Source organism: Cupressus sempervirens, chromosome 8 (genome assembly GCF_028749045.1).
Source record: "Cupressus sempervirens isolate cs-2001-9-10 chromosome 8, ASM2874904v1, whole genome shotgun sequence".
NCBI classification, from domain to species: Eukaryota; Viridiplantae; Streptophyta; class Pinopsida; order Cupressales; family Cupressaceae; genus Cupressus; species Cupressus sempervirens.
This window is the reverse complement of record NC_143125.1, coordinates 800,258,196-800,330,284: the sequence shown is the minus strand read 5'-3', so window position 1 is coordinate 800,330,284 and position 72,089 is coordinate 800,258,196. Positions and strand designations below refer to the sequence as shown.

Below are 72,089 nucleotides of genomic sequence, written 5' to 3'. Positions count from 1 at the left end.
AAGTTGTCATTGATGTCAACATGCATGTGTTGGCTTATTCTATCATTGCTCTCAGATATTCAATGATGTAGTTGATTATTTTTATCTATGTTGCTCTACTACACAAATACAGGTATGCGTTTTTGACATATTTTGATACATATAATATTCTTATATTCTATATTTCATGAGTACTAGTGCTTTGGTCATATTGCAATTTTGTTTGGCAACACAGTTTGCATGTTGCTCTTTTCCTTTATAACATAACAAATCATTTGTATGTTCACATTGCCTCACATGGACATATTTTGTCTTATGTTTATGGGACAAGGTTAAGGAATGGATGAAACTTATAGTCTCAAATTGGTATTGGTATTTTTTTGTTGGTTGACTTGTGGAAATAAAGCGTATGGATTACTTTAGATGTAGTGTTAATGAATTATCAAGACTGCTTGCTGTATTTTATAATTAGTTATATAATATTGAGAGTTAAACCTGTGCACAATTTTTCTTGTTTGGGTTTCCACGATAAAATCTGGTGTTCTCTTGTGCCTATGTTATTTGTATTTTATTTAATACTTTGTCAAAATGGTATTATACATGGATAAGGATAAAAAGGTTAAGGAAGCTAAATGCACTTTAGAGGTGGACTCAAAATTGTCTTGCACTAACAAGAAGTTTGGTATGTTGTTTGAATAGAGAAATATTGTGTAACATTTAGATCTTTTGTCAATAATGTTAATATTTAGGCATTATTTGATTCATGCTTACTAAATTAACTTGATTGTGCAAAGAATGATTGCTTAGAATTTCTTTCAAACAACTTGAGATATGATTTCAATTAGATTAAGGTAATCAATTTCTTTTTGATAAGCTATGTAAGTTGAATGCACTTTCGATAAATTTATTTTTGAGATTGTGGTAGGGGAGGTGTACCAATTGTTGTTGTAGCTAACTTTATGCACTTGTAGAATCTAAACTATATATCGCATTTTGAAAGAATAAAATAAAATAAATAAATTGTCTCTGTATGTGACTAAGCTACTTCAAATATATTTTTTGCCTTCTGGGTGTCAACAAAATTCCCTGCAAAATCATTAGGCATCAAAGAGTCAAAAAAAGTAGTCATTTCAAAGTGTCATTTAATACCTACTTAAAGATTACCTAATAATTATGCACTCGGAATTTCAAGTACTTATGGACAAATGTCCTAGTAGTAGTGCAAAATTGACTAATCATAAACCAAAAAAAGTTATAAAATGATTGCCTATTGATACATGTGAAATTTATTAATGAAGTTCTAGTTATCATTTTTTGGCTATTTTAGAATTAGCAGTTGGGAGGTTGGGTACACGTGGAGTATGAGGCTATTTTAACATGCCTAGCTACTATTGAGATCTTCCCTAATATTGCTCCAATTGATATTTATACAACAAAAAAGATAAATTTCTATATGGGGGATTAAAATACCAAGTCTTCAAGAATGAAAAAACCTTCATGTTATATATTCATAATGGTAGTAAGAAATGCCCTAAATGTTGAAGGGGGTGAATTGCTTCCCAATAAGATGAATGAATTGCTACAATTTATCTTTCCAATTAAGAAAGTTGGTGTTTATAACTTATCTCCTAATTCAAACACTTCTACATTGTGTTTTTTTGACATCTTGAGAAACATGTATGTTAAACCTTTGTGCTATATGTTCATAATGGTGGTAAGAAATGTCCTAAATGCTGAAGAGGCTGAATTGCTTTCCAATAAGATTGATACAGTTTATCTTTCCAATTAAGAAAGTTGGTGTTTATAACTTATCTTCTAATTCAAACAATTCTACATTGTGTTTTTTGGACATTTTGAGAAACATGTATGTTAAGTTATGGCATAAAGTGAAGCAACAAAGGTGTCACTTATTACTTCACTTATCCATTAAGTTCCAAAAAAAAAATTTGAACAAAAGCTGCCTAACTAGGTATTGTAATTCAAAAATAAGTTTGTTTTGTACACTTTGGCATTAATCTTAACATAATTAGGGAGTACAATTCAAAAATAAATTTGTTTTTGTACACTCTTGAAATTAATCTTAACAATGTTCGGTTCATTTGATGTTGGAGATTGTATAGGGTGCAATGAGACACTCGTGCATATTTTAGAAATCAATGTAAAAGTCAATATTCTAACTTTTGTAGTGAATGTGTTCGTTACCACACAATGAACAAGAAGTTTCCCCTAACAAACTCATTATAGTGGCAAAGTTTTCCCCTACCAAGGTGGCAAAAGTTTTTCCTACCAAGGTGCAAAGTCATTCTAGATATTGTATGTCATTTCCAGATAGTTTATTTTGAAATTTTTGGCTTCCTCTTCTTGCATGGTGGTTATTTCAACTTCCAAATTTCATGGATATATATATATATATATATATATATATATATATATATATATATATATATATATATATATATATATATATATATATATAATGCTAGAGTGGTGTCAAGTTAAATTTCAAAGCACGTATCTTTGCATTTGAGAGCATTGTCGAGTCTTGTTTTCATGCCTACTATGTGTTTGTGCTTGGTACATTTTGTATTTAGTGTGCTTTTTTTCTATAGATCTATATTTTTTTTCCTTTGTGTTCATGAAAATGTCTTGCGATTGAAATGTTTGATGAACTATTCTTCTAGAAATATTTGTGTACATGATCAATTCAAAATTATAAGATTGAAGTCACTCTATATTGTGCATACATTGCTAATGGACACTTCCAAGCGGTAATGTCTGAAAATCTGGTAAGCAAGCCCAAGAATTCTAGACATCAATCGACATGAAAGGGGAGACTATTTGAGGATGCTAGCTTCTGCACAAGCATATGACATAGCAATATTCACCTTCCAAGTTACTAGCAGTCATCAACGATTCATCACATGGTGAATCATAAATCTCTATTCTTCTTGTAAATTTAAACCAAAACTCAGCTAAGAGATCACATGGCTCCAAACCTATTTGCTTATTGTTTCATCAAAGCTTAAAAGTTAAATCCTTAGCTTGAGTGTGCATTAATAATTTGCCAAATGTCACAAGTAATCCATTTTCCTCAAAGTCTAGTTAATAATAGCTGGGAGAGATGATTGTAACAGATCCGAGATAATGATCACTAGATTGACAAACATAAAAACCCCCACAAGTGAACCTTTTCCATGCTCTCATGTGTTGAATGTATAAAAGGAAGGAGAATTCATTTAGAGGGGGGGTATAGGGAGATTCATTGAGTAAAAAATAATAAATAGAAATCAGATCATTCATCATTGTTAAGAAGTTAATCTAGATAATCCACAGGTCTATGGGTGCAGATCATGCCTAACTCTCCTAGTTATATATTCCATTTAATGGCATTTGTAATTACTTATACTTGCTCTATAGGTGTCGACGATCTAGAGTAATAGGTTTTAGTTTTTTCCTTAACTAAATTTAGTTAATACTAACTAACAACTATTCTATGGTCGCCAACTTAGGGTGAATTAATTACTTGTTAAATGCTAAGGGTTATGTCCCTTAAGGGACATACCCTCTAAAATGGATATATAGGCGGGCAATCAAGGCAGTTTGGAGACATACAACACACTTACAGTCTGATCTCCAAGCCTTCATAGCCTCACAGGTTCTTAGCAACAATTTCAATACTCCAGTTTGCACATATACCAAGATCTATAGTCATCATATCTGCACATTCAGACCTGAATATAAGATTTATTGCCAAGGTTATTCCTAAACCTAACTAGACTTTGATCTTGAAGTCTGATCCTGTTATCAGAATTTGCAGAACGTTACATGGTATCAGAGCCCTGTTATCAGATCTAGGGCTCTGCAAATTTTCAATTATCAAGACCTGTTTATATCCAGTAGTTATCCTTCATTTCCAATGGCATATACAATCAGGCCTAAGGATAGATTCGATGGAAAGGAACATTTTGAAGCATGGAAATTCAGAATCTTGATGATTCTCGAAGAAAATAATGTTAAACAGTTTGTTGATGGAGCATCCAAACAGTCACCTGTTGAACCTCACAAATCCATATGGACCAATGGAAATAGGAAAGCCATGCATATCATCTTGGATGGAGTTAAGAATGACATCGTACCTATGCTTACAAAACACCAAACTGCCTACGATATGATGAACGCATTACGAAATGCATTTGAAGTAAATAATGCAACGAGGGTCCTTGCACTAAAGAGACAACTAAATCACATCCAAATAAAGAAAGGAGAATCAATAAACTCTTATTGTCTAAGAGTTGTTGGTATTAGAGATGAATTGTCAAGCATAGGAACCATCATAAATGACACCAAATTAACGCTCATGGCCATAGATGGATTGCCAGAATCATGGGAAACATTTGCACAAGGAATAAGTGCTACAGATCAACTTCCGGATTTTAACAGACTTAAGAATGATTGTCATCAAGAAGAATCAAGAAAACTAAAGAAAGGAGGAAAACCTAAAGTGGAAGATGAAGAACTTCACATTCTTAATGCCAATTCTTATAAAGGCAAGAAAAAGCATTTCAAGAAAAATAAAGGAAATAAGAAGAATGGAAAGCCCAAGAAAGACCTATCAAAAATAAAATGTGAAAATGTGAAAATTTTGGACACTATAGATCTAATTGTCCAGAAAACTCCAAACAACAAGCGAATTCTACAAATGTTGTTAGAGAAGACGAAACTTATGATCCAGAGAATCGTGTTTTGTATTCCTCCTTATCAAATGAAATCTCAAATAAGGCATGGGTAATAGATAGTGGATCCTCCAGGCATATAACATGATACAAAGAAACTCTAGATTTCTTGTCCGAGAAAGTTAACAGTGAAGTTATTATTGGTGATAACTCAACACATTCAGTTAAAGGAATTGGTAGCTGCACTTTGAAGCTAAAGGCAGGAAATACTCTTCTTAAAGATGTACTATATGTACCAAGGATAAAAAGGAACCTAATATCAATTACAATGTTAGAAGATGATGGACACAATGTTGCATTCGTGGATGGCAAAGTATTAACTTGGGCTAAGAACTCTTCCATCAAGAAAGCTAAAGTAATTGGTCAAAGAAAGGGATATTTGTATGAACTGAATATAGAACCCATTCAAGCCCTTGTTCACAAAGCAGAAGATTCAAACGAAATATGGCACAAAAGATTAGGGCACCTAAACTTTAAAACCCTATCTACTATGGAAAAGATGGTTACCAGATTACCAAAATTAAACCAAGATCACCCTAGTATTTGCAAAGGGTGTGCCCTAGGTAAAAGTACTAGAAGTCCTTTTCATGATAGTACTAGAAAAACAAATAATGTACTAGAATTAATTCATTCAGATTTATGTGGACCCATGTCCATTCCCTCCCTTGGAGGATTCTGGTATTATGTCTTGTTCATAGATGACTTCTCTAAGAAGACATGGATTTATTTATTTTAATGCAAAGAATCGGAAGAAATCTTACAAAGATTTAAGGAATTCAAAGCATTAATTGAAAATTTTTGAGGACATAAAATTAAAACCCTTAGAACAAATAATGGAGAAGAATATACCTCAGATTTGTTCAATTTTTTTTGTAAAGAATCAGGGATCAAGAGGGAGTATACTGTTTCTTATAACCCTGAACAAAATGGGGTAGCTGAAAGGAAAAACAAGACAATTATAGAAGCTGCTAGGGCTATGATTTTTGACCAAAATCTAGAATACTATCTTTGGGCAGAGGCCTCTTGTACTGTTGTATGCATCCAAAACAAAAGCCCTTACTCCTATCTTAAAGATAAGATCCCTAAAGAAGTATTTACTAAAATAAAACCTAATATAAGTCATCTCAGAATCTTTGGATGTCCTATATACATTCATGTGCCAAAAGAAAAGAGAACCAAATTAGAACCATCTGGAAGGAAGGGTGTCTTTGTAGGGTATAGTGAAACTTTGAAGCATATAGAATTTTCATACCTGGACAGAAAACTATTGAACTTAGCAGAGATGTAATCTTTGAAGAAGATCTTGCATTTAAAAGAGCAATAAATTCCCATGAAACCTCTCCTTTATCAAATTCTGAAAGAATAAGTGAATCTGACTCCCAAAGGGAGAACTTAGAAAAGGTCGAAGATGAAATAAACCTTGAAGAAAGTTCAAACAAAAGGCCACTTTGGGCCATAAAAATAGTTGAAGCAGCACAAGATTTTGCTGCACCTTCAGGATCAGTCAGAGAAAGTAAAAGACCTAAAAGATTCTCTGGTTATACAACAAATATGATTGATTTATCCAAAACAAAGCCAACCAATTCTTCTGATGCTATTAAACATCCAGCCTGGAAAGAAGCTATGACAGAAGAATATCAATCAATTATGAAAAATGATGTTTGGGAAATAGTTCCAAGGCCAAAAGGAAAATCCATTGTTTCTTCAAAATGGATATTCAAAATAAAGCATGTTGTTGATGGAAGTATTGAGAAATATAAAGCCAGATTTGTAGCCAAAGGTTTTTCTTAGAAAGAAGGAATTGATTATGAAGAAACCTTTGCTCCTGTTGCCAGATATACTATTGTTAGGGTTGTCTTAGCAATTGTCACATCTAAGGGATGGAAGGTACATTAGATGGATGTAAAGAAAACATTTCTCAATGGGAAGATTTCAGAAGAAGTCTATACAAAGCAACCAGAATGATTTGAAACCCATGATCCAAATGCCTTTGTTTGCCGACTCAAGAAAGCTCTTTATGGGCTTAAACAGGCTCCCAGGGCCTGGTATGAAAGGATTGATAAATATCTCACTAGCTTAGGATTCTCTAAGAATGAAGCCGATCTGAACTTGTATTATAAAAGAGATAAAGATGGTATGGTAATATTGATATTGTATGTTGATGATTTATTAATCACAGGTGATGATCATCTTATAGATCAGTGCAAGAAAGATCTTATCAGAGAATTCGAGATGAAAGACTTGGGTCTTCTCCATTACTTCCTAGGATTGGAAGTGCGACAGAATGTTGATAGTATCATATTGAATCAAAGGAAGTATACTTCAGATATCTTGAAGAAATTCAAAATGTCGAACTACGAGTCCATGTCTTCTCCAATGGAGACCAATTTGCATAAACTTAAAGAAGTAGCTGCAGAATCACCTCTAATAGATTCTACTCTCTACAGGCAGATAATTGGATCCCTGATGTACCTAGTAAATACAAGACTTGATATTTGCTATGCGGTTCATGCCTTAAGTCAATTTATGTGTGAACCTAAGGAGATTCATCTAGTTGTTGTTAAACACATTATGAGATACGTACAAGGTACTCTTAATTATGGACTCAAATATGAGAGAGTTGCTTTAGATTTGCATGGATTCACTGATTCAGATTGCGGTGGAAGTGTTAAAGACAGAAAAAGCACTTCAGGATGCTGTTTTAGTTTAGGATCAGCTATGATTTTATGGATATGCAGAAAGCAGTCTTCAGTAGCTCAGAGCTCCACAGAAGCTGAATACATTGCAGCAACAATGGCCTCTCGAGAAGCAGTATGGCTAAGGAAGTTGCTTGTGGGATTATTTGGGCAAGCCATGAATCCTACGATCATTCATTGTGATAATCAGAGTTCCATCAAGCTCTCTGTGAATCTAGTTTTCCATGATAGATCCAAGCATATTGAAATTCCTTACCATTATGTAAGAGATATGGTAGACATGAATTCTGTTAAATTGGAATACATTTGCACTGCAGATCAGACAGCAGACATACTCACCAAACCTCTATCTAGAGTAAAGATAGAACATTTCAGAAAAAGACTTGGTATGGTTGAGTTGTAATTCATTTGTACTCTTTGATTATTAATAAAATAAAATATTAGTTTGTCAAGGTATTGACTAGTATGGGCTCCACCATGTGTAATCATTATTTAGAGGTGACGATCTCTAAAATAATGAATACTTCTGCAAAAGGCATTATGAGAGGTGACGATCTCTTAGATAATGTCCTAACAGTAGATTTTACTGTAAGATCCAGGTGAATTTTAGATTGTCTTGTGACATTGACATGTTCATGGGTCACAAATTGGATAAAGAAAGAATTCTAGAAATTCTTTGGGTTTATCCTGTATTCTGGTAGATCTTAAATTCAAGATCTAGTTGTGATTTAGAAATACCAGTTTCTATGAGTCACAACATGTGTCTTATCACTAGTAGCAGTGATTTGTCATATTACAGGTTTAGTAATATGACTTTGTATCATGTGTTTTATGATACTATGTATTAAGAAGAGATAAACAGATATAGAGTATTAATTCTTGCCTAAACATCTGTATTGATGTTGCTAGATATGATATCTCTCTGTAGGATTATCAGGTAAAGAGGGAGTGTTAAGAAGTTAATCTGGATAATCCACAGGTCTATGGGTGCAAATCGTGCCTAACTCTCCTTGTTATATATTCCATTTAATGGCATTTGTAATTACTTATACTTGCTCTATAGGTGTCGGCGATCTAGAGTAATAGGTTTTAGTTTTTTCCTTAACTAACTTTAGTTAATACTAACTAACAACTATTCTATGGTCGCCAACTTAGGGTGAATTAATTACTTGTTAAATGTTAAGGGTTATGTCCCTTAAGGGACATACCCTCTAAAATGGATATATAGGCGAGCAATCAAGGCAATTTGGAGACACACAACACACTTACAATGTGATCTCCAAGTCTTCATAGCCTCACGGGTTCTTAGCAACAATTTTAGTACTCCAGTTTGCAAATATACCAGGATCTATAGTCATCATATCTGCATATTCAAACCTAAATATAAGATTTATTGCCAAGGTTATTCCTGAACCTAACTACACTTTGATCTTGAAGTCTGATCCTATTATCAGAATCTGCAAAACGTTACAATCATCAGTTTGGAAATATATAATTCTTCTCAAAAGGCGACAATGAAAAGTGGCAACTCAATTCTTATGACCCTTCACCGATAAGATATTAAAGAGAGTTCATTCCAAGCATTGAAGAAGGAAGGACTCAAATCTAACAATGACAATCTCACTCAAACGTCAAAAAACAATAAGAACCCTGATACAAGGTTGCAGCTAAGGGAAATAATTGGAGTTAATATGAGCAGATTGGCAAATAAATAAGAAGCATTGAAACAAGGAAGCAAGAAACTTAAGATCGAACTTAAAGAAGTCCATCAGCAAATACATCAAGCATTCTCCTGGTAATTAATAATCAGACCAAGCTTGAAAATAGCAGACTAATATTCTTACCAAATTTGTTCTGATTAACATTCTATAGTTTTTCAATTGCTTTGTGGTATATATATTGAATATGCATAAATAGATAATGATTAGCTCTTATATGCGTAAATCCATATGATAAAGTGTATAAAATGCATATGCCTGATAACAAAACTATCTTAAACCCATATTGTATGAAAAGATAGGTGGTGTAAGGGGGAAATTATAAGATTATTATACGAGTAGGCCACCTTGGGGATGACCAGGTTGACTGCCCCTAGGGCCCAGAGGGCTCTGATATGAATCCACTCTTGGGCTTAAATCGAACAATCAAAAAAACCCTTTACAATCTCCTGACTCTACAATGATGGCTCTCGTCTTTAAGGGGGATGAGTCATAGATAGGTAAAGCATGTGCAAGCACCCCATCAAGTAGGCCACCCTAGTGGATGTGCATGTTGCCAACCCACTGAGGCCAAGAGGGCTCTGATATTAATCCACTCTTGGGCTTAGTGTGAATATTGCTTTGGGCAAACCTATCATGTCTTTTCCTCGAAACCTTGAAGTGTTGAATAATATTATAGATATTATATGAATGTTATGTATAATTGTCTAACCCTAATAGTTGGAATAATACTTGTGTGTGTGTGTTTCCTTGGTTATGGTGGTAAGATTCAAATCAAAGATCACATTGTTTAAAGGAGATAATTTACTTGGGAAAGATGTAACCCTAACCCTAATCTGCTGTGTTTAAAATTCTAGAGAAAATTCTGGTACAAATTTGGAAGGGCACATTGCAAATCTACATCTTTCAAATGAAACTGCACATAGACACAAACAATATTTAGCTTTAATAGAAACTCATTAAGGCATGGAAGCTTTCAATTTCTGGTGAACCCCGTGTTCCCTAGATTTCATAAAACTTTTTATGTGAGCAAAACCCAAAATCATGAAGCTTATTCTTACTTCTAATCTCTCAGAAAAATAAAATATATTTAGATGACGAGCTCTTTAAAGATTTATCTTAAGATTCTCCTCAATTCCAGGATTCACTCTAATATTGTTCAGAGATGAGGAGCCTGATTCACTTTTATTCTAGATAATGAGTGTAAACTATGAATGTTCTGCAAAAGTTGTCAAAAACTGTAATCGTTTTTGTTTCGCAATGAAGTAATAAAAAAGTATGAGATTTACAGAGAAATTTGAACTAGCTGTGTAACCAATATCACTTGTGATTATAAATGCTAATTTAAAATGTACCTTGATCAGCATCAGTCTTTGTTAAACAAAGTAATTGTAAAGAGATGACGATATTTGCTCTAAATATCAAATCAGAAGACTATGGAGCAGCAAAAGAATAAGATCAGAAGATTTACATTGAAAAAAGAAAATCTTATATAGGAATTTTATTATAATCATTCAGTTCATTTTGCATTCAATAGATTGGCATTATAAAGCTGTTATCTTTCTCTTACGGCGATAACTTTTCACCCAACTAAATTATTAAATGTGAAACTTACAGGAATAACCTTTGCGAAGCACAATTGACAACATAATTTATGGCTCACATTAATTAAATCCAAAAAATTGAAGGAAAAAATAGAGTTATAAATAAACTTAAACTCCTCTACATCAAGTCGCTAGTCAACACCCATACACAAACCATATTTGCACACAAATAATTTAACCTCAAACATTAAACTCAGACACTGGACATCTCTGTTTTTGCAAATTTACTTACTTTTAAATGCATTCTCTGCAACTAATCACCTTATATTCAATTCAACTTCATGCCCAGCAATAGGAATTTCACATCTTATGCAGGCACAACGGCCTTATTCGACTCTGATACCAATGTAAAACAGCAAAAGAATAAGACCAAAAAAATAATTATAATCATTCGGTTCATATTACATTACATAGATTGGCTTCATAGAGGCGTTATTTTCCCAATATGGGAATAACTTACACCCAACTAACCTAACAAATAATTTATTGAATGTAAACCTTAATTCCCTAACAGAGACTAATTATGTTATGGCATTCATATGCCATCATCGCACGATAGATTTTCATTCAAGTGCCCTTGAAGCGGTATTGACTGGTTCAAGTAATTCAAATACATATAGTTTCAATTTCTCTACATCCATGTCAAATTTCTGGGAAAGTATATTAATGAATAAAAAAATAGGAAGAAAAATGAAATCAACAAGATGAAGAAAAGTAAAAACAATTCATCAAAATATAAATGCATGTGCATCGCCATCTTGACAAACTAAAGGTGGTTTACTCTTAAATGCAAACCAAAAATTTTTACATAATATTTTAATGCATATTCAATGCTATGGACAAATCACACTTAAAATATGGAAAAAGCAATGCCCCACATGAAATATTGACAAGCTTACTGGCTAGTTGATTGAAGAGTCAACAACTCCAGTGAGTGCTTAAGATGTTCAACGGCAGTGGGTACATCATCAAAAGCAAGTGCTCCAACTGCAAATCTTGCTGCTTTATGTGCCTCGGCAATTTTTTCAGGAGGTGGCTGGTAACTGCTGTCATAGAAATATGCAGCCGCTGGAGCAAATGCTGGCACACTGGTGGCACGCTCAAGTGCTGTCGACTCAACATATGATGCATTTGTACCAGCAACAGAACTGTACTGCAAATTAGATTGGAATTCTGGATTTGGAGACGAATCTACATGATAAGGGATTGAACTGGGGACATTTCCATTTATATTTTGATAAAATGATGTATTGGAAGGGTATGAGATATGGCTCACGGGTTGAGAATCTAAATTTCGTTCATGTATAGTTGAAGAAGAGTGATAATTTGAGTTATGAAGCTGGGAAGCATTCAAAGTGTCATGTGATGGAGAGATTGAATACCCTGCACCCAATTGAGCACCAGAGGCATCTTGAGATGCTCCTTGTATAGCATAGTAGGATGAGGAGTGGCCAGCTGGGTGGATTTGGGAAAAGTCTTGTGGAACCTGAGAATAAGAACTCACTCTCTGATATTCTGGTCCAGAATGGCTTTGGGAAAAGTCTTGTGGAGCCTGAGAATAAGAACTCACTTTCTGATAATCTGGTCCAGAATGGCCTTGGGAAAAGTCTTGTGGAGCCTGAGAATAAGAACTCGCTCTCTGATAATCTGGTCCAGAAAAGGATGCAGGGGGCTCCATATTATCTGCAGAATAATGTTGAAGATTTCTTGGAAACTGTGATGAAGTTTCTGGTTTTGTTTCTTCGTCTGGCACTGATCTTGCAGGAGCTTTTAGGCTTGCCTGAGAATTTTCTGGTCTTAACTGTCCTGGAGGACTCTGACAGGAAAAAAGTTCACCATTATTATCACAACTAGGTAAATGTCATCCATTCCACACTTTGAAGTTTAAAACCTTTACTAAAGTTTAATGTAAAATCTAGAACAAGGGTGGGTCCAAGAATAACAATGTTACAGAGAAAATGATCTCCATGTTTGACAGTAGGACAACAACCAAACAAATAATATTTGCAGGCACTTATGACGCATCATATGACAATAGGACAAAAACCAAACAAATAATATTTGTAGATGTTCATGAGGTGTCATATGCCAATATCTCCAGTTTAGCTAGAAACCTTAAAGATACTGAAAATTCAACACCATAAGAAGCATATACTGATAAGAAGTATTCATAGAAGAAATTTCCACTAGTTTGAACATCTATGTATTCAGGAAATGTGGAGGCATTGAGTACTCTTCCTTTGACTTGCTTATTTTAATGCTCCTAAAAAGTTTGGAGGTTTTCCAGGTCAATTAAAATTTTAATAAAAACAGTAACTTCAATATACATACATTTCCCTCCCATGATGAGTCCACAGTTCCTGACAGATCTTGGTCCCCGCCAGGAGGGCCTGGCTCTGGTCTCCTTCCTTCTTTTATTGCTTTACGAATATCTGCAGCCTTCCAGATCGCATATTTCTGCTTCTGCTCAATCTGCGAAAACCATTGTCTAGAAAATCAGAAAAACCTTTCAATGTCATACCATAAAATAAAATTTGGTTATAATCTACAATCTAAATTGCAGACAATTAAAGTTTTCGAGAACAAAATCTGATAAGATGGATACTTGCAGTAAAAATCAAGGCAATAGAGTAAGAACTGAAACCATCAAAAAGTTAAATACAAGAATTACAGACAATCTCTACTTCTATCCCAGTATAGCAAAGAGCCCAGAAGACAACCTAAAATGATTCTGAGGTCCTGAAGAGTTTTAGTGGCATAATATAAACAACCATGAACGTAAACTTTATAGCACAAGGATAAAACTACTCACCTCTGGTTGTACTTCACCAAACTGGCTGAGGATCTCAAAAAATATACTTGCTGCATAAAAAGTCTTTGCAGTGGTTCTGAAATACATGTGGAATGTTGTCAAATGCCAAGAAAAGTTCACATTAACTATCTAAAGCAGATTTTTGCTCTGGCAAAGCAGGTTATATACTGATTGTCATTAAATTGAACATTTTGACAACAATCATCAAAAATAAATTAACTGACAAGCACTGCAATATGCATTGGTAAGTCTAATTCAAATGGTTTGAATGATCATACAAGTCTGCCCGTCCAGCTCTGTCTTGTTTGTCAGCTTTTGCAAAAACATTTGATGCAAATCCCTCAACATAAAGATTGTCTTCAGGACTTAATGTCAAAGACTTCTTATCCTACAAATCAAAACCAGAAACAAATTCAAGAACATAATTACAGATATTATTATGTTTCTTTTAAAAAGATGATCATAAACTTGAATTGGTCTTCAGTAAATGGTAAAGGACATTAACATGCGTTCAGTTTTTACAAGTAGCTTCAATTTACATTATCTAACATTAATTAATAAATCACAAGTGCTGTCATATGACCCATAATATGGAATTACAACAATCATGAGAAGCCAGATACCTTTATGATTTACTTCCTTTTTGTGCAGATTAGGCAAAATGATATTCCTTTTAACAAGTATCCAGCTGTGTAGTATTTCAGATCTGATACAAACATAGAACTGGATGCAATATTCATTTTTGCCAATAGGAGTAAAACCTAATGTTTCCATCAGATATTTTCAATTATGGATACATCAGGCAACATTTATATGGGCCTAAGCTAGCTTTGGCTAATTGCTTAAAACATTTTTCGAGGATTTTACTAGTTATAACTGTCGGATTTTGCAAGAGTTTATTTTACATTTAGTGATGTTTCAACAAAATCCTTAATGAAATAAATCTCCTGATTGTCATATCCCCTGTCTGAAACCCAGTCGCAGTAACCAAAAGAAAACCCACAAATCAAATACTAACAGCAGCAATTCATAAATAGATCATTAATAATTATATCGGACAGCAATCAACAACTTTAGGCCAGCCTATGTATGGCCATTTTCAAGGTTAATAAATTAATAAATGATTAAAAACTACAATTTATAGAGTGGCACTTTATTTAAGAGATGCAACTTATTGGTATTTAAATGGGATGACTACCAAGAAGATGCCACTGAAGGACGTGATTCTTCCACCACAAGGAAGAGATAAATATGTCAAAAGGAATAGCATTCAAGGATCATTGAACCCAAGCAGATCTTATTTATAGAAGCCTTTAGTTGACTCCCGAAGTTGCCCGCGGGAGGCAGCAGCCTCTATGGGAAGCCTAGCGAGTGGGGGGACACTTATTGCACCTCCCTAAATGACCTCCAGGATTTAGAAGTTGGCTCTTTGTAGAGTGAAGGAAAAAAAAGCGCAGAGAGGTTTCCGCAAAAAACCAAGGCAATGCCCCAAACTTCTGACTGAGCACACAGGCTACCTCAGTACGAGGTCTTGAGGCACGGAATGGATCCCTCTGACTGGAAAATAATTATTGATCTCTAAAGGATAGAACTCTTAAACATAAAACATGACATATGAGAATAACTACTAGTTAAAGTTTGAGTTTGCACAAAAGATATTCATAAAGACAATGTGATTTACAACAGAGACCAAAGCGCTTGAGGCATGATTCACCATATTGACAATCTCAAAACTCAATTACAATCTTATGACTTTACAAAGATAAATCCTCTTGATTTCAATATCTATTCCTAGTTTGGATTTCGACTCCCTTTACAATGTATTTCCCTCCCCATTTAAAAGGTTTGGGCATAGTTTGTCCTTAGTGATCATAGGCGGTGCGAAATTCATTAGACGCCCCTCTCTGCATTTATCAAGTCTCAATCATCCCATGCTTATCCTCTAGACATCAGACATTTGTCGAATGGCTCTTGGCCGAGGCAACAAGACATCATGTGGGTCATAGTTTTTTGTTGTTCCTCTGCAAAAGGTGGTGGGCATCTAAATCCGAAGGTGTGTAAAGACCGATGAAGAAAACGTCCCCATCCATAGTCATCGCCACGTGTGAAGACGCATCTCAAGGATGGATCCGTTAAAACATATGTCGATGTTTCGTGTAAAAGTTGGGGCCTACGATGTCGAGAGGCGGATGACATGGACATGTGGTGCATCTATGGGTTTCACATTGAAATGTAGGGAGAGTGACCCTACAGAGATGCATCGCCTTGACAAGTGGCGTCATCCATTGCTACTCCTTCCACTGTCCTTGTTCGGAAATGAACTTGGGTCATCATGAATTTTATTTCACGGCACTGTGAAGTTTTACTTTACAGTTTTGGTGACTCTTGGGATGGTGGCCAAGGAGAAGCATGCACTCAATAAATAGCCTTGAAATCATGTGCGGAGGCGCACTAGGGAAAAAAATTGCTAAAAATCGCATTTTCTTTTGTGGTTGTGCACACAGGCACTTCGTAGAAATTAGGAAACCTACTTACAGAGTGTTACATTGAAAAATTGCTAAACAAAGCCATTTACGGGCTTGCTAAAGTAGCTTCCCTTTCTAACTAGCCTTTTACATGCTTCTGGACAGCCAGCGGAAGCACATCTAGAGATTTCGGAAGTATCCCTATAGTTGGGATGCTCCTGGAGGAGGGATGTTGACTTGAAGCGAGTGGAGGGACTCCTCTTCTCTCTATTGAATTCTTCCTCACACTTTGTGGTGAGCATGAAAGGGGGAAACTTGTAGCTTTGAGTCAGGTGCCTAGTGTGGCACCTATCAACAGGCTCCAACATCCTCCACATTGGAAGTTTCCCATCAGAAACCAAGTCTGACGGCCCACCCTCTGCTGCAAAGGTCACTTCCTATTGCAACCACTTGGGACCAACTAAATCTGAAGATTCAGGGTAGAGGGTGATAGATGCACAAATGACATCAAATTCCCTCAGAAAGGTGGAATCCACTTCCTCCCCCTCTTGGACCTCTACCCGATCCAGTAGTAGTGAGGGGAAAGGATTTGGGAAGGATCATGGGATCTTCTCCCTTATATGCTTCTCCACTTTGGTCGTTGTTGCTCTTCTCCACCACTCCATTGTTGCTTTCATAAGAAAGCTCCAAAAAATGTAGGCACATAATTTTCCTTATGAAATGACCACTTTTGCGGGGAAAGTGTGGGGAGGAATGATCATACACTACTTTTTGAATATCTTTCTTCCATACTTGCTCGGTAGACTCCTTCCTTTTTACCAAACCCTCTGAAATCATTACTATTTGCCGACAATCCATGTGCCGATAGACACAATTCTTCGTTCTCAACTAGCCACCTAGTTCTTTAGTCTCTAGTAGACACCTACGAAGTGAGGAGTTGCTCATGATGGTACCCTAGGACCTCGGCTTGTTGAATCAGAACATTGGAATTTGAGTTCTTCCTGTCAGCAATTGTATGTGCGCTCCTCAATGACCCGCAACTCCTAAAGATTTCATAGAATTTCTTTGCAGCTAATCTCCTCTTAGTGTTGGGTGGGAGGGAAAGATGTGTTAAAAGCTTTGCCCAAAGCTAGATGTTATTTAGGCGCTCAAGACAAGGTTGAGATCTTGATACCGCAAGTAGGGAGAAAAAACCTCTAGATTTCCCTGGAAGGGATAAGCAAAAAGAGTTTTCCCATAGGGTCTCTCCTTTAGAGAGACTTGTGGATAAGAGGGTGTGATTTGTTAAAAGGCACAAAAGCCCTTTGGATTAGAGAGTTGTTGTACATCAGCAAAAACCAATCAAATTGTCTGGTACATTGAGAAATATGCCTCAAATTATGCAAAAGCTGAAGATTGTATCGGATCTTCAATTATTAAGACCAATGTCCCACCGAGCATGCCAAAAAAGAAACCGTTGTATAGTGCCTCTCCCATTTGATTTTTGTAAGTTATCCTGATGGATGCAACCTTGATGATCTTGCTTTGTGAGTGATCATGATTGGGACCCATGAGTGGTCTACACCCTTGGGGTGATTTGATTTATATTATTGCATTAGCTAGTTGATTATGCTTATGCCTGATTTATGAGATTATGATGTGCTAGATAGTTTCACTGAGGTTTGTGCTAATGGTTACCAAGATTGATGTGGTACCTAAGATGGGAACAGTGGTTGCACTATGTGCTATTGGTTTGCTGCAGTTGATTGGGTTCCTGTAGCACTGATTGACTCATGTGGAAACCATGTTGACTTATGGTATTTTGGTAATATCTATATCCTGGTGTTTTATGACATTGCTTCAGGATGACTATTTAAAATTCATGTATATCATTTCTTTTATGCTGCTGAGTATTATGTTATTAATTCCGTTATTAAATGCTTAGAATAATTGGAAATTATCCTTATTGGATTCATTGATTTAGGCGCTACGAATATTCATCTTGTCTCTTTCAGTAAATTTATGCAAATGGATTAATTAATGATTAGTTAATGATTATTGAAATGAGATTAATTAGATGCTTTATTACGTGATTTTGCGTAATTGTTGCTTCAGCTATTATATATTGTGCATCTACACTTGATTGTTTCGTGTACTATAGAGGACTTATATCCCAACAGTGGCACATGGAATTAGTGATCAGACATTTTATGTTGAACCAATATCATCCCCGTATGGGCGATGTATCTTTACTATGTTATTTTAACCTTGCGGTAATAATGCATTATGTGATTAGACCCATGAGTGTGTCTGTGCATTTAGGATTGCGCAGTTGTCATGAAAAAAATTATATTAAATGATGTTATATGGGTTAGAGGGATTTTAATTATTTGATTTAATCTTTTATTTTATTGCCGACTAATTTGCCATAGTTGAATTCCAATTCGATTGGAATTGCCTGATTTAACTTGGGAAAGGGGTCAATTGGTTATTAAATTATTCTAATAACCTAATTCATAAGTCATTGTTGAAGTTTGTAGCTACGATAGAGATCTTTTTCTTTGTTTGTATAAAATGGAAATATGTTTGTTATCACCGTTATGGTCACTTTCAGCTGAAAGAAACATTTGAGAGATATTATATAAGAAGACATGTGTCATACGTCATGCGAAGGGGCACGAGTATGAAAAATATTAAATTTTGTATATTTGGAAATATGAAGGGTCTTGCATTTTGAAGACACCTTCGTGTGTAAGGTGACGAGTCAAAACGCAATCTATTTATATGGTTGCTAGTGAATTGTAATGGTATGAAGTGAAAGCTTTGTACTTGTACTTTTATCATCAATAAAGAGATGTTTTACTGGTGTGGTTGGGTTTTTCCCTTCAAGTGGAAGGGTTTTCCCAGGATAAATGTATTGTGTCATTTGTGTTTTATTTCTGCTCTTCTTTTGTTGGTTATCCAATTTGTGGGCTAAAAACATTAGCATGGTATCAGAACCTAGTTTGATACCAGCAATAAGAAGAATTGTTGAGTTCTGTTGTGGCATGCTTTATCTCTCTATTTGATATTTGTTTTGGCATCTATTTGCTATCGTGAGATATTATTATTGTCAGGGATCATTATCTTTTGATGATTCTATTGGTTCCCAAAATCGCAGATTGAAATCCTACGAGTCTTGCCAACTCGATGCTGGGGTATCCAACCAGTTATGGCCAACTTGATGGAACTAAACCATGAAATTCAAGTTCCCTGCACTTCTGGCTCTACAAGGTCAAGGCAGGTGTACCTAATCCTAAATAAATAACTTAAATCCAAGATCCTTATAGCAGATCAATTAGAATGCGAATGCAATGAAAGTTTTCCTAACAGCAAGAATTACAGAAAACTTCTACTTTGCAAATTACAAATTAAGAATAATAAATCAATATATGAGTGTTTTTAATAAAAATAATTATTATAGATGATTGCAACAAATGAATACATTAATTCTTCAAAGGAAAGACATGCAATAATTGCCAGAGTATGGATCACGAATTATGAATAATGTAAAGACCAGTGACGAAGGGCAATAGAGTCAATATTATAAGTTGAAAACATACAACTTTATAAAATTCTATGCACATCAATTATAAACAATTTAGTAATCAAGATGCGACAGATCAAATATATGGATGCAATTTAAAATAGTCTAGAATGTATTTTAACTCTTGTGGTTCAGAGACAAACTAGATATAGATTTTGGAAACAATTAAATATTTCTCAATATCTATGATATTCGATTTTAAAAAGCTATAATTGATCCTATCCACTTATCTACTTAGTTACCGGATTCGTGACCTAGAGGCCGGATCCGGATTCGGGTCCGATCCGGATCCAGATTCGTGCCTGGATTCGTGCAGATCCGGGCAAGATCCTTGTTTTACACAGTGGATTCGTCCGGATTCATGGCCCACGAATCTTGACGAATCCACTGTGTAAAACAAGGATCCTGCCCGGATCTGCATGAATCCAAGCACGAATCCTCAAGGATCCAGAGTGAATCCTCAAGGATCGATAGGTTTAAGTGAGTCTAAGTTATTTAATATGACTTTTTTAACTATATTTTTTTGCTTTCTAGTGCTAAAATGACCTTTTTATGCATTATATATACTAATAAATGAGAGAAACAAATAAATAAATAAATATAAATATATATATATATTCACGAATCCCCCACGAATCCTAATCGGGGGAAAAAAAAAAACGAATCCACGGATCCGATTCACGTGCCCAAATCGGATTCGTATCCCGAATCGGTAACTAAGCTTATCTATCATATAAATTATTTATAAAATTAAAAATAATATTTATAAAGGACGAACTATATAATATTTTAACTCTAAAGCTTCATGCAAATATATATATATATATATATTTCTTACTGGGGAAATAAAATTGCACTGAAGACACTCCTTACGAATGATCCATCCAATACAATTTGACTCCAGAATCGCATAAGAATTTATTCAATAATCCGGAATTCACGAGCTTAGTTCAAAAATTCATTCATTTCCCAATGAAAGAATACAATATATCAAATGCGCATGTGTAGTATGAATATGTAAGCTTTTTGGAAATTATATATGAATATGAATGTGTTGTTTGATTTTACATCTATATTTATTATTTATAAAGGTGAAGAGGCACTTAATGAAACAATACATCCTTTCATAGCACCTAATTACAATTTAGCGGTTTTACAACGAATCTGATTAAGTCATCACGTATAACCACTTCCACCTTCTCACACCTCTAACGCATGCCTTTACACAATATGGCCACGTCTGGAGTTCGGTCAATGTTCAGAAAGTGCGATGAAAGTTCCAAAAATCCCATACAAATCCTCGTTTCGCATATATTCTCTCTGCTTTGATGGTGACTCATCTGTCCATGCTCTTCATTGACTGTATCCTTGCGGTCTATGGATTCGAACATCTAATCATCGTTTCACCCTTACAGATTTTCCATTGTACCATAGGCTTGCATCAAACACAAAGCAGCGTAAGATACTAATCATCACATAATGATTGGTAGAAAACCTTGCATGGGAGGCTTCTGCAAGATACAAAAATTAAGATATCCATTATCGTGCTCATCGTTTTGGGGATGGCAACTTGCGTGTCTAATCCCATTCCCGATATCAGCTACAAGAGAAAACTTTATTCAAATCTCATAGTCTATATTCAACAGTTCTTCTTATCGAATGTTATGCACATGATGGCAAGCATCTCGTTGACTCCCACTCGATATCTTGGCATCATTGAGAATGCAAATGATGGATTGGCTTGCTGTTATATATGAGATACATTGAATATACATGCTCTGTCTGCAACTCATAATCTTCATTCATGATGTTTGCGTACCAAAAACCATGGCTTATTCACTGGATTTAAGTCATGAGATATGCCACTTCAAACAAGATATTTACCAATAATGATCTTCAGCAATCCACAGATTTATTCTTCGCAATGAAGGTACTCAATTCAGAACATTCTTTACATCCTTGGAGGCATCCATTTTCAATTTAAATGGCTATTTCTTTGCTACTTTGTATATCGCTGTAGCATCTGATAAGGTGTGTATTTACTCTCCACGCCTCAACATATTGTGTGCTTGGTGACTCCTGTTTATGACTGGCGGCTCATATTCATTCCAGAATTTCTTTAAATCCATTACTGCTGATGCTCACGATCGATCTCTAACTGGAAATCCTTCGAATCTCTCAGAATTAATTCTGTTAATTCATGCTTGTGCCTCTGTCGTAGTCATGAACAAAATCCATGCAATTATCCCTTGGAGAATTTCAAAGTGAAAGAAGTATAACACCTTCCAATTCTGGAGATATATTTCTCATGTGCAGATTACTGCGAATGCTATCTAATTCACATAACAAGGATCTCACATTTGTTCCATATATTTTAAATGCTTCATCTCGTACATGGCTTCATACAACAAATGCAAATTATGCATGGTCTGATGCCCAATCAATGCCAAGCAGAACAAATAGTCTGATGTCTTTCTCATAAACATACCAGAAAATACATTAGTCACTTCCAGACTTCACATGCTTTACCAAGGCTTATCCAAGTTTAAAAATTGTCCTGTCTTCAAGGTTCAACACATACTCTGAGTAATAACAGAATCTGAATAGCTACATCTGTAGTAGGAGCATCCTTCATAAACTGAATACACCGCTCACTCATCCCTCATTGAATCTGGCATAATGATGAAATAGTTAAAAAATATCTCCCTGCTGTAGTTGCTTGCATAGTTCTACTTCAATCCTCTAGCACTATAAATCTGCTTATATAATCAGTTATTGCCATAACATCAACCATGTTACAACAGTGATTATAATCTCTTTACAAATTTGTCCATAAGGTTTTCATATATTTACTTCAAGATTGCTCTATCAGTAGGTACTTCTAATTTTTATATCTTGGAAAAAATGCCAATGACAAAAATCCCCCAACATTGTTTCACAAATGGAGACACAAATTTTAGGCTCCATCAGGTTCTCTTCCTCGCGTTTTTTATATGAAGATGAAGTTTTCAGGGTTCTTTGATAAGGGTTTTTTCAGTGTGCTATATGGTGTGAGTTTTCAGAATGTTGACGTTTCATCCCTCAACTCTTGAGGAAACACCTAGTCTGGGTCCTGGTGCATGAGGTGTTTGGAGTATTGTTTACAGTTTGCTGTAAGATCAAATTCCAAATCTGCATTTGAGGCATTCCCTTCTTGCACGTCTTCAGCCACGGTTTTGCTCGCTCAGGGGAAATCTTCAGCTACAAAAGCGGATTGAATGTGGTCTTCAAATTTAGAGGATACGGGTAGATATTCAATCGATGTGCGCAGCATGAGCCTAAAGATGGACGGATCGTAGGAAACTAAAAGGAGCTTAACTGCAGACATTGAAGGAAGTCTCCAAATCGGTACTGGAACCAAATCGAAGGAAGATGAGACTATCATCTATTCCCTGTAAAGATATGGTTGTGAGAGAAATCATCATGTGTTCATCTGAGACCCCAAATTCTCTGGAAATAATATCTCTATTACAGGCTTTCATGTCTATGGGAAGAGGGAGACAATCTTTTAATCAGACATTGAACTCACTGTCAAGGAAGCAAAGGAGGCCCTATATGGAGGATGTAATTGAATCTCAAGAAGGCCTCAATGGAATGCAACCATGTCTGCAGACACATTACTTGCTGAGGCTATCAGGACAAATCTTCTTGTTCAAGGCCACGTTGGAGTATTAGTTACTCACGGCAGATATAGTCCACATTGGAATTTCAGTTATTCACGGCATATTAGTTTCTTCGTGTCCTGTCTGGTGGAATTCATTTTTTGTCAGATTTAACTCATATTTGCAGCAGCTATGATTGTCGGGTGTATTCATATTCATCACACGATTCTTGAACTTGGTGATGGTTACACTCCCTTGTAATCGTCTTGCTTATTCTATTTGGTTCTGTGTGTTCAAAGCTTCCGTGTGACCTTTACTATTCCCAGAAAGCCACTCGTCAATGAATATTATTTGTATTCATCTTCATCTGGTTAAAAAGAAGAGCACGTGGAATTCGTTTTTCTTTCAATGCATAACCTTTAGGAGAAAGTGCGTATCTCAGGCGTCTTCTGCTAAATCAGTTTTCATTCATTCGCATGATGTATTGGTTCTTCTTTGATGTCTTGTGCTCTTTGTTATTCAAGAAATTACAGTGGTGATCGTATTCAGTTTTGCCTATCTTTGCATATGCATATTTCTTAGATTTCGTAGCACTTGGAATCCATGATATTACTTCCAGCAGTAGTGACTGTCACTGGAAGGACAACTAACCATCTGTGCATTTAATTGAGTCTGAGGAGAGGTCAATATCTATTGGCATACATTGGCAGACCATGTGCGATCATGTATTAGAAAAGCAAGTGACAACAACTGATCCAACAGGCCGACGTGACAGGAGTGGCTGACGAGATAGAAGTTGCAGATGAGACAGGAGTTGCATACTCCAAGTTCCGTAAGCTTTAAAGAAGAGACGCAACGTCTGCTATAGTTGGGTTGAGTCGTGTCTAGCGTCAAAGCTCTCCTCAGGAAAGAGGTAGAGCATCAGCTAGTGTGTGGGCCGGGAATCAAGGCAAAAGCATCCTCAGTTGTGACACCGAAAATTAAGGAACGGTACTTTGGCTGCTCTTACAGATTCTCTCGGGCACACAAGCTCTTGTTATTGTAAGATTGTGGAAGGGCTGTCATAATGCCTATTGTCTATTTATGAAAGTCCCTCTTAACACAAATACATCTTACATGGGTGTTGCTTGTGTTTGGCAACTCATGCTCCTTGAAGAGGTGTAGTGGAGGACTGAGTGAGAATACAGAGATATTTGTGATTATATATATAAGTATTATGTAATATTTTTACTTTTGTCATAACACTAGGAATTGTGTTTTCTCTCTTGTATACAGGATGCAACAAAATCAATAAGGATGTTGCTTGTTGATAAGGATGTTGTATTTCAGAGGAGAAGTTCAGCCTCAGAGGGAGACACTGTAATTAAAGTTGTCCCTACTGATAGGGAGACTCTGTTATTAAAGTTGTCCCTGCTGAGAGGGAGACTCTGTCATTAAAGATGTCCATGTTGAAAGGGCGTTTCTGCTAAGAATCTCAGTTGTTAAGGTTGTCCCTGTTGAGGAGTCTCTGTTAAGAAAAAAATAACTCAGTTTTTAATGCACTCTTCTCTGGGAGAAAGTTGAGGTGAAAACCCTTGTTCTACCCTCTGCAAGTAGGTACAGTGGACCACCCTCTGTGAGTAGGCATGGTGGAAATACATTCTTCTCTAGGAGAAGTCTGAGGTGAAAGCCCTTGTTCCATCTTCTACAAGTAGGTACAGTGGACCACCCCCTGCAAGTAGGCATGGTGGAAATGTATCCTTCTCTAGGAAAAGTTTTGAGATAAAAGCTCTTGTTCTACCTCTTACGAGTATCACCTTGTGCGAATTAATGTGGTGAAAAGTCATGTGCATGACTCCATGACTCTAATTTTATGTACTTATGAAGTAACTATGGTAAAATTGTGTTATGCTGAGATAACACATGTATCATTGACATCTTTGGTTGCAGCTATGTGTGCCTGCCTCAATCTCTCCCTTGCTAAGAGGGCATGTTGAAGTTTGTAGCTGCAATAGAGATCTTTTTCTCTATTCGTATAAAATGGATATATGTTTGTTATCATCGTTACGGTCAGTTTCAGCTGAAAAGGACAGTTGTGACATATTATATAAAAAGACATGTATCATACATCACGCAAAGAGGAACGCATATGAAATATATTAAATGTTGTATATTTGGAAATATGAAGGGTCTTGCATTCTAAAGACACCTTCGTGTGTAAGATGAAGAGTCAAAACGCGGTCTATTTATATGGTTGCTAGTGTATTGTAATGGTATGAAATGAAAGCTTTGTACTTGAACTTTTATCATCAATAAAGAGATATTTTACTGGTATGGCTGGGTTTTTCACTTCAAGTGGAAGGGTTTTCCCAGAATAAATGTATTGTGTCTTTTGTGTTTTATTTCTGCTCTTCTTTTGTTGTTTATCCAATTTCTCAGCTAAGAACATTAACAGACACTTTGGAAAAGTGTTTATATTGGCAAATGAGAACTTTATTTCTCACTTTATCACTTTTAATTCCATGTTTCAAGAGCAAAATGCTCAAACCCTCTTTGGCTTAAAATGATGAATTACTCGTTGCGAGAGATTGGCTCAGCGGATCATCGCGAGGTTAGTCTCGTTGGATTCATAGCGGAGAAATCTTACTATGCCGAGGGTTGCAGTACATTTGGCAGGTCTGTTATTTTATGGCGTCATTTCCCATTTTAGCCCTCTTGGCTGCGAGGTAGGGCCTTCTCATTTTTATGGTTTTACTCCGTTTAAGCTTTTGTTTCTTGTTGCTAAATGTTAGAGAGTGGAGAACTAGCGTTGTCCCTCCAATTTTACACAATTCCATCACCCGGTCGGGCAGGTGTGAGTTTTTGTATTTTGCCCATTTGGGATTTGAAGCTTTTTGCAATGTTATGCTTCTAGATTTCCGTGAAGTGTCCGGAGCCATGATTTTATTTGAAAAGTGTGATGTTGGGTGGATTTAGACCAATGGGTTTTAATTTTGTCGATTTATTTGATGTTTGATTTTTTGGGTGTTTTAGGCATTGTCTCGGTTTGCATGCCATCTAGTTTTCGCTCGTTTCTCTGATTGGCTTAATTAGGGATTGGATCTTGTAGCCCTTGCTTTAACGATTAGGATTGTGGAATCGGAATGGTTATAGGACATTCGTGTTTCCATATTGATTTTCGTGGACTTGTGTCTTTTGTTGGATTTGTCAGAGTGTGAATCTTAGCCTTTTTAGTGAATTTTATTGGACCCTTGGTCTTGTGACCCTATTCTCGAATTGGGGTTGCCATTTTGTTTCTATCTGAGAAGTTTGAATTTTGGGCTTTTATTCTTGCCTAGTTTTGTGTGCCACCCGTGTTTGGTCGGGGTTTTGGCAGTGTCTTCTTGGATTATGGAAATGGATTGTACTCCATGTTTCCTTTTTGTTGTGCTTCTATTTCATGGACATTGGGATTCATGTCAAATCCATACTCTCAAATTTAGGCCGGTTGAGTGAGTTCATGATACTTAATGACTTATTGCATTATTCGGATGCATGTTGAATCCGTACTCTCGGATATAGACCGGTTGAGTGAGATTGTTATACTTGTTTCATTTGTTGCATTTCTCATATCCAACCCTTGCATTGTTATTACTTGATTATATTCATGAAGTTGGTTGTGCCCACACACAAGCAGGTGCGCATGCATATGACGAGATCTTGTGAGACCTGAACTCCCAGATATAGGTCGGTTGAGGGATTGTTCATTTGGGGGTTGGGTTGGAAGAGCATGGATATGTAGGGTAGAAGTGTGGAGTGGCTTCTCTCATGTACCTTGGGGTCAAAAGTATTCCAACAAGGTAACGTGAAGAGGTCCTAACAAGTGATAACCAAAATTAATAAATGGGTAATAAAACTTAATGATAAGATAAGAGAACACTTATACGGTTAAGTCGAGGGTGTGTCCCTGAACGGTTAAGCCGAGGGCATGGTGTGATGATTTCCTGAGGGATTCGTTCCTGCCACATATAGCTTGAGCTTCCCAATGCGAAGCGGCTTACACTCCACTTGAGTCCCTACATAATTATCCTATAGTGGGTCTGACTAGTGACCTGATGTACTACATTGTCTACACGAGCATATTGTTGTTGGTATCATATTCATGATTGGCATGTGTGTTCGTCATGGGTGATTGGCTTATGTGTTTGTGGTTAGGTCATTATATCCATCAGCACAGTGAGAGTGGGCCTACGAGTACCACATGGTTGGGAGGCCTAGCTACCTATACCACTGCTAGGGACCAATATACAGAGACAATCTACTTGTAGTCTTGAGGCCAAAGTTGATGTTCACTTGGTGCTTCAGTGTATCTAGAGTATGTTTCCTTGCGATTTATGCTTTACTTTGGATGCATTTGATATCATGTTTAGATGATTCTTAGTATTTTATTTGATGCATTCCTTTATCATGATGTTGTATCTTATTGATTAGTTGATGTTCCTTACCATTGCTTTGGATTAGCGATGCTATTGATAGATTAGCATGTTAGATGTACTTGTTTCATGTGATGTTATTGATGATTTACTGGTAAGAAAGATCTCATAAGAGAACACCAACGATCTTGTTGGCGAAATGAGAGTTCATGCTCGGGGGTATGGTTAGGATCCTCAAGGTCTCATGGTGCCATTAAGGTTGGGAGGAAATGAGCATAGTTGATCTGATTTGGTTGTATCATATGCTTATTACTTATTTCATTATGATGTGCTTATGGATTACTTGCGGTTTATGTATCATGATGCACATGTTGAACTTGGCACTTTTGCTTGATTATGATGATGCATTTTGGCCTAGTGTAGGAATGTTCTTTGATTCAGTAAGTTATACTATTAGACTCATTTATATGCTTCGAGTGATCACCCCTCAACTTTGGTAGTTTCGGTACTCCCTGGTGTGGAGGTTCTAACCCTACTTTTCTTTCTAAGATGGTCGACTGGCCTTGTGAGTTATCATGGGCGACAGTTGTTCAGCACTATACGACATTGGCTAAGTATTGTATAGCAATATGGAGAAATATCGTACGATACTGGACAAGTATCATACTACCTTTATATGGTTTATTGTCCAATACTGGAGAAGTATCATTTTACCTTTATGCAATCCATCGTACTTCTTTGAGATGGTCTTTGCCAAACAGTGTTGTGAAGTATCGCCTGGGGTCTTTTGGAAGACCTGCTCAGCCAAATAACAGGTACTTCCCGACTTGTCTGGTGTGTTCCAAAAGGTGATTTGGATACCCTTTTGGGAGTTCTTGCTACCTATACCTTGACCATTCAGTTACGAGATGTTTAGTGTTTGGGTGTTGTCCTTAGCAATTGTTGTACCGTTGGTAAATTGAACGTGTATGACTTAATCATCTAGGATTTGTGTTTGGAAATTAAAAGGAACCTTGTATGTCCTATTCTTGTAGATGGTTAATGAGCACGTTTGTAAGTGATGAACGCTTGGGGATCTTTGGTTGGTTGGTTAGTTTAGTCTTCCTTTGTGATCTTTTTTATGTTGTAGTTACATGTATCTGTGCTTTATCTTTAAAATAAATATGTTAATCTTTGTTTATCCTTGTTTCCAAGGATCTCTGGCTGGGGCATTACATGTTGACTCCTAAAATTGTTCGCCAGAGGCAATGGCCTCTATTGGAAGCCTAGCAAGTGGAGGGACACTTATTGTGCCTCACTAAACGACCTTCAGGATTTTAGAAGTCAGCTCTTCATTGAGTGAAAGGGAAAAAGGTGCAGAGAGGTTTCGGCAAAACCAAGGCGATGCGCCAAACCTCTACCCGAGTGCGCGGGCTACATAAATATGAGGTATCGAGGCACAAAATGAATCCCTTCGACTAGAAAACACTTATTGATCTCTAAAGGACAAAACTCTTCTACATAGAACACGACATACGAGAATAACAACTAGTAGAAAAGCAGAGTGCATAGTCTAATCAACAGCTATCCATATGAAAGTATTAAAGTCTGAATTTGCACATAGATATTCATAAAGACAATGTGATTTACAACAAAGACCAAAGGGCCTAAGGCATGATTGATTATATTGACAATCTCAAAACTTGATTATAATCTTAAGGCTTTACAAAGAGGAATCCTCTCAGTTTCAATAACTATTCCCAGTTCGGATTCCCTAGACTCCCTTTACAATGTATTTCCTTCCCCATTTAAAAGGCCTAGGTGTAGCCTCTCCTCTGTAATCATAGGGAGCGTGAATTCATCAGCCGCCCCTTCCTACGTTTATCAAGTCTTAATCATCCCTTGCTTATCCTCTAAACAACAGCAATTTGCCAAATGGCTCTCTGGCCAGGTGGCAGTACATCACGTGAGTCATAAACTTTTCACCGTTCCTCTACAAAAGGTGGCGGGCATCTAAATTCGGAGGTGCGTGAAGACCGATGAAGCAAACATCCCCATTTGCAATTGTCACAATGTGTGAAGATGCATCTCGAGGCTAGATCTGTGTTGAAACACATGTCAATGTTTCGTGGAGAGACGCTGACGACATGGACACGTGGCACATCTAGGGGTTTGCCACAAAATTGTGGGGAGAATGACCCCGCAAAGATGCGCCATGCTGACAAGTGGCATTGTTCATTGATACTCCTTTGACCACCATTGTTTAGAGGTGAAGTTGGGTTGTTGTGAACTTGTATTGCGGCATTGTGAAGTTTTACTTCACACCTTTCTCAAATATATAAATATAATCTATAAATTGTACCAAATTAATCATCCCACAACAAAGCCATTGATTAATCTTAGTTTAGTTTCTGGATTCAATTGCGTGAGTATTATTATTTTCTTTCCATCAACATTTTGCATCACACTAGGTAATCCATCATCAAAATGATAGAGAACACAAGAAAAAAAGGTATGATGATGGATCACAGAGTGTGATCCAAAACGTTGATGGAAAGAGAAAATACTCATGCAATTGAATCCAGAAGCTACACTAAGACTAATCAGTGGCTTTGTTGTGGGATGATTTATTTGAGACCAATTTATAGATTATATTCAGATATCTGAGAAAGGCTTTCATTGCGCTCTCTATCATCCTAATGATGGATCACAAAGTGCAATCCGAAATGTTGTCCATTTTTTCCCTGTGTTCTCTATCATCCTAATGATGGATCACTGAGTGTGATCTAAAACATTGATGCAAAGAATACTCATGAAATCAAATGCAGAAACTACACTAAGATTAACTAATGGATTGTGGAAATCTACTAACTCTCCAAGCACTGATTATTACAAGTCTGCAGCAATCTCTTCCTTAAAGCAATTAAATATCACATGCATAATTGTGTAGAACCAGAAGGTGACATATGTTTGAAAGAGATAATCTAACAGGAAGAAGATAATCATCAGTATCATCTACAGCAGATCAAGTTGTAACAACACCTTCAATCATCGTGGTATGGAGGAATAATAGTACTCCCTGTCCATATTTGAATGGATGTGAATGTCAAAATGTATTTTGCAGACTTCATCTCTGACATGTATATTTACTATAATAAACACATACAAGTAAATGTATATTTATATCTATACAATTGACAATATCATACACCTACAATAATCATATAGAAATTGTGCATGGACAAAGATTTACATGGAATAAAGAGTTAAATGAAAAACAATATAATTGTTTTCATTCATCCCTTAACGGATTCATGAGCGTTATATGACTAACTAAAAAATGTTGAATTCTCAATTTATTGTTTGTTCCAGATTCAACTGTAAACTAGGGATTTCCTACAACACAGGGTTACAAGATATAGAAATTCATAATTGCACACACCGATTTTAAAATTGATTTCTATATTGTTTTGTTTTGTTTCCGCTGCTTAAGATTTGTGTTGGTTTTTATTAGGGTCAAACTGAATTAGGGTTGGGTAAGTAAGCGTGTACCTTTTCCAGCTGCTTCATCAAGGAAACCAACAAAGCGCTGGTTGTTTTGGTTCGTTCCTTTGCGGGGATCTTCAGCCCTCGCTCCATTGCAAATAAACGGCCTTTAAAAATATCACACAAACTCTGGTAATTTGTTTTTATGATTGCATAATTTGTGTTTGATAAAACGATGGTTCAGGATCCGATTAGCACTGTAGCAGCAGTATTGAAATCAAATTTATAAAATACTTACAGTAATAGGCGACGAGAGGTTCGTGTTTCTGAAGTTCATCGGCTCTCTGCAGGAAAGGGAGAATTAATTTTGCAGGCTCTGTGTCGTTCACCATTGTTTGGTGATGATGATAACAATACGGTGATGTTAACGGAGCTCGTAAAAGAAAAATGCACAGTACAATAGTTATGAGCAGCTAAATTAAGGGATCTTTGCTTCGAAGCAAGGGCAATTTGGAACCAGACACATCGATGCTCGAATAATTTCCTTTTCTCTTTTCCTGTCTTTTCTTTCAATTTTTCTTACTCTATCAGACATTTCAGTGGACGAGATAAAATTAGTGGGAAGAAACTGTGTATATTTTTATTTTTAGAAAATTAGAGAAAGAAAAATATTTCATTTTAGAATATGATTCTTATAGGACAGTATGAAGTTCTATAAATATCTTGATAACTAATTGTTGCATTGATTTATTCAGTGAGAGTTCTCTACTTAAAATCAAATTAACATAATGCGATATGTTGTGATGAGGATTTTATCTTTATTTTTTAGTCAATATAAATGTATAAGATTTAAATACATTTTAAAATATTTTTTTAAAATATTCAATGAATTTAAAACTTATAATATAATAGTTTGACAATTTTATTGTGTATGCTTATGTTTTGTGATATTATTATTACGATTTAATTTTGTAATTTTTGAGTCAAACTCATTGACCTATGTTTCATGAGTACCGGTTCACGAACCCATCTCTTGTGAGAATAAATGGAATAGTTAATACTCATTGGATATAGGCGGTGCTTATAGAGGTGAAGTGTCGGGACTTTGCGGAAGGTCACCCATCTTGGTACTACTCCAACTTGAGCACGCTTAGCTACAAAGTTTCCTCTATGGTTAAACCCACTCTACTTGCAACCCCATTTACAAAACCTTCACCAAGTGTTGTGCCATGAACCATTTATTAGAAAGCCTCTTAAGCTCATTAAGTGATACAAGGAGATATTTACCATAGAAAGTTGAATTATGATATTGCTATCAGGATTTAATTGTGTAATTTTTTAGTCAAAGTTTGATACATGTTTCACGAGTAGTGGTTCGCATGAACCCATCTCTCATGAGAATAAATGGAACACTTAACGCTCATTGGATCTAGGTGATGCTCATAGAGGTGAAGCATCGCGACTTCCCAAGAGGTCACTCATCCTAGTACTACTCCAACTTGAGTGCACTTAACTACAGAGTTTCCTCCATGGTTAAACCCACTCTACTTGCAACCATATTTGCAAAACCTTCACCAAGTGTTGTGCCTTATGAACTATTCATAGAAATCCTCTTAAGCTTATCAATTAATAAGTAGGATATATTTTCCATAGCAATTCAAATTGGCATATTGTTATCAAGATTTAACTATTTATTTTTTTAGTTAAACTCATTGACCCATGTTTCATGATTAGTGGTTCACATGAAACCATCTCTCATAAGAATAAATGGAATACTTAATACTCTTGGATCTAGGTGATGCTCACATGGTGAAGCATTGGGACTTCCTGGGAGGTCCCCATCCCAGTACTACTCTAGTTTGAGTGTGCTTAAATATAGGGTTTCCTACATGGTTAAAACCACTTTGCTTGCAACCCCATTTGCAAAACCTTCACCAAGTGTTGTGCCTTATGAACCAATCATTTGAAAGCCACGTAAACTTGTCAATGAATAAAAGGGAGATATTTTCCATGACAAGTCAAATTGTAATATCGCTATCCGGTTTTAATTGTGTAGTTTTTGAGTCAAACTCATTGACCCATGTTTCATGAGTAGTGGTTCACATGAACCCATCTCTCATGGGAATAAATAGAACACTTAACACTCTTTGGATCTAGGTGATGCTCATAGAGATGAAGCCCCTAGACTTACCAAGAGGTCACCCATTCCAGTACTACTCCATCTTGAGTGTGCTTACCTATGGAGTTTCCTCCATGATTAAACTCACTCCACTTGCAACCCTGTTTGCAAAACCTTCACCAAGTGTTGTTCCTTATGAATCATTCATTAGAAAGTTCCTTAAGCTCATCAATTAAGAAGTAGGAAATATTTTCCACGGTAAGTCAAAATGTGATACTATCAGGATTTAACTATGTGGTTTTTGAGTCAAACCCATCACCCATGTTTCATGAGTAGTGATTGACACAAACCCATCTCTCATGAGAATAAATGAAACACTTAATACTCATTAAATCTAGGTAATGCTCATAGGGATGAAGCATCGGGACATCTTGGAAGTTCACCCATCCCAATACTACTCCAACTTGAGTGCACTTAACTAAGGAGTTTCCTCCATAGTTAAACTCACTTTGCTTGCAAACCCATTTGCAAAACCTTCACTAAGTGTTGTGCCTTATGAACCATTCATTAGAAATCCCCTTAAGCTCATCAATTGATAAGCATATGATTTTCCAAGGTATTTAGTGGTTGTGATAGTATTGGAGCCTAGGATAGCCCCTTCATTCTATTATATTAATGGCTAAAGGTTGGTGTTCATGATTGTGTGAATTTTAAGTCTTTACGGGAAAGGAAAAATATTTCATCATTTCTTGTTTTAATTATGAAAATATAACATGCAAAAATAATAAAATACACAAATTTAGTTATAATAAAGAAGTCTGTTTTGAAGCTAGACAATTATGTTCACTTATAGTGTAAATTGTTAATTGAAATTATTGAAGAAATAAACTAGAGTTATAGTTTTGGTATTAATCTTTGAATTATGAGGAATAAGTGTTGATATGTATAGGACTAATAAAATCACAAGATGGATACAGTAAATTCAGTGTTAGTATAAGTTGAGGCTCTATAACTAAATTAACTCTTTAGAGGCATGTGCAACAACCATATACTCTTCTTTTATGGGGATAAGAAAAGCATGGATTGTTTTTTTCTCACCCAATTCATTTCAACTCCAATCAAATAGAAAATATGGTGACTACTGGACCTTTGACTATCCAAGTCACATGCTCTATTTACACTAGCAAACCTTTGTATATTTAAAGACTAATCTATGTCATCAATAGCAAGGTGATTATTACAATAATTAGAGTTGTGTGCAAATATCTACATACCTTGTTAACAAGTTCTAGTTCTTGATATCAAATATTTCCACTACTTGGGTAACTATAAAGGATGGAATTCACTACTCTTAAGACAACAAGATCTCAAGGACCAAATCTCTCTTGATTATGTCAAATTACCTTGTAATACTCCTTCAACTCTAATATGTTTTTGATATGTGTGTTGGAAGTTAGTGAGTGTTGTAGCGACTTGTATGCTTATTTTGATAAGAGTGTGATCCTTCTTGAGGTATTGACATAATCCAGTATATTCCAACTATAATAGCTTCACATTCTAGTTTGGGAAATGATTTTTTTTTTTTTTTAAAGGTACCTTGTAGCGAGTTAGGGAGTGTTGTAGTGACTTGTATGCTTATTTTGATAAGAGTGTGATCCTTCTTGAGGTATTGACATAATCCAGTATATTCCAACTATAATAGCTTCACATTCATGTCTTATTGTATGTCTACAATATTTTAGGACCTAGATGTTGGAGCCACCTAATAGATCTCTATGTTACTATGTTAGGTACTCCTCATCAATAATTATGACTACCTTAGAAAAATTACTTATAATGACTATAGGGTCAATTGTAATACCCACCATGATGATATTGTTTAGTGGTAAAATTAAAGTGCTTTAATAGGATGTGGGCCTCCACTTCACTTGTCAAAGCATTAAAAATATGTGTGTACGGGAAGGGAAAATTTCCAAATACGATTCCTCTTGAGTCCAAACTAGATCCAAATGAAGGAATGGATGCCAATACTAAATTTGAATTGTGGAAAGGAATGAAATACAAGGAAAGACTCTCTTTAGCCCATGTGTGATAATGTGTATGCAAAATTGAACTAATTGATTAAGTATTATAAATCTAGATGTTAAGTGTACACAATCAACCTAATTAAGATACAAATTTATGGTAAAATTATAAATGGAAATGAAAGATAAATGACTCTCTTAAAATATGTTGGAGAAGTTGTGTTTTTGCTCTAAAAAGTGCAGCTCTAGACATGCGACTGAAAATCTAACTATAGATCTCTGAGCATAATGAAAAACCCAAAAAAACCTAGAAACTAATTATTTGGCCAAGGCTCAAAGAATAGGTCGACTTGGTAGAAATTCTTCTTAAAGGTTTTCCACAGAGTTGTCATCTTTTTGGGGGCACTATAACAAGGTAAACCCAAAATTTTTAGAAAGCTTTAAAGGAGTTATTTCCATGTCTACAACCAAAAATTGGCTATCCTACTCCCGCACACATCAAATTAGGGTTTTTGTTGTTGGGTGGATGAGGGCTTGCCTTGGTCAAGCCCTAGATTGAGGAATCAACCTTAAGTTGAAAATGTAAATGAAACAAGATAAATGTAAGTATTCACCTTACTTGTAAAATCCCTTAAAAATAAGGATTTTTCCTTGTTGTATGTTGTAGATGTTGAATTTGGTATGTAAAATGTAGGATATCTCCACAAGTTGTAATGGATCTACCATAACCACATCATGGAGTCATGGATATCAATGTGCATTAACGAAGAAGATGATGAATGTCTCAATGTAGATCTCCTCCCTAGATGGCCAACAATCGGCTAGATCTTGAAGAGGAAATGCTCGCAAAGATCCTTCAATGCTCTATGAAAACCCCTTTTCTAGAATGCTTGAATGTCTTGATTGAAAAGTTCAGATTTCTTATTAAAGTGTAGGATTAGATAATGGTTGCAAAATGAAAGATGGGTCCCCTCCTTAAGTGCAACTTAGGGAATGCACTTAAACTCACAATGCAAGATGCGTCCCAACTACTAGGCCATTTTAGGTACCCATGTACAATATGCAATGCAATACATGAAATGTAATCTCTCATAAAGTGGAGAAAGAGAGAAAATCTCATGGGAAAAACCCTCCTCCAAAAAGAGAGATGAAAACAAGATGTATGGATGGATGGAGTATTCAAGACCCCCCGCCCCCCACCCAAAATTGCATACATCATGTATATACAAAGAATGATTCCCCCCATAGGAAGGAAATAAGGAGACATGATATCCCCCCCATAATGAAGAAGCTCCAATGTAGATGAAGAGTACCTGCAAGCAAAATTTAATCCAATGCCTACAAGAAACATGTCTCTCCCTAGGAAGAGATGAATACATCAAATGATGGAGAAGCCACTCCATGTAAAGTGTGAGGAAGGAGGAAGAAGGTCTCCATGTATGCATCTCTAAAGATTGAATGGGTGTCTTCAAGCTCAAAGATTCTGTCACACCATCAAGCTAACCTATCAGATGTGAAAAATCAAGAGAACATGAAGAGTTGGGAAAAATAATCTCCAAAGAAGGTGAAGAAGTGTCTCGAAGAGAAACCTCCTCAGATGTATTAACCAAATCTACATTATGACACTCATCTAAAAGAGCATTCAAGAATTCATCCCACACTGCAAGATCTGAAGCATAAAGATCATCCTGTTGAATAGTATAACTTATGTCTAAAGAAGCAGGAGGTGGAGGAGTAGGAAGTTCAACACTTGTCTCAAGAAAAAAATGATTCAAGTATCCAATGTTCTCCTCACATGAATCATTCACCCTTGATAAAGGGTTAGGTACATCATGAATATCATCACCATTATCAACACAATGTGCACAAGAATACAAGTGTGATGTATGATCAACAACTCTCATAGCTATGACATCTCTAGTCTCCATGTCCCTAATATAGACATAATCAGGAGTGAACTCAACAATTTTGCCTTGTGTCACATGAGTAATTTGGTAAATGGAAAGGATATGAATGGTCAAGGATGGTCAAAAAATAACATCATTAAATGTACCCTCTTCCATAGGAATATAACCTTTCCCACAAACCTTCATGTATGTATTATTACCCATCAATATAGGTGGAGTATGACAATGATCAAATGATGAAAACATAGACTGTGAAGATGTCATATGATGAGAAGCCCCTAAATCTCGAAGCCATCTCCCTGAATCTTGACTTGAAGTAGCTACTAAGGCTTGACCTTTGGCCATGTGATCCTTTCCTTTATCAAAATTTGAATGTGAAGAAGAGAATGAAGTGGTCATTCTTGATGGTAGACCAATTTGATTCTTCTTAAGAAGATTCTTGAGTTCGTCTATCTCCTTATAACAATGATGTTCTTCATGTCCATTCTTCTTGTAATATGTACAAGTAAGCAACTCCTTCTTGGATGATTTTCCCTTATTGTTGGAGTTGTCTTCTGGTGAGAAGGTTGAGTGTTCTTTCTCTTGTTGTGAATTTTGTTGCCATGATTTTTTCTTCTTGTTAGACCCTTTTCCTTGATTCCCTTTACTAGCCACCAATGCTTTGGACTTTGAAGACTTGAGAATCCCCATGCTCATCAAGTTTGATTGTTCTACTATCAACATCTCTATGAAGGAATCAAATGAAGGCATGGTGTAGGAAGAACCTAAGGTCAACTTATGAATGCTGAAGCTTGAAAAATATAATGCATACTCTAGAGGAAGTTTTCTCATCAAATTATAGATCAATTTTTCATCCTCTATGGTAATTACACAATCCTTAACCATTGACCTTAGCTCATGTGCCTTGGTGATATAGTCTTGAATTGTATCAAACTCCTTTGGATCTAATGACATGAAATTTTCATCAAGTTCAAAACCCCTAGCTTTGTCTACTTTTGGATACAAGCTAGAAAACTTATCCCACAATTCATTTACTATTTTACAATTATCAATATGGAAGATAAGATCTTTATGTACATACTTCCTCACAGTACCAATAGCAACCTTATTGTTATGATTCCATTCGTTTAGTTTATCAGGATCAGATGGTGCAACCATGGTTCCATCAACATAATCAATTAAACCTTTTTCCATCATTTTACTCCATGCTCTAATTTTTCATGTAGCATAATTATGTGGAATTAAAAGTGGAAACCTAGCAGAACCCCTGATGCAAAATAAAAGAACACAAGAGAAAGAGAAGTGCCAACACTCAAGACACACCACCTAAATCACTCAATCAAAGAACCCCCCCAAAATGGATGGTTTTGGCATGTTATACTTAGTGTGTGTACAACTGCCACTGTCAAAATGAACCAAAGTGGACTTCTGATTTTGATGGTTACAAAAACAAATATGAAGCTATATTAGACTCAACAAGATAAGACACAAGACCTCTCAAGGGTATAATTAATTACAAGTGCCAAAATAGGTCAAAAATGACCAAATACTATGTCCACTCAAAATTACTCCAAACTAATACCAAATCTAGAAAGTAGATAAAAAATTATGCACTTTCAAAAAAAATAGCACCTAAATATGTGTCCAAATGAGCCCGAACTAAGCCTTTGAAGTTGTAAAAATTGGGATTTGTGATTTTTAGAAAAATTTAGGAACAGGGATTGCAAACAACCTGTAGCAATGTGTAGATCACGAAATTCTACCCCAAATTTTTTTCAAAAATTGCTCAAAAAAAGGAGTCCGTATGAGGGAGATATCGCTATTTGAAAATCACCTCTGTAATTATTTTTCTTGAATTGCCGTCGTCGCACCTCCAAAAAAAAAAACTCTAGATTTCACCTCAAATGTCCGATTTTGATGAAACAAGAGTCGATTTAGGGGTTTTTTGACCTTCTGAATGTGATGCCAACATTTGATTTGCACTAGCAAGCTCCAATATTTGCCTACAAAAAAAACTCTCCAATGGCTATGTAATGAAAATCCTATGGCTCTGATACTATGTAAGAATTTGGTATAGCTCTAATACCATGTACGAATTTTCCTGAGGCAAGAATGAAATGCCAAGATCTAGAAGCTCAAGAGATAGCACAAGAGAGACAAGATATGATCCAATTATTTGATATCCAATCTCATTTGATCATATATTGTCTCTCTTGTGTTGTCTCTTGAGCTTCTAGATCTTGGCATTTCATTCTTGTGCCAGGCAAATTCTTACATGGTATCAGAGAAAAACCAAATTCTTACACCTCCAAGTCTCCTTATATACTAGTTTTCAGGCAAGAAAACAATTCAAGCCAATCAAAGAGCAAGAGTTTAATATTTGAAACCCTAAGACATTTTGGGCCCTATGACTCACAAGTATTGGGGAAGAGGTCAACCTGGGTCAACCTGTTCCCAGAGAGGGGAAGAGACAAGCCCTCCAAAAGGCTCAAAGGGAGTGTAGATAGATTTGGGAAAGGTGGAAGAAAATAGAAGAAAGAGCACGTCGATCACATATGCATCGATGGTCTAGGAAGTCACTATGAGAAAGGTGCTAAAAGATCTTACAAGATAGGTGCTTTCAGTATAAGACAATACATATATCCCCTACTTTAGGAGGAATACAAGTTGCCTCAAACCAATACTAAAGTAGATCAAAAGAAAATAGATAATCTTATCATGACTTAGGAGACAAAGAAATCATCAAGCCCCCCAAGAAACTTGAGTCTTTATTGATGCAAGGTGACACAATAACTAGGGCCAAAGGCATGCCTAGTAATCAACCAACATTGCAGAGTTAACATAACATAAGAAAATCACAAGAGACAACATGAAAAAGGAGAGAGACCTAGGGATCCTTCATTGATTCATCAAATTTTCATCATACATGTCTGGTTGTGAGGCCTTCTAGGTTACAACCAATATAAAGATTTAAATATAGAAGATATCCTCCAGTTTGTGAGATCTACAATCTCCTTTTTTAGATCTAACTCTTCCCAAAAACTAATACCTAGATCTAGACCAAGACATTCTATTTATACTTACCAAAACAAATTACATAATATTCTATATCATCATATGGAGAAAGCCAACCGCATAATAGTCTAAATGCATCCCAATGATCGATCCAATACATTAAATTATGGCCTCTAATTAAATACACAAGTTGGCTCATGAATGGGAACCAAATAGACAACTCAGTGAAAGACATCATTAAACAAAAACAACAACAACAACAAAGGTCATCGAGGCACTTAGTGACTATAGAACATAAATACTTGGCAAAAAAAGAACCTAAGGCACTCGGTGAATGAAGGAAGAATCACCTCCTTCGAGCCAATCAACCTTAAAGTCACTGAGAAGGTCGAAAAGTATAATTGAGCACACATCTATCGAGAAGGATAGCAATACAATGCAAGATGCTCCTACATCAGACAACCGGGTTGAAGATAAATGACTCTCCTGAATCATGAGCACATCACAACTCGAGTTGAATCCAACATAGATTGAAAAATCCACATAAGATCTTCAACTAGCCTATCCTTCCATTTTAAAAAATACTCAAAGTAATCTTTTCCCCTTGTATTCTTACCAACTCTCCAATCTAAAATTTTATCTACCTCATCTATCTAATAATCACTTGGTATAATCATCTCATCATTAGATTCATGATACTTGTGGAAATTAGCAACATTGAATATAAGAGATATATCCATGTCATTGAGTAACTCAACTTCATAAGCATTACCACTATCAAATTTCCTCAAGATTCTATAAGGACCACATTTCTTCATCTTCAATTTACTGTTTTTGCCAATAGGAAATCTACCCTTCTTAAAATGAACCATCACCTCATCACCAACTTCAAAACTCATATGTCTCCTTGATTTATTTGCATTTTCCTTTTATTTATGATTTCTCTATTCCAACTTATGTTTCACTTCCTCGTGCAAAGACTTCATGAATTCATCAACCTTTAGCACTTCTCTTCTCATCTACAATAATATCCCTCAAATCTGATATACCTTTAGGCTGTATTCCAGTAAAAATCTCAAAAGGTGTCTTTCTAGTACTCACGTTCAATGAATTATTGTATGCAAACTCTGCTTGTGCTAACACTAAATCATTGTTGCTTGATTTATCACCTACGAAGCACCTCAACACATTACCCAAGCTTATATTCATAACCTATGTCTACCCATTAGTCTGTGGATGAAATTTAGAAGTGAACTTCAACTTAGTATCCAACTTCCTCCTCAAAGTCTTTTAGAAATAACCAACAAACGTATTGTCTCTATCAACAACAATAAACATGGTATCATGTCCTCTTTTAGTCCTCAATAATCCAAGCACAAAATCCATACTGATGTCATTCCAAGGTTTCTCAAGTGCTAAAATAGGTGTATACAATCCAGTATTTTGACTTACTCCTTTTGCAACTTGACAAACTCCACAACTCCTTGTAAACTTTTGAACATCCTTGCACAACTACGACCAATAATACTTATCTTTAAGAAAAATCAATATCTTATCAATACCAAAATGTCCATCCAATCCACCACTATGCTTCTCCTTAATTAAATTAACTCTCATAGATCCTCTTAGTATACACAACTTAATATCTTTAAACAACATACCTTCCTAAATAAAATAATCTTCATACTTACTTGGTTGATTTGGTAGATTTGGTGCTTAGCACTCTCTCCATGCCTCAAAAAAACTAGGGTTAGTGTTAGACAAATCCTTCATCTCATCAAAGCTAAGAACTTCAACCTTCATCTTGGTTAGTAAAGATCTTCTTCTGCACAATGCATTTGCAACTTGGTTAGATACTCCACTCTTATGCTTAATCACAAATGTGAAATTTTGCAAATACTCAACCCACTTCATATGTCTCTGATTCTACTTATGTTGACTTCCCAAATAGTATAAAGCCTTATGATTAGTATACAAAATACAATTCTTAGGAATCAAGTAATGTCTCCACTTATTCAAAGTTTGAATAATAGCATAGAACTCTTGATCATACTCATCAGCCTTCCTTTTAGCATCATTCATTCTCTTACTAAAGAAAGCAACATGTTTTCCTTCTTGAATCAACATAGCTCCAATGAGAAGAACCTCCTTATAGCAATATCGTGAGAATGCTCGAAATAACAGAATACAAAGTGATAGCAGAACTCAGAATAAATCTACTGATCGCAGGCCACTTCGAGGGGGTAACCTCCTTTGAGCAAGCTCAATATAATAAATTCGTCCGTGCCCATCAAGGGCCTCAACCTATTCTTATATACTGGGTACGATCTAGAAAAGTAATACTACCTATGCATGTGGGATAATAAAATAAACTCACGGGACGACTTACAAAGCATATGCGTCCAACAACTCTACTCTAACAAAATAAACAGAAGGAACACACAGGTTCCTAACATCCCCTCTCCCTTAGAAAAAAGCTTTGTCCTCAAAGCTTAAGGTGTGGAAATTGTTGTTGAATCTGAAGAAGGGGTTCCCAGGTAGCATCCTCTGGTTGCATGCCATGCCACTGAATCAAGACCTCAGAGATGGAGCGAGAGCGAAGCTGGCGAGTGCGCTGGTCAATGATTGCCACCGGTTCCAGGATAATGGATCCTTCCGTATCCATTTCAGGGAGAGTAGTTTGTGCTCTGACAGTGGTACCCAGAACTTTCTTTAGACAAGAAACATGAAAAACTGGATGAATGCGGGAAGAAGGAGGAAGTTCCAGTTTATAAGCAACTGAACCAATCTTCTGCAGAACCTAATAAGGCCCATAAAATTTTGGGGCCAGCTTATGACGCCCTTTCAGCTTTAGGGAGGATTGTTTGTATGGCTGTAGACGAAGAAAAACCATATCCCCAACTTGAAATGAGCGCTCAGAACGGTGTTGATCTGCTTGCTGTTTCATCCGATTACGGGCCATGTGAAGATTATCCTGTAAGGTACGAAGAATCTGATCCCTGCTGCGGAGAACTATGTCAACTGCCTGGACTGGTGAGCTGTTGGGAGTGTAGGGAAGGAGCACTGGAGGTGCCTGACCATAGACTGCTTCATATGGAGTCATTTTAGAGGCAGTGTGGTAAGAGGTATTGTACCACCATTCAGCTAAAGGGAGCCACTTGGCCCACTGATGTTGCTGTTCGGAAGTGAAGCAACGAAGATAAGTTTCCAAGCATTTATTGACAATTTCCGTTTGACCATCAGTTTGTGGGTGATAGCCCGAACTCATCTTCAGTTTGGTGCCAGTTTTCTGAAACAGTTCAGTCCAAAAATGACTGGTAAAAGTTGCATCACGATCAGAGACAATGGAAGAAGGGAGTCCATGAAGACGAAATATCTGGTCCATGAAGATTTGTGCAACAGAGGAGGCAGTATAGGGGTGGCTGAGGGCACAAAAGTGACTATATTTTGAGAGACGATCAACCACAACCAAGATCACTGTCTTGCCACCGGATTTAGGAAGCCCTTCAATGAAATCCATAGAAATATCAGTCCAAATCCGTGTAGGAATGGGCAATGGTTCGAGCAAGCCAGGAAGGAGGGTCGTTTCACCCTTGTGGCGTTGGCAAGTATCACATTCAGCCACCATCTGTTGAATCGTCTGTTTCATTCCTTTCCAAAAGAAGTTTCTCCTTGCTCGCTCATAAGTTTTGAGGAAGCCTGAGTGCCCTGCTGAAGGAGAAGCATGGAGTTCATAAAAAATAGCCTGATGTAGAGCTGGGTTCTGAGGAAGCACTAGCCGACCCTTGTATCGAAGAGAAGCACCATCCCAAGAGTAATGTGGTATAGCAGAAGGATTATTGGCTAGCTGGTGAATGATTTGAGATAAAGAAGAGTCACTATCATAGCCCTGCTGAACAGACGCTAACCAATTGGGAATGGGCTTAGAAATAGCGGAAAGGGAAGCTTGATTATCAAATGTGCGAGAAAGAGCATCTGCCACAATATTCTCCTTACCCTTCTTGTAGGTGATCTCATAATCATACCCCATGAGTTTGCTGACCCATTTCTGTTGTGTAGGAGAGGATACCCGTTGTTCCAGGAAGTATTTCAGACTTTGGTGATCGGTTCTGATGCAAAAATGACTCCCTAAGAGGTATGGCCGCCACTTCTGTACAGCATGCAAAATAGCCATCATTTCTTTTTCATAAGTAGAGAGGGCTAGATTCTTACCAGAGAGGGCTTTGCTAGTGAACGCAATAGGATGGTCATCTTGCAGGAGAACAGCACCCAATCCATTGCCGCAAGCATCACTCTCAATAGTGAAGGGTTTGGAAAAATCTGGCATCGCGAGAACAGGTGTACTGCACATAGCCTGTTTCAGTTGTTCAAATGCAGTCTCAGCAACAGGGGTCCAGGAGAAGGCATCCTTTTTTAACAGAGCTGTCAATGGTGCTGCAATTTTCCCGTAATCTTTGACAAACTTGCGGTAGTAGCCAGTCAACCCCAAAAAACCCCGAAGGCTCTTGAGAGTTTTAGGATGCGGCCAAGTTTTCATGGCATCTATTTTTGAAGGATCCACCCGCACTCCATGGTGTGCAACAATATGCCCGAGATACTCCACTTCCTCCTGGCCAAACACACATTTAGATAGTTTTGCACAGAGTTGATGATCAGAGAGAAGTTGCAAGACAAGCTCCAGATGATGGAGATGCTCAGCCCAAGTTTTGCTATATATGAGGATATCATCAAAGAAGACCAGAATGAATTTCCGGAGGTATGGTCGAAATATGTTATTCATCACTGCCTGAAATGTTGAAGGAGCATTCGTGAGGCCAAAGGGCATGACTAAAAATTCATAGTGACCATCATGTGTGCGGAAGGCAGTTTTAGGTATATCCTCCTCATTAACCCGAATTTGATGATACCCAAAACGAAGATCTAACTTGGAGAAAAAATGAGCCCCATGAAGTTCATCAAGAAGTTCATCAACAACTGGAATGGGAAACTTGTCCTTTATAGTGAGATGATTAAGTGCTCGGAAATCAATGCAGAGTCGCCATGACCCATCTTTTTTGCGAACAAGCAGAACTGGAGAAGAAAAGGAACTGGTACTAGGGCGAATAATACCTTGCTTCAGTAAGTCACGGACAAGTATCTCGATTTCGGTCTTCTGATGAAATGGGTAGCGGTAGGGCCTGATGTTGGGCGGAACACTGCCAGGAAGGAGCTGAATACGGTGGTCCTCTGGACGAGAAGGAGGTAATCCCACAGGTTCAGCAAATATACCAGAATACTTGTCCAAAATGTGTTGGAGATCGGCAGGAGTGCTAGAGACTGCTGATGGCTGCATCTGAATGGAATGGAGCTGAGCGATGACACCATGTGAATTCTTCTTAAGAAGTTTTTCCATACGGTGTGAACTGATGATGCTGAGAGACCCTGGTTGTAAGCCTTTCAAAGTGTGTGGGTGCCCCTCGGCTGAAAACTGCATCCAAAGTTCAGCAAAATCCCAGAGAATGGGGCCAAGAGTGCGTAACCATTGGGCACCCAAAACCACATCACAGCCACCTAAGGGTAAGGCAAACATGTCAGAGCGCATGTTATAATCTCCAATAGAGAGACGCACATTGCGACATTTCCCTTTACAAGGTAAAGTGCCCCCATTGGCAATCATGACTTCAAAGCTAGAGCAGGGATGGATAAAGCAATCAGCCTGTTTGGCTATTCGTGGATCAATGAAGTTATGAGTGCTACCAGAATCAATGAGTATAGTAAGAGGGATCTTCTTGAAGAAACCCTGGACCCGCATGGTTTGTGGAGTAGTGACTCCTGCCAAAGCATGGACAGATATCTCTGGTGGAGCTTCTAGGGAAGGAGGTTCAGGCTGGTGAGGCTCAACCTCAGCATCCACTGTTTCCTGAGCATCTACATATTCTTCCAGTTCTGGTGGAGAATCCACATCCAAGAGATAGAGCTTTTGCTGAACACATCTATGGCCCCGAGACCATTTCTCATCACAATTATAACAAAGCCCTTTGTCTCGCCTAACTCGCATCTCTGTTTCAGACAAGTGCTTGATCGGAGTAGTTCTGGGAGCTGGTATGACTGGAGGGTTGTGAGAACCTGTATTTCTGAATGGAACAAAATTAGATCTGGAGCGTTGTAGAGCACTAATCTTGTCTTCTGCTAACTTAGCCAACCCAAGGGCTTCCATCATTGTAGTAGGTCGAAACATTTTGACTTCTGAGCGAAGTGCATCCTTCAGACCACTGACAAAACAACTACGGAAGAAGTCATCAGACAAGCCCTCTGTGTGATTAGCTAATTTTTCAAACTCTGTCTGGTATTCTCTTACAGTGCCTGTTTGACGCAGTTTAGTGAGTGCTCCTGTGAAATCATCAAAGGAACTAGGGCCAAAGCGCTCCAAAATGAGGGTGCAAAATTCGCTCCACGTTGGGCCTACATTAGCCTTGATGTACCAACGGAACCATTGAAGAGCTTCATGTTCCAAATGAAAAGATGCAAGGGAGACTTTGTGGTTATCCAAAGTATTATGCAAGCTGAAATACTGCTCTGCCCTATAGATCCATCCAGTCGGATCAGAACCATCGAAGCGTGGAAAATCAAGCTTTGGTCCACGAAAATTGCCAGAAGAGGACCCAGTATCTCCTGAATGGTTTCGGCTCATGGCTGACTGCTGAAAGTTAAGACCCAGAATTTTGTCATCCAGATCTTGAAGTCTGGTTTTGAGGGATGCAATTTCCTCTTCCATGATTTTTGCTCCTGTACGCGTAACAACCATAAAACAAGGTTTTTTTTTTTTTTTTTTTTTTTGAAATGGGTAGAAGATGAGAAACAAAAACTTTTTTAGTTACGGCAAACTTGGATTTGGGTAAAACTCATATAGGAAATGGGTGTTCGACGGGTGGTGGGAGACTATCTAGGGACAAGGGAAAAAGAAAAATGAGGGTTTCAAGGGTAGGGAGGCGAAATGAGGCGAACAGTCCAAGAGGGATAAGGGAGCAAAATGAGGAATTGAATCTTGTGGCTCAGTTTGGTGGCGATTGGATGAGAGGTGAAAAAGATAGGGCAAACCCTAAAATTAGATAAATGAGGGATTTAGGGCTTTGATATGTAAAATTTGGGGTTGGGTCGCCAAGGAAGGAAGTATGCGAAATGATATTGCAGACGTTCTGCGGAAGTATGAGCAGAAACAGAAAGCAAACAAGGAAGCTACGACTAAAAAACAGAAAAATTTTTACTCTTTTTTTTTTTTTTACAACTGAAAAGAGTTATTGCAATAACAAGAGATATTAGAAGTGAGAGGAACCTGAAGGCCACGACAGAAAAAAATTTGATGTAATTTCCACCCAGCGAGCCCAAGAGAGTGCTCTGATACCAGATGAGAAGAACCTCCTTATAGCAATATCGTGAGAATGCTCGAAATAACAGAATACAAAGTGATAGCAGAACTCAGAATAAATCTACTGATCGCAGGCCACTTCGAGGGGGTAACCTCCTTTGAGCAAGCTCAATATAATAAATTCGTCCGTGCCCATCAAGGGCCTCAACCTATTCTTATATACTGGGTACGATCTAGAAAAGTAATACTACCTATGCATGTGGGATAATAAAATAAACTCACGGGACGACTTACAAAGCATATGCGTCCAACAACTCTACTCTAACAAAATAAACAGAAGGAACACACAGGTTCCTAACATCCAATTGCACTACCACTTGCATCACATTCAACTTGAAATGCTTTGTTGAAATTAGGTAAAAGCAACATGGGTAATTCAACAAACTTTTGTTTCAAAGTCTCAAAACTCTTATCAGCTCCATGTGTCCACTTGAAATACTTATCATCCCCTCTCATTGTCTCAGTCGTCATAGCATTATAGACCAAACTGAAATTCTTAATGAACTTTCTATAGAAACTAGCTAAACCATGAAATGGTCCTTCCTCACTCACATTCTTAATTGTAGGCCACTCAAGAATTATTTTTACCATCTCAAGGTCCATCTTCAAACCATCAACTTAAATCATAAATCTCAAGTACACAATCCCCTCCTCCATGAATGAACACTTTTTCAAATTAATCAACAACTTCTCCTCTTTCAATATCTCCAATGCTTGCCTAATATGCTCAATATGCTCTCCCTTAGTCTTATTAAGTGTCAAAATATCATCCAAATAAACAATCACAAACTTACCCAAGAATTTCTTCAAGTCTTCATTCACCAACCTCATAAAAGTACTTGGTGCATTAGTCAAACCAAAAGGCATAACCAACCATTCATACAAACTTTATTTTCTTTTGAAAGCAATCTTTCACTCATCACCTTCTCTGATTATGATTTGATGATACCCACTCTTCAAATTAATCTTGGCAAAACATCTTGATCCACTCAAACAATCCATTTTATCATCCATCCCCGGCATAGGAAACCTATACTTCACTTTTATCTTGTTAATAGCTCCAGAATAAATCCACATCATTCACTCAAATTCTACTTAGGTGCCAATATAGCATTTACAACTTATGGACTCGAACTTTCTCTGATCAAAATCTTTCTATAACAACTCTTGTACTTTCCTATTAAGTTCTTCATTCTCGGTATGTGTCAACCTATAAGGTTCTTTATTTGGAAAACTAGCTACAGGAATTAGATTCATACCATAACTTATACTCCTTACTGAAAGCAAACCATCAAGTACATTCTTTAAATTAATCTCCTGACCCTCAATGAGAAACTTTTTTATTTATGTTGGAACTTGGTCAATTACTATCATTACTTGGTGCATAAGGAATCACAACAAAAAAAACCTTCTCTTTTCTTGTATCTTTCACAAACTAATTTCCATTAGTCATACAAACCCGCAATGTGGTACAATGATTTTTATCAGGTGCATCTATCAAAGGTAACAAGACTTGTCTCTTTCTATTTGCCCAAATAGTATATTGATCTAACCTTCCATCATGCAATGCTTGTCTATCATACTGCCAAGGTATACCCAAAAGTATATGGCAATAATCCATAGGCATAGTGTCACACATAACTTCATCATAGTAATTCTCAATCTTGAATTTAATAAGACATTGTTCACTTACTAACAACTTATGCTTATCCTTGATCCATGCAACTCGATAGAGTTTAGGGTGTCTCATCCTCTACAAGTGCAACTTATTAACTAACTCCTCTAATGCCAAATTTTCTGAACTATCACTACCAATGATCACCTTACAACATTGTCCTACAATCCAATTTGGGAAAAACCACCAATTGCAACTAGTTACTATTTTTCACTCTTCTGAAGTGAGCCCTATTAGGACCCAACCTTGTTAAAGGTTACAAAACACATTGTAAGGTGTGACCATGTTAAAGGATTTAGTTCACCTTGTTAGGAGTGGCCTTGTTAGAGGTCTTTAGACACTTCAATCTTGAAATTCCACCTTGTTAGAGGATTTGGAAAATAGATGTTAAGTTAACTATGTTAGGAGATTTGATTCACTACTACAATTATTAGAGATTTAAAATGATATGATCTAATTGCTGATGCAAACTGTATTTGTTGATTTTATATCTATGTTCTGGCTTGAATACTTGATCCTTCTTGATTAGAATGTTCTTTTCAGCTTGGTCAACTCCTAATTTGCTTCCTTGATTTATCTTTTCAATCTCATGCATTTTCTTCTCATTCTCCTCAATTCAATCCTTAACTTGACCTTATACTTATATTTTTTACCTTGTCAAGTCAGCTTGAATACAATTTCAAACAAATGAAATTCATCCCATGAGCCAGCTAGAACTAACCAACAAAATTGATACAGGAAAATCCTTTGTTAGCCAACCCAACTCAGTCAATACTAACTTAGAAATGATTTTCCTTCAGACTTCCTTTGGTAACCAAGTGAGCTCAATTAAATCTCATTCCATGCCAAATTTTATTTGGTAACTGAGTGAGCTTGGTAGGCAGTGTCTTCTTGCAAACTCCCTTTGGTAGCTGAGTGAGCTCAGTTAACACTGGCACTAAACTTGGTAAACGCTAAGACGCTCGTCATACACTGCAGCTTCCTTTGACTCTCGAGTGAGCTCAACATACACTAATTGCTTGGTATATACTTGAAATTTGTGTAACATCAAAGACACCATACGTTGAATGATTGTATCTAACATTATATATATATACATACATACATACATACCCACACACACACACACACACACACACACACACGAAAAAAGAACATAAATCAACATGTTCTAAACTTACAAATAATAGTTTTTACAAGATCCAACAACTAACTAGCCTTGTATACCCATGAGACCATCAATCAATTACAAGACTACCAAGATGTTATGAACATGGTGAACTAGCTAACAAGATCTCTAGAACTTGTTGAAGGACACAAAAGCACAAGAATATTGTAGAAGTATTTTTCTACCCTACTATGAAGCTATTAAACTTCTCCTAAATATTTCCTAACATGAAAGATACCCAACCTGACATCAAGGACATCTAAACAAGCAAAACTAAGAGAAGTATTGAAATTGTGTTGCATAAGACATCCATATTCAATTTTCATTATTACATCATTGTTGACATCCCAATGCCTACATCTTAACATTTGAATTAATTTCAGACACATGAAAACAATCATGAAGCAAACAAAAGTATATTCATCCTAACTACATGTTCAACTAGATAAACATCTAAACATGATATATATGCAATGCTATATTTTTAACACATTACTGACTCACTTAATTTTATAGAATATATAAGTCTAAGATGAAAACATGAAGATCTTACCACTATCCTTGTGAACTAATTTGTCACTTATCAAAATAAAAAATAGAGTCCTACATTAAAAAAACAATAAATATAATAATAATACCCAATAAAAAGAAAAGAGAGTAACCCAAGCAATTATATATGACACCTAAGGATTAGTTTTAGAAGTTTATCATTTATTAAATAAATAATACAATAGGAGTAAATCATTTTTACAAATCCAATTTATTCCTTTATCTAACATATTTATATGAATCTGTTGGAAAGGCTCTCTATCTATGAAACGTTACTTCTCTAGCTTATTCGTGCATCATGACACTTGAATAAATAGAAGATTTAAACATAAATATATACAACTTAGTTAGAATGAGGTGAAACATTTTTGGGGTTTTCAAAAAAATAAAAATAGAGTTCCATTGTTGACCTACTAAATGCAGTTCAAATAGAGAAAAGAGGGATGAAAGTGGTCTAAAATAACATTGAAATACAAGTTCTCAAGACAAAAAAATTGCTACATAATACTAAGCATGATATGGTTTATAAATTTGAGAGAGATATATGAGAGAATCATAGTGGTTTAAAAAATTCAATATCTCAATGATAGTGACAACGATCCATAAAAGGAAGATAGACTCCCTTGTTCCATGCTTGGGTGTCATCCTCTTTTCTTTATGCTATTGTTCTTTCATAGCCACCCAAGCATATGTGTTAACTTAAATTGATATTGCATTTGAGACTATGTACTCTTATTGTGCATACTTAGTAGGAAAACAACTTAATACTAGGCTCCCAAGGTATAATTTGGTAGTATTAGGTCAAGAAAAATACCTGATGTGAAGTTCAAAGAGAGATTTACTTAAAGGCACTACATAAAATAGGATTGTGAGACATGCACAAAAGAGTGATTAAAAGTTTCCCTTGGATTTATACATAGGAGATATCATAAGAAACACTAGTGACAAAAAGAAGAAAAAATAATGCATTTAGTAGGTAGAACTCTCATGACACAGAGGTAATCTAAAGAGTAGGATCATACTGACAATGGCAGTAGTGTAACACCAATGAAAGGAGGGTAACTAGGTAAAAATACACCTTGGTGGTAAAGGATCTGAATAGTTGTAATAATGACCCAAAAACATGGCCACGATGGTGAGTAGATTTAAGATGCCACTTAAACACAGAGTTGATGCTAAATTAATAGAATTAAGAGAATATGACTTTCATAGAGATAGAAATATACAAAAGGCATTTCTAAATGAAAATGATGAGCATGAGATCATATATATGAAGAATCATGAATGGTGATGCATTATTGTCAAATACTATGGTTGGCAGATCTTCTAGTAGATGCATGCAAAATTTGGAAGAACAAAAAAAGAATGAGTGTTGATAAATAAAATGCTAAAAATATGCAATGAACAAATTATATGATAGAGAGAAGGACTATAAAATTATGTTGACCATGTAAAAGAGGAATGTGGAAGGCGAACACACAAGAAATATAAGGCCTGATAGATCAACTATTACAACTTACATTAAAATATAATAGAAGCAATCAATAATAAATTTATATGGTATACCCACAAATTGCAGATAAATAACCATAAGGGAATGGAAGAAGAACACCCTCCTGAAGCCCCATACTTACAATGAACCAACACCACTATTTTTGTAATAGTTGTCTGCATAGATTTTTAGAAGGTCGATAGAGATCGTTTTAAAATCCTCTACCCATCATTGCAAAATCTCCCCCAATGGAAAAACCACTCTCAATTTATATAAGATAAGGGGATGGTGCTTAGGGGGTAAATGGATGCAATGAATTTAATAATGTTAGTTAGATGAGAGCAATTCATTAACTAACCAATTTTACATAAGTCATTCAATACAAGAGAAAGAGTGGATTCCAAGCATAACTCCTAATATAATTCTAGTTAGATTAGTTAAAAACTAAGGAGATAAAGGGATGCTAATGCTAAACTCAAATTATATCAAGGAATTACATGAACAAGTCCTCTTTCATGTAAATCTGATTAAATATATGTAAATGTAAAAGTGAAAATTGATTTAATAAGAAGTGTAAGATAGGTCTAGGTGCTAAATGTAAGAAATCAACCCCATTAAGATATGAAGATAAGTCTAGATCAAAGGATGAAACTATTAGAAATAGATAATAGGGGGGGGGGGGGGGGGGTGAATCAGTATTCTAAAAACTTTTGCCCACAACAAAATATTGTTAATTACTTTATAACTTGCATATGAAAGTAAACCACCAATGATGAACACTAAATATAACCATACACATAGAGAACTCATAATACCATTATTTGTTAACTAGGGAAACCCTAGCCAAGGAAAAACCCTAGTGGAGATGATACCCACTAGATGATTCACTAAACAATAGGATCCGATTAAGGATATTGACTCTGTTAGGAGTCTATGAAGTACATATAGTGTCTTGAGTCCTTTAGAGGACTAGGCCTTGGTAGAAGCCTCAACCCTATTAGGAGTTGATAGATTAATTACAATGTATGTAAGAAGAGCCCACTACCCTAACATGCAATTTTACAATTCAATTCCTTCATAGAATATATATACATATAATACTTGCTTGCTGTTGTAACTCGCACTTGCTCTGATCTTTACATCAGATTTCACATCACATAAGCCTTGCAAATGGTTCTCACAATAGTTCACATGTCACATCTAATCATGTAACTTCCATAGTATTCACACATCATATCTATTCACCGTGCAACACACTTACCCGCTTACACTCTTGCTCACTAGCACACTATTTGCATAACACAAAGATCTTTACTAATACTTTGCGCATTCAAAAAATTTTGCTCAGTCAAATTCCATGTCTTTACATGCTTGACAAAATATAAAATAATATCCACATAGTCAGCTTAACGACTTAGTAATTATTTTGAAATCAAAATAATTCCTAAGGTCGTACAACTTTTTTTTTTGTAATGCTCTATTTTGCATTGTTAAACTTACTATAACTTGTGTTGTATTGAACGTACACACATGCATAATGGTACAATCATCATGACAATGTTATAAACCTTCCTTAGGTTTGCATGAGCTTAATTCTCTACGCATCATCCTTAGTGATAAGATCTGTATGGTGTATTCCTGCAAACTGTCTAATACTTAGACAATTTTTTGTCTTTGAATACATAAATGAAATACTGAGTATATTTTGCCATAAATGACAACCATCAATACATCTAATTGACTATATTGCCAACAATCTCTCCCTTTGGCATTGATGGCAAAATTTGGGAAAATTGGCTAAGTCCCAAAATGATGTCATACAAAACAAAAATAAATAAAATAACTACACACAAATTTCCTTCAAAACATAATAATTTTATTCATGTTTTGATGGATCATTACATTCCTTATTACTCCTTTACATTGATACATACATAAGCTCCCCCATACATATATATTTACATTTATACACTTTTCTCTACATAATACTCCCCCTTTGACATCAATGGCAAAGGTGTCAAAAATTGTATCACAAAAACTCGATGTTTGTTATGGATCAGCTCGTCATTCTTGATATGAAATTTGAAATCAATCTTCATCCTATCAAAGTCCTTCTTCTAGTTTCCTTTGACTGTATTTGATATACTGATGAGTGTGCAAAGTGCATACGATGCCACTTCAACTGTGCTCAAGTCAGTATAGGCAAATTTGTCATAAGAATTCTTTGCTGAAAGACATTCCTCCAATTGACTTTGTAAAATTAAAACTTTGGGTGCCAAATATTCTCTGAGAACAGAGAATCTTCTTATTGCTTTTTCCTTGTCAAATTCAATGCTTCTGACAGCATTGTGGATCTTCTCACTATCATTCTCAAAATCTTCAATTATGATCTTAGTTTGCTGCAATCTTGTAGTGAATGACTGAATCTCACTTATATGGCCTTTGATCTCTACATCAAAATCAGATAAGTAAGTATAGGACATTTCATATTGTCCATATTACTTCTTACCTTTAGCAATACATTGTCTCAATTCCTTGATGTTTCTATCAAGTTCCTTCAAATCATTGTGAATATTAGTGTACATTGTGTTGAATAGTGTTGCATCATGATTGCTCTAAGCTTGTGTTGTTGTTACTTCAGCTAAGGTTGTGAATTCCCCATCAAAGGTCTTCACCAACTCTTTTGATGTAGCTTGCAATTCTGGATTAGCTACATTTGTAGAAACTATCTTCTGCATGTGCTCCAAGACTTCAGCAAGAGTCTTCTCCAAAGACTTTATCGATTTTTTTTTCTCAAAAAAATTTCTCAAAGTACCCAATATCTTTTTCTAGTCTTCATCATCAGATGGAATAGGTATTGTTGTTGATGTTCCAGCTATTAATACTACTGAAGATATAATAGTTTTTCTCATATGTTCCTCTGCACTCTTCTTTTCCTTAGCCTCTTTCTTCTTCTTCTTCTTCTCTTCTTCCTCTAAATTTTTATTTTCCTCTTCTTCTTTATGTTTCTTCTCCTATTCTTCTTTCCTGTTCTTTTCTTCAGCTTCTTTCATTTTCTTTTCTTCAAGTTCCTTTCTCTCCTTTTCTTCTTCTTCCTTCTTCTTTTTATCTTCCTCTTCATCATTAGAATTGGTATAGGCAATGATATTGCCAACACTATTTTTCCCATACGTTACAAATGGATTCTACTTTCTGTCCATGGTTATATGCGTAGTATCCACTTGCATGGATTCAGTATGTGAGGTGGAGATAGTGCTTGTTGTGTCCCTTCTACCTCTTCCTCTTCCTTGGAAGGTGTATCTACATGTACATACATTGGACTATCAACCTTTTCTTGCGCACTCTCCTTAGGTATTAAGGACATATATTTCATTATGGCCTCCTCTGTTTCTTACCTAACCTCTTCATAATTGCCTCCCATAAGAAGAATTGCTCTTCTTTTGTTCCTCAGCAAGGGCTTAATACCCTTCAAAATTGTCTCAAATTCCTCTTTTGATCCAACATCACATAACTTGTTAATGGATGAGATCCTCATATTCATATCTTCTTCTACTACCCTTCTCTTCCTATTGATCAACCTATTGTATAGGTCTTCTGGAATCTTATTCTGAATACTATCAAATCTTTTATTCCTCAAAATCATATTTCTAATTAAAGTATTCTCTAATTGCCTCCTATCCATACTATTGTACATACTATAAAATTTATTCAACTAAACAAAATTGTCATCATTTATAATCTCCATTTTAAAATTCTCTACCTTAGGTTTCCATTCTTTCTTGCTTATGGTTGTCTTGGCTTCCTATGCATCTTGCTCAATAGATTTATCTTCATCATCATCATCCTTTGATATTTCAGAACTGCTCACTTGCATGGTTTTGCTCCTTTTACTAGGCCCACTGCTGATTTTCTTCACTCATTTCTTTGCTTGGGGTGTAGGTTCTTACTTAGCCTTCACCAATCTTCCTGACTTCCTCTACACAATAGGTGCTTCTACCTCTAACTGCCTCATTGATTGCTCATAGCTTGCCCTTATAGGTTGCACTTGCACAACTACTGCATATGATGCAATGGGAGCTTGCAGACATGGTTGTACCACTATTACACCTTTTGAAGGTCTTGCTACTACAATAGGTGTTATTGTCAACACTTTTGTCTACCTACTGGCCTTCATCTCCAACGTAATTCCCTTTATCTCATTGAATTCTTGTCTGGTCATGCTAGGTTCCTTGAGTATGGAATCTATTTCTTTGTGATATTGCTATCAAGATTTAACTGTGTGATTTTGAGTCAAACTCATTGACCCACGTTTCATGAGTAGTGATTTAACATGAATCCATCTCTCATGAGAATAAATGGAACACTTAACACTCATTGGATCTAGGTGATGTATACAGGGGGTGAAGCACTGGGACTTCCCGAGAGGTCACCCATCCCAGTACTACTCCAGCCTGAGCGTGCTTAACTACGAAGTTTCCTCCATGGTTAAGGGGCTTTCTAAGGAATGGTTCATAAGGCACAACACTTGGTGAAGGTTTTGCAAATGGGGTTGCAAGCTTTGGGTTTAACCATGGAGGAAACTCCGTAGTTAAGCATGCTTAGGCTAGAGTAGTACTGGGATGGGTGACCTCTCGGGAAGTCCCAGTGCTTCACCCCCTGTAAGCATCACCTAGATCCAATGAGTGCTAAGTGTTCTATTTATTCTCATGAGAGATGGATTCATGTTGAATCACTACTCATGAAACGTGGATCAATGAGTTTGACTCAAAATCACACAGTTAAATCCTGATAGCAATATCACAATTTGACTTGCTGTGGAAATTATCTCCTAGTTATCAATTGATGAGCTTAAGGGGCTTTCTAATGAATGGTTTATAAGGCACAACACTTGGTGAAGGTTTTGCAAATGGGGTTGCAAGCTTTGGGTTTAACCATGGAGGAAACTCTATAGTTAAGCGCGCTCAAGCTAGAGTAGTACTGGGATGGGTGACCTCCCAGGAAGTCCTAGTGCTTCACCCCTTGTGAGAATAACCTAGATCCAATGAGTTCTAAGTGTTCCATTTATTCTCATGAGAGATGGATTCATGTTGAATCACTACTCATGAAATGTGGGTCAATGAGTTTGACTCAAAATCACACAGTTAAATCCTGATAGCAATATCACAATTTGACTTGCTGTGGAAATTATCTCCTAGTTATCAATTGATGAGTTCAAGGGGCTTTCTAATGAATGGTTCATAAGGCACAACACTTGGTCAAGGTTTTGCAAATGGGGTTGCAAGCTTTGGGTTTAACCATGGAGGAAACTCTGTAGTTAAGTGTGCTCAGGCTGGAGTAGTACTAGGATGGGTGAACTCCCGAGAAGTCCCAGTGCTTCACCCCCTGTGAGCATCACCTAGATCCAATGAGTGCTAAGTGTTCCATTTATTCTCATGAGATATGGATTCATGTTTAATCACTACTCATGAAATGTGGGTCAATGAGTTTGACTCAAAATCACACAGTTAAATCCTGATAGCAATATCACAATTTGACTTGCTGTGGAAATTATCTCCTAGTTATCAATTGATGAGCTTAAGGGGCTTTCTAATGAATGGTTCATAGGTCACAACACTTGGTGAAGGTTTTACAAATGGGGTTGTAAGCTTTGGGTTTAACCATGGAGGAAACTCCATAGTTAAGCGTACTCAAGCTGGAGTAGTACTGGGATGGGTGACCTCCCAAGAAGTCTCAATGCTTCACCCCCTATGAGCATCACCTAGATCCAATGAGTGCTAAGTGTTCCATTTATTCTCATGAGAGATTGATTCATGTTGAATCACTACTCATGAAACGTGGGTCAATGAGTTTGACTCAAAATCACACAGTTAAATCCTAATAGCAATATCACAATTTGACTTGCTATGGAAATTATCTCCTAGTTATCAATTGATGAGCTTAAGGGGCTTTCTAATGAATGGTTCATAAGGCACAACACTTGATGAAGGTTTTTCAAATGGGGTTGCAAGCTTTGGGTTTAACCATGGAGGAAACTTTGTAGTTAAGCACGCTTAGGCTGGAGTAGTACTGGGATGGGTGACCTCTCGGGAAGTCCTGGTGCTTCACCCCCTTTGAGCATCACCTAGATCTAATGAGTGCTAAGTGTTCCATTTATTCTCATGAGAGATGGATTCATGTTGAATCACTACTCATGAAATGTGGGTCAATGAGTTTGACTCAAAATCACACAGTTAAATCCTGATAGCAATATCACAATTTGACTTGCTGTGGAAATTATCTCCTAGTTATCAATTGATGAGCTTAAGGGGCTTTCTAATGAATGGTTCATAAGGCACAACACTTGGCGAAGATTTTGCAAATGGGGTTGCAAGCTTTGGATTTCACCATGGAGGAAACTTCGCAGTTAAGCGCGCTCAGGCTGGAGTAGTACTGGGATGGGTGACCTCCCAGGAAGTTCGAGTGCTTCACCCCCTGTGAGCATCACCTAGATCCAATGAGTGCTAAGTGTTCCATTTATTCTCATGAGAGATGGATCCATGTTGAATCACTACTCATGAAATGTGGGTCAATGAGTTTGACTCAAAATCACACAGTTAAATCCTGATAGCAATATCACAATTTGACTTGCTGTGGAAATTATCTCCTAGTTATCAATTGATGAGCTTAAGGGGCTTTCTAATGAATGGTTCATAAGGCACAACACTTGGTGAAAGTTTTTCAAATGGGGTTGCAAGCTTTGGGTTTAACCATGGAGGAAACTCCATAGTTAAGCGCGCTCAGGCTGGAGTAGTATTGGGATGGGTGACCTCCCGAGAAGTCCCAGTGCTTCACCCCCTGTGAGCATCACCTAGATCCAATGAGTGCTAAGTGTTCCATTTATTCTCATGAGGGATGGACTCATGTTGAATCACTACTCATGAAATGTGGGTCAATGAGTTTGACTCAAAATCACACAGTTAAATCCTGATAGCAATATCACAATTTGACTTGCTGTGGAAATTATCTCCTAGTTATCAATTGATGAGATTAAGGGGCTTTCTAATGAATGGTTCATAAGGCACAACACTTGGTGAAGGTTTTGCAAATGGGGTTGCAAGCTTTGGGTTTAACCATGGAGGAAACTCCGTAGTTAAGCGCGCTCAGGTTGGAGTAGTACTGGGATGGGTGACCTCCCGAGAAGTCCCAGTGCTTCACCCCCTGTGAGCATCACGTAGATCCAATGAGTGCTAAGTGTTCCATTTATTCTCATGAGAGATGGATTCATGTTGAATCACTACTCATGAAACATGGGTCAATGAGTTTGACTCAAAATCACATAGTTAAATCCTGATAGCAATATCACAATTTGACTTGCTGTGGAAATTATCTCCTAGTTATCAATTAATGAGCTTAAGTGGCTTTCTAATGAATGGTTCATAAGGCACAACACTTGGTGAAGGTTTTACAAATGGGGTTGCAAGCTTTCAGTTTAACCATGGAGGAAACTCTGTAGTTAAGTGCGCTCAGGTTGGAGTAGTACTGGGATGGGTGACCTCCCGGGAAGTCCCAGTGCTTCACCCCCTGTGAGCATCACCTAGATCCAATGAGTGCTAAGTGTTCCATTTATTCTCATGAGAGATGGATTCATGTTGAATCACTACTCATGAAACATGGGTCAATGAGTTTGACTCAAAATCACACAGTTAAATCCTGATAGTAATATCACAATTTGACTTGCTGTGGAAATTATCTCCTAGTTATCAATCTATTTCTTTCTCTGATTTTCTACCATAGACGTCCAATTATCCTATACCTCAATTTCATCTCAGACTGAAAATGCTTCATCATTCTATCAATATCAATGTCTTTGACATTCTCAGGTTTAGATCTGTAGCTTGGAGTTACAATCTTCATTGTGCACTCGTTGTTATCCCAACTAATTATTCCAATAAACTTCTTAGTAACATAAAAGAATAAATGAGTCAATAGGGACTCAAATCTAAATACTGCACTCTTAGTTTTCTTTATCTTCTCAATTTTGTCCAAAAGCTGCACTCTGACAATGTCACACAAATTAACTTTTCTCCTTTGAACGACCATCACATATGTTGTATGAATGAATCCAGCTAGTACATAATTTACCCTTGATCCATGGTTCAACTTGTACCCTAATATTTTAGTCAACTTGACTGCTTTATCTTGAATAGGATCAACCCTCATATTTCTTCCATTGAACTTGGTTTTCAAGTTTGTCTCCACCAATTTCCTGACGATTTTCTATTAACGAGATTGTAACCTTCATTTTTGAATCTCGTGACCTTGTGGATTAGGTCATTTTCAATGACAATCTATGCATCACCTAACTAGAACATATCATCATGAACTATACTCAGTATAATTCGGGTCCACCCGTGATTGTTGAATTCTGTGTAGAACATATACTTCAACAAATTCAAATCTTCAAGGTGTGCATACTTAGACTTCAGGAATAATTCATTATTACACATGACTCCTAAGTCCTTGTGAATCTCCTCATCTCCTATACTCTCGATTTTACAATGTATATAATTCCTTATATCCTCTTCATGTAACACATTTTCTAGAACTTGTGAAAATGCACCTACAGGATCATCTAGTAAAGAAACAAATGGGCGTTTCTTGAACTCATACCTTAGTCTATCAAAAACATTGTGCACTCTCTAACTAGCCATTCTTTAATAATTGTAAATACTTCAAGAAATTGGTTTCAATACACCATAAAATACCTCAAATTCATGATTTTAGGGCTTCTGCAACTTTTGACTGCACAAACTTGCTTTGTACTTCAATTGCTGTCAAATCACTCTTCAATTCGCTCAAGACACTTCACATAAACAAATGGTACATCAAATTTTTTTTGAAATCCTTAAATCATTTCAATTCACACTGGACAATAAATGTGTATCTACCACAAACTCATAATATTGTCTATGTTTACTAGTGACCTTGATCTTACAATTCATGCTTACTGCAATCACATCAAGACTTGCACACTGAAACATAGCTTTCTCTCTATGTCTTCTACCTTCTGTTAATTGCACAATCTCTAACTCACTCTCTAACATCAGTTCTGAACCACTAATGCCCTATTGCTTACTGCAATGGCTTAATTCAAGTAGGTTGAGTCACAAACAATCTATGACTTTCACTTTCCATCAATTGCATCAAAGAATTTATCTTCCAATACTATATGTGAACTCTCTAGATTACAAGCTTTCACAAATGCTTCTTTGAATTCCCCAACATGTTCCTTGACTGCTTCTTTCTAACTGTTGTTGCTTCCATTTTCATTCCTTTTATCATTCATGTTATTCCTTCTCCGATTAGGGTTCATGTTAAAGTTCCCTCGGTCCATTCTACAAAAATTTTCTTTGTGTCCAAAGTTATTGCATAACTAACATATAGGTGCATTCCTCCTCTAATTATTTCCATTCTAACTCTTAGGTGCTCTGTAATTCCTTGTAATATGTCCAGGATTGTTACATTTGTAACAAACAAACTGCTTCCTTTCACCATTATCTGCTCTGTGATCTACTTCTTCCATTACCTATAGCATTAGTATTCCTAAAAATTCTACTATTCTTATTATCAGCAACAAACTTAGGTTTCTTACATTCTATTGCCTTATGTCCATAACTATGACAATTATAACAATAGAAATTAGTAAAGGGTTTAAAAGACTTACCTGCACAATCTCTCTTCATGTGTCCAACTTCATTGCATGTGAAACATCTACCTTTGAATTCATGTCTTACCTCTTTGAATGAATCATCTTGCTTAGGTTCTTCAACTTTATTTGGTGTTCTAAGTTCATCAAACTTCTTTGTCAATTTAGTTTTCTCAACTTCATCAGACCACTTGAACTTTTCTTTAGGGATTTCTGCTATAGAATATGCTTCTATCCTAATCTCATCTTTCTTTACTGACTTCTCTCCAAGAAGATATCCAAGGCCTGTCTTGTCATAAGAAGGTCTTTGATGAAATATTTGTTCATCAATTTTCTCAGAACTTGTGTAAAGTTTATCTAACTGTTGTTTTAATTGTGTTAATTCTACTTTCATTGTGATGTTGTATTTTTCGAACTCTACATGCTCTATCTTAATAGAATCTAATTCAGATGTCACTTGACTTAACTAGGATCTAAGGTCTGCATTCTCAGATTTTAGATCAGGTTCACTCTTATTGCCACCAATCTTAAGACTCAACTTAAGTTCAACAATTTTCAGCTCATGTTTCAAGATCTCATTCTCTTTCTTGAGATTTTCTATATCATCATTAAAACTAGTTTCTGCAAATGATTCCTTGCTAGATTCTAGATCATCAATATCATCTTTAAATTTTCCAATGTAAACTTTTGCATCTTTGTATCTATCTTTCAAGTTGTCTCTCTCTTCAATAAGAAGGTTAGTCCATTCAAGAGCTTCTTCAAGATTTTTCTTCAACTATTCCATATTTACTAGGATCTTACTTAAGTTGTTGAGCCTCTTCAAAGTAATTATGCTCTGATACCAATTGTTAGAAATAGATAATACTGAGAGGGGGTGGGGTGAACCAATATTCTACAAACTTTTTCCCATGACTGAATATTGTCAATTACTTTATAACTTGCATATGAAAGTAAACCAACAATGCTAAATAGTAAATATAACCATACACATAGAGCACTCATAATACCATTATTTGTTAACTAGGGAAACCTTGGCCAAGGGAAAACCATGGTGGGGATGATACCCACTAGATGATTCACTAAACAATAGGATCTAGTTAAAGATATTGACTCTATTAGGAGTCTATGAAATACATATAGTGTCTCAAGTCCTTATTAGAGGACTAGGCCTTGTTAGAAGCCTCAACCTTGTTAGGATTTGGTAGATCAATTACAATGTATGTAAGAAGATCCCACTTCCCTAATATGCAATTATACAATTCAATTCCTTTACATAATAGATATGCATACAATACTTGCTTGTTGTTGTAACTTGCACTTGCTTTGATCTTTACATCAGATTTCGCATCACATAAGCCTTGCAAATGGTTCTCACAATAGTTCTCATGTCACATCTAATCATGCAACTTCCATAGTATCTATGCATCACATCTATTTGTTGTGCAACATACTTACACGCTTACACACTTGCTCACTAGCACAGTATTTGCACAATACAAAGATCTTTACTTATACCTTGCCCATTCACAAATTGTTGCTCAGTTGGCTTCAATATCTTTACACACTTGACATAATCTAAAGTAACATCCACATAGTTAGCTTAGCATGACTTAGTAATTATTTTGAAATCAAAATAATTGCTAAGGTCATACAACTCTATTTTTTGCAATGCTTTGTTCTACACTATTAAATACCAACACAGTTAAACTTACTATAACTTGCATTGTACTGATAGTACTCACATGTGCACTGGTACGTATAATCATGACAATCTTAGGAACTTTCCTTACATGCACATGAGATTAACTCTTTGTGCATCATCCATACTAATAAGATATGTACATTGTACTCCTATATACTATCTAATACTTAGACAATTTTCTCTCTCTGAATACGTAAATGAAACACTAAGTATATGTTGCCATAAATGACAACCATCAATACATCTAACTGACTATATTGCCAATAGAAACAAATGATACAGTAATGACCTTGAAATGTGTAGAGGAATATGTTTTTTCACCCCAAAAATTGCAGATCTAAAACTATGAGGGAACTTCGGATTGCAAATTTACAATCACAATCGAAAACCCATAAAATATTATCTTATGTAGGGTCCTAAGAAGACATCAACCAGGTCATTGTATTCTAGACACTTGATGATGAAGTTACCATATTCTCAAGAGACTTTAACAAATTAGACCCAACTTCTTTAGAAAAGGTTTGGTAAATGTTTTCTATATTTATGGTTGTAATTGTCCTAACCTGCTCCTGTACACATAAAAAGTTTTTTTTTTAGTTTTTTTTTTTGGGTGGATGAGAACTTTCCTTGGCCAAGTTGTAGATTGAGAAATCAACCTTGAAATTGAAATGTAGATGTGTTACTAGAAGTAAGACAAATATAAATATTTACCTTGTTTGAGGAAGCCTTTGCTAATAAGGATTTGCAATGATTGAATGTTGTAGATGTCAAATTTGCAATGAAGGATGTACAATAGCTCCACAAATGCAATGGATCTACGTAGTGATGGGTGTAAATGTATATTAATGAAGAAGATTATGAATGCATCAATGTATATCTCCTTCCATTATGGGTAAAAAAAAAAGATCTTGAAGAGGAAATGCTCACAAAGGATGTGAGGATCCTTGAATCTTTGAACACATTGAATGTTTGATGGAAATTTGCTTCCTTGAATGCTTGATCTTGATTGATTATGGATGTGGATTGTGAAAATGAGGTTCTTAAGCTTCATTTTATACTATTTTTCAAGTGTGAAAATAAAGTAAGCCAATAGGATCACCCCATTATTAAATTAAAAACCATGAGATAAAATTAGGCCCAAAATTCAAAATCCTTGGGGAACAAGTCAACCATCAACCTGGTAGACATGTTCTTAGAGCAAGTTGACTTTGACCTGGTAGACATGTTCCCAAAAATTGTTCAACCTAGTCGACATGGTTAAGATGAATGTTGATGGTATTCCTATGGGGGAGTATCATAACACGATTGAAGAGATGAGACAATGGTCATATGTTGCATGCATTGATGTGAACATACATGTTATTCTGTGAGACTAGCATAGCAATAGATAGGGGTTAACGTTGTGTAGTTTGAGGATTGCATATTAATTGATGCATAATTGATGATGTGTTCTATAGAGTGTCCTGATGATGCAGTTAAGAGCACCTATGAAAGTATGAAGGCAATGTAGAGTTATTCAAGATTTTGTGGAGACAATGTTTAGATAGAGTTCATGTGTAGCAGTTACTGATGTTTAGATTATATCTTCTAATAGATATAGAATCTTGTTATACAAACTTGCATGTGGTGGCCAAACACACTCATCTGTAATTAGAAAAAGATATAATATTGTAATGTAACATGTAAATATCATATCTTAAGATGGTCCTATATTATTATTATAAATTAAGAAATCCCCAAGGCCAACTCAACTTATTCTACAACTTGGTATAAAGGAAAGATATTTTCCTTGAGGAAGAATGTGTTTTAGTGATGAGAATGTGTAATATGAGTATGCAAACTTATATGTGAGATTCAATGAACCTGATATTGAATATCTTTTGACCAGAGAAGTGTTTGGTGCAATTGAGGCATTGTGAGCTAGCAGAGAGACTATATTTGGCACAGAAGTTGATGTGGATAATTGTTTACTTGTATTATTCTAAGAAAAATAGTACTAAGGCTAGTTGGATAATGAGTTCATTGGTCTTGCCCTGAAGTTGTTTGGATAGTGGGTCATTTTGTCTTCCACAACTCCTAACTGCTAGAGTAAAGTGTTAATTTAATATAATTTATTAAACTACCTTTACTTCCTTCTTAATATTTCACTTTATGCACTTTACATTCCATTTAACAATTAATTAGTATCTATTAAATGTCATTTAACTCTTAGAGTTTCCCTTTTAGGTTTTTGATCTTCTTCTATAAGGATTGATCTTTTGTAATTATCTCTCATTCTACTCATTTCTGATAATACAATTTGCAATTCTTAGAGCAAAACCCTGGCCCCTTCTTTGCTTTTTCTTCTTTGTAATAGGTTCTTGCATGCAGGTATTCTTTGGACTTTGTGGATTTGTATTGCTCAAATCCTTCATGGTATTGGAGTTAGATATTCTATAGCTTGTTCAGTATTTAGAGAAAAAAAAAAAGAATGAGGGTTTGACATAATAAATATGGTGTTTTTTGGGCATTTTTTGTGAAAATAGGGGGTCTCTAATTTTTGGAGCACTTTGAGGCCAAATAGACCTCATGGTTGGATTCAAAAGGTGTCAAAACCTCTATTTTCACACAAAGTTTGTCAATTTTGGACAACATTGACCTAGGAGGCAAAATTTGTTTTCATACTAAGGTTGTACAACCTTTAGCATACAAAATGAGACACAACAAAATTACAAAAAAATATTAAAAGTGAGATTTTCAATGCTGGTAGTTACGTTTTATGCCACAATAGTTAACTAACCACTGGCAATTTTGGTAAACTCCAACGGTCACCGCATGTGGTCTTATTAACCGTAGTTGCTCTCCATCGTGTGGCCACCGTTCCTCCACCGTCACTGCCAGTTGCTACCGACTTCCTACCTACAACACCATTGTACAACATAGTACCATCGCACCACCATGGTGGTAAAACATTTTTTTTATTTTTTAAAATTATTTTTTTCTCATTCTGGGGGCCTTGTTGGTTTTTTGGTGATATCTTGAGCATACGGGGGTCTTTTTTCAATATGAAAAAAGCATAGGAAAGATGATTCATAGATGGAGACAATGGTGTAGGTATTTGTTGGAACTTTTTATGTTTTGGAACCTATTTTTGTGCTTGAAGTCCATTGATGTATTCCATCTTCTGGGGGGCATAACTTCTTCATTATAGCTCCATTTTTTGATCTAGAAAAAGCATCAAAAAGATTTTCTAGATAACTTTCATATTCTCTATCATTTCACTAGTATTTTATAATAAGTATTTGTGATTCATATCTAAATTTTTTTTGCTATTTTCTCATTTTACACATTCCTTTTGCAAGCTGGGGTTCAATATTTTGCATTGTGGGGGGTGTTTTTATATTCCTTTCTGTTATAATATCAACATATCAAAACACTTCAAAACCCATTCTTAAAAAAATGGTTGATACCTCTTCTTGTCTAGTACTTCTAAACCCACACAACTATCATGCATGGAAATCCCATATGCAGTAGCTTCTGCGTTCAAAGCGTTTGTGGCTTTGTCTAGATATAGTGCAACTAGTTTTTTAGAGTCAATACCAAACTTTGTAGCACAAGAATAAGATGTATGAATCCATCGGTCTAATTTCTTTGAGTGTTTCAGGCAACTTACAGTTTCATCTTAATGAGTGTTCCACTTCTCAAGAAATGTGAGACAAGTTTAATGACTTTTTTGGCACCATCAACGAGTTCAGAGCACTTTAGATTGAGGCAGGGCTTACTTCTCTTGTACCCAATGCTTTCCCCTCTATTGAGGACTTTTATATGAGGTTCAAATAGCAAAGAAATTTGTTATAGAGATGTAGAAAAGAGAAGATAGATAAGGAGTGCATCTACCTAGTTCTCTCCAAGCTTTAAGGAAATTTTCAAATTTTCTCTTCTACCTTCCATTCCACTATGGATGCCTTGGGTCCCTAATTTGTTATGCCCACTTTTGAGGTCTTTTGTGATCGCTTGACTGGAGAGCAGTCCAAGCTTACATAATTGGATACTATCACTAGTTCAAAGACACAGGCATTGGTTGCTCAAACATCTATAGGGAAGCAAAAGAAGAAGCAAAAATTGAAGCCCAAGATAGATACAACAGGCAATAAGAGTTCCTCCAAACCCACTCCTAAATAGATGCTTGGAAAACATCTTAGAAGGGTAAATCTTCTAAGTTTGGTGAGTCTTCCTCCAGGACTAAGAAGTACACAAGTGATCCTTGTAGCTTTTTTGGCAAGGAAGGACATCCATTTTCAAGGTGCTGGAAATGTCTTGAGGCTTTAGAGGAGGCCATGCAACAACATAATATTGCTTCTTTGAAGCCACCACCTCCTCTTTTAGGGAAAGGACATGCTATTTCTACATGAACATTGTCTTCTACAACTACTTGGACTCTTGATTATGGAGCTTCACGTTATATGACACACTCACATTGGCTACCTCACTTGCTGAGAGTGTTACTAAACTTATTGTAGTTGGTGATTCTACATAACTTTTAGTCATAGGTTTAGGAACTATCTCTTTAGAAGGTGGTTCACTATAGGATGTTCTCTTGGTTCCTACCATTTCTATGAACCCCCTGTCTATCTTTTAGATTTGTCATTCTAGGTCTAGAAAGATAGTTGAGTTCTCACCACATGATGTGGTTATTCAAGACCTCCCAGATCCTGACTTGGTTATTTCTACTAGGAGTATTGATCTTTAATCTCACTTATATCAGTTTGATGGCTTCAAGAGCTCTAATTCTACTAGTGTTTCTCTCATTGCTCATGTAGACATAGTGATAAAACTTTGACATGAGAATTTTGGCCATGTCAACTACAGATATCTACAATAGATGAGTACATAGGAGCTAGTGATTGGGCTACCCGAGATCTCTTGTACTAACGGTGTGTGTCAAGGTTGTGCACTTGGCAAACATCATAGAGATCCATTTTTGGTAGGTAGATCCACACATGATAAGGCACCATTGGAGTTGATACACAATGATCTTATGTCATTTCCCACGCTATCTTTTTTAGGTTCTTTATATGTGCTCACCTTCATAGATGACTTCTCTAATGCACATGGGTGTACTTTTTGAAGTACAAGTCTGATGTCTTTGATTCATTTTGAATTTTTAAGATATTTGTGGAGAAGAAATCTAGTATTTTTGTCAAGCGTATACACATGGAAAGTGGGGAGAAATATGTGAATCAATATTTTAGATATTTCTACACTAAGCATGGTTTACATCACTAGTTCACAGTTCCCCATACCCCTCAATAGAATGGGGTTGAAGAGAGAAAGAACAAAACATTAAGGGAGATGGCCAATTATATGATATACTCTTGAGCTATGAGTTCTTCATTTTGGGCTAAGGTCATCAATTGTATCAATTATATTCAGAATCAAATGCATCACAAGGCATTGTGACACTTGACTCCTAAGGAAGCTTGGACTCATGTCAAGCCTAATGTTGACACTTTCTACATTTTTGCTAGTAAGGCTTGAGCATTTATTCCAAATGCTCAGTAGAAAGCCATGGAGAAGAAGAGTTGACCACTCATCTTTGTTGACTACTATGAGGATGTGAAGGTGTATAGGTTGTTTGATCTTGATTCTAGAGATGTCTTGTTTTAGCAAGATGTTCAGTTTGATGAGCGTTATCCTTAGATAGACCCACCATCACCAACTTCCTCCTCACTACCTAGTGGTGTAGGAGGACCTACATGAAGAGTTGTTTTATTTTTAATCTCATTTCTACATGTACATATGTCCATCATGCATTAGGATAGATCATGTTATTCATATTTGATAGGTTGTGTTCATGTCATTTAGTCTTTTAATTGCATCTAGTTATAATAAAGGCTTATTTTGTAAGGCACTTACATGATTTGGCACACCCATAAGCCATCATTTTCAAGTTGTCAACTACCCTATAAGAATTTAATTAGTTCATTAATTCAATATTAGGATCATCTAAGTATTTTATAGGGGTCACACAAATAGAAATGCATGGTAGTTTAATATTGCTTGCATAATACAAAGTTGCACTTTTAAAACTAGGAAATTCTAGAAATTTTAGAAGTCTAAGAGTCTTTTAAATACAAAAGAGCTCAAAAATACAAGAATCAAATGCATATATGTTTTTTTAGTCGAATTATATCATAGGGAAATGTATGAACAATGAAAAAAAGTTTTTTTGACAAGTTTGGATATAGAAACAAGAGAGATTTTCTGATTTTTGAAAAAAAAAAGTTTTCTATTGTTTGGTTCCCATGTGTGTATGTGACCTAGTTAAGGTCTAAAAATTATATGGTTGGATATATATTTGAATTATCTTTCCAATGAGTCTAGTTGGAGGTTCTAACTGCTCTGTATGTGAGAGAAAACTGAAATTTACTAAATAGTGGTTAGAAATTCTAAGTACTGTTCTTCACATTTTTTTCTTGTTTCTAGCTTTGTCACATGTTTGTGTGAAAGGATAAGGGTTTGAATCATTTATAAATGTTTAGGGGGTTGAAATATATTTCAAATAAATTATGTTTGAAGTCTTGAGACACTGGCATGTGTGAGAAATGATAAAATCTTTAACAAAACGCCTGAATTTGCTTGAAAACCAAGGGTTTTACAAAGAAATTTGTGTATCTCCTCTCACATCCAACCAAATAAAATTTCCTTTTGGATTTAAGAAACTTTGGAAGTACAATTTAAGTTTCTAAAATTCATTTTTTTTTCTTGGATTGAATTTTTTTTTATGGTCAAGAACCCTAGTGGGAAGATTTGCTTATTTGCTTGTATTTGTTTTTGATATCTCTGCATCATTATTCGAATCAAAGCTTGGGGAAAGCTCTTGAAGCAATTTGGTTTTATGCTAGAATCAGAGTATGAAGATGAGACATCAAACATGGCCACCAATTCTGAATTAGACAAGAATATGCAAGATCAAGAGAAAACCAATAAGTGGTTATTGGATGAACTTGAGAAGTTGAAGGGTTAGATGGAGAAAAGAGTAAAGGTTTCCCTAGAACAAGAGGAAGAAGGGGAAGAAGAAAATGCCCCTAAGAAGGAGGCAGTTAAATTTACTATAGACAAAAGATACTTCATAGAAGCCCTTGAAAGAGTTCACAAGAAGGATGCCAAAGGTGGCCTACCCATCTTTTAGGCAAGATGGATGTTGATGTTGTTGTGGATTGGATAGAATCCTTGAACAACTACTTTGAATGTGAAAATGTAGTAGAGAAAGATAAGGTAAATATTTCCAAGTCAAAGTTGAAGGGAGCAGCCCTTACTTGGTGGAATTTCACACAAGAAGAAAGGGTCAAAGAAGGTAAGAATATGATAAATTCATGGGGCAGGATGAGTACCAAGGTAAGAGAAACTTACCTGCTTGAGGATTATGAAATAAAACTACATAGAAAGAGACAAAGTTTAAGACAAAAGGAGCTAGATGTCATAACCTATATTGAAGAATTCCAAAAATTGAGCCTAAGGGAAAAACAAAGTGAATGTGAAAGTGTGAAAGTTGCTAGATACCTCAATGGATTGAGGTTGAACATTCAAGAAGAACTTAATATGTTGTGTCCAGATACAGTTTACAAATGTTATCAATTAGCATTGAAGGTGGAAGCAAAATTGAAGAGAAGACAAGAGAAAAATAGTAGAGGAAGAGGAAGAAACCAAAGGGGAATAGGAAACTTCCAAGGAAGAGGACAAATCCATGATGATCATAAGGAGATAAAGCAAGAAACTAGTCAAAGTGAAGGAAATTTTAGAGGTAGAAGAGGCAATTCAAGAGGTAGGTTTGGTGGTAGAAGGGAAAGTCCAATAACTTGCTTCAATTGCAATAAGGAGGGACATTATGAATCTAGGTGCCCAGATAGAGTTGGTACAAGTTCACAAAGTGAAATAAGAACACATTTGGTGCAAGATGATGAATACAAAGAGAAGGAGATGGCTGATTTAGATAGTGTACCTAATAGAGGAGAAAATTTGACAATGAGAAGAACACTTTTGAAGGTGCCTACTACCATGGAACCACCACAAAGGAAGACCATCTTTAGGACTACTTGAAAATCAATAGGTAAGGTATGTAAATTAATTATTGACTTGGGATCTACTAAAAATTTAGTTTCTCTTGAGATGGTTTAGAAGTTAAAAATTAGGAGAGTACCTCATTCTTTTTCCTATAAGGTTTCATGGTTAACAACGAGTCAACAAACTCTTGTAAATGAGCAAGCATGGGTTGATTTTTAGATTGGAAAGTATATGGA

The 72,089-nt window shown here is 36.2% G+C and overlaps 1 protein-coding gene across 1 annotated transcript; it reads right to left on the bottom strand.

Annotated features, from left to right (window-relative positions):
- Positions 1–11,488: 11,488 nt before the first annotated feature.
- Positions 11,489–31,676, bottom strand: LOC149544814 (protein HOMOLOG OF MAMMALIAN LYST-INTERACTING PROTEIN 5-like). Its single transcript, XM_089795397.1, has 6 exons — positions 31,368–31,676; positions 31,136–31,236; positions 13,821–13,930; positions 13,543–13,618; positions 13,062–13,202; positions 11,489–12,546 (listed from the first exon to the last, which is right to left on the bottom strand). Exons 1-6 carry the CDS (start codon positions 31,459–31,461, stop codon positions 11,626–11,628), a joined length of 1,443 nt encoding a protein of 480 aa, XP_089651523.1. The 5' UTR covers positions 31,462–31,676; the 3' UTR covers positions 11,489–11,625.
- Between the last annotated feature and the right edge of the window lie 40,413 nt (positions 31,677–72,089).

Excerpts from the sequence above, each read along its gene's own strand:
- LOC149544814 (XM_089795397.1), bottom strand. The coding sequence starts at position 31,461 with ATGGTGAACGACACAGAGCCTGCAAAATTAATTCTCCCTTTCCTGCAG. Across the intron at positions 13,203-13,542 it reads TTGGTGAAGTACAACCAGAG|ATTGAGCAGAAGCAGAAATA; the intron begins GTGAGTAGTTTT and ends TGGTTTTCGCAG. Across the intron at positions 12,547-13,061 it reads ACTCATCATGGGAGGGAAAT|AGTCCTCCAGGACAGTTAAG; the intron begins GTATGTATATTG and ends TTTTCCTGTCAG.